General features: G+C 40.3%; 3 protein-coding genes across 3 annotated transcripts; all 3 read left to right on the top strand.

The window, feature by feature from the left end:
* Positions 1-15,579: 15,579 nt before the first annotated feature.
* atp5mc1 (ATP synthase membrane subunit c locus 1) lies at positions 15,580-20,722 on the top strand. Its single transcript, XM_070848360.1, has 5 exons — positions 15,580-15,691; positions 17,109-17,156; positions 18,575-18,655; positions 19,193-19,371; positions 20,324-20,722. Exons 2-5 carry the CDS (start codon positions 17,118-17,120, stop codon positions 20,436-20,438), a joined length of 414 nt encoding a protein of 137 aa, XP_070704461.1. The 5' UTR covers positions 15,580-15,691; positions 17,109-17,117; the 3' UTR covers positions 20,439-20,722.
* A 2,062-nt stretch (positions 20,723-22,784) lies between these two features.
* On the top strand, positions 22,785-33,389 carry ube2z (ubiquitin-conjugating enzyme E2Z). Its single transcript, XM_070848239.1, has 7 exons — positions 22,785-23,644; positions 24,109-24,181; positions 26,188-26,375; positions 26,557-26,668; positions 29,496-29,608; positions 29,774-29,864; positions 31,806-33,389. The coding sequence occupies exons 1-7, from the start codon at positions 23,178-23,180 to the stop codon at positions 31,986-31,988; spliced, it is 1,227 nt and encodes a 408-aa protein (XP_070704340.1). The 5' UTR covers positions 22,785-23,177; the 3' UTR covers positions 31,989-33,389.
* Positions 33,390-49,592: 16,203 nt separating this feature from the next.
* Positions 49,593-65,516, top strand: LOC139216342 (oxysterol-binding protein-related protein 7-like). Its single transcript, XM_070847436.1, has 22 exons — positions 49,593-49,795; positions 50,325-50,468; positions 50,681-50,734; positions 51,164-51,277; positions 51,493-51,660; positions 52,225-52,366; positions 52,585-52,703; positions 53,057-53,146; positions 53,257-53,413; positions 53,603-53,736; positions 55,289-55,381; positions 55,759-55,939; positions 56,056-56,130; positions 58,327-58,541; positions 58,624-58,761; positions 58,858-58,921; positions 59,018-59,096; positions 59,973-60,117; positions 60,212-60,362; positions 60,580-60,706; positions 62,181-62,303; positions 64,133-65,516. The coding sequence occupies exons 1-22, from the start codon at positions 49,631-49,633 to the stop codon at positions 64,239-64,241; spliced, it is 2,787 nt and encodes a 928-aa protein (XP_070703537.1). The 5' UTR covers positions 49,593-49,630; the 3' UTR covers positions 64,242-65,516.
* The last annotated feature ends 6,573 nt before the right edge of the window (positions 65,517-72,089 follow it).

Genomic DNA, 72,089 nt, shown 5'->3' with positions numbered 1-72,089 from the left:
GAGCTCACTGATTGGCTGGTTGTGAAGCACATGGTTTAACCCTTTCAGTGACACAATGGTTTTAGCAAGCGATTTTTCCTTCCCTTCTCTGCACATAACTTGTGCATTTTAACCGAATTTTTAACAGATGTATATATTTTTATGACTTATTTATTATTTATTTATTATTTCTTGTAAATCAACTTGAATGAATTATCTATTTATTTTTAAATAAAATGAATTGTAGGAGGTATTAATTTAGAGCTGGGCTACACATATGTGTGTGTAGGTTGCTGCTGTAATATTATGTAAATGTAAACTCAGACCATAAAGTTGTACTTTCAGTGGACTGCTGGTGAGTCTAAAGTCATGCCTATGCTAAACAACATGCCAATCAACATATAGTACACTTATCCTTACTGTAATGCTAATATTATGGGCAGTTCAAATGGATCTCCACGGTTGTGGATAATATTCCTGCACAATCATGTGCAGCAGTTAAGTTTTTGGTTTAGAGGCGGTTATTGTGGCGGTTATTGTGGCTATGTAGATAGATAGATAGATAGATAGATAGATAGATAGATAGATAGATAGATAGATAGATAGATAGATGGATAGATAGAAATACTTTATTGATCCCCACGGTGAAATTCTGGAATTGTGGCTGCATGGTTTCAAAAACACAGACTGGGCTTTTCGGGAGGGGAGCCTTAAAGAGACATGAGCTAATAGGCCCCTAAATACGAGTATATGGGGCCTAATATGGGACCTTTTCAAGTCATATTCAAGAACCATGTAGAAAATGGTAAATGGTCTGTATTTGTATAGCGCCTTTCTAGTTATTTAAACTATTCACAGACATCCTCATTCACCCATTCACACATCATTCATACAGGGGGGCTATTCTTTCATACTCATTCACACACTGAAGCCATGCTTCAGAAGCAAGTCAGGGTTCAGTGTCTTGCCCAAGGACACTTTGACATGTTGACCCATAGGAGCTGGGGATCAAACCCCCGACCTTCTGATTGAGGGACGACCCACTCTACCACTGATCCACAGCTAAGTAATACCACAGATTTGTCAATAATGACACCATGGGTAGTAAATGAAAGGCAGAGAAAAGGACATTCCTCAAGAATGCAAAATTCATTGTAGGTTAGATTATATTCAAAGAGGTAAACTATTTCAAGTGACAACATTTTAATCAGTTCTGTTTGTAATATCCTTTGCATTTATTGATATCAATAAACTACACAACAAGAATGGCATTAGCCATTTGGTCTAAGTCTAAGTTAGTCTAAGAGGAATCTATCATCACGTATAGTTAATGTGCTATTTTGTGGCCAGATTTAGTGTCTACTATGTGAATTTCTAGATATTAAACTTTCATGCAATTTTTCATGTAATCTTTTCACTGTCATTTTTTTCAGGCTGCTCTCCCCCCAGATGGGGTTTCAGTACTTAGCAGCACTCATTTACTTCACATGGACACTGGTCATAACTGATACATACATAACACAACTCAGAACAACTTTAGGTCCTTTTAGTTCTTTCTCTTTGCTTTTGATTAGTTCCCTCTGTTGAAAATGTTGGAACTTTACAATGAATGGTCTGTTGATAGGTGTTGTGTCCACAGACAGTGTGGATACGTCCTTTAGGTGAAAAAACGACAGAAGCTAAGCTAACAACAAGTGCTGCTTTATTAGCATGCGGCAGGAACAGAACACGACTGCACGGGCCAGCTCCTGGCTGACACACCCTCACTCTGGGGCTCTCTTACACTGTGTGTATGGGTTCTAAGCGCCCCCTATAGACCTAAACAAGCTACAACATAAGATACTGAGAACAGGGGTGGCATCACTGTCCATCAATGCCTTTTTCACAGTATTCTTTACTGTGTGTTTCTTTTAAACACCACAGCTCCTCCCCTGTAGCTTAGACATAACATTTTTTTTCTCTTTTTACAATTTTCACCCTGCTGAAAAAAAAACAAAGAACATCTTATGGATAACCACATTCTTACACATTTTGGTGCATGTCCATAATGTGAGACATTAGGCCTCCTCTAACAGTCTGTTACAGGTCCAACCGTTTAGGTGGGCGCACATTTCTTTTAGGCCGCTCCATGCCTCCTGAAAGTGAAGGTTCATTCGTAGCTCGATCAGGCTCCACTGAGCTCGGGTGATCCTCAGATGTCTGCTCACAGACAGTGTCCGGTGCATCAACACTAGGATCAATGTGGTAATCCCAGTCTCCTTCAGTGTTAGTCACACTCTGTTCAGGCAACACCTTCCTTCTCTTTGCATCCAGCATCTGATTTACATGTCTTTTCACACATGTTCCATTTACAGACACTAAATACGTTACAGGACCCAAAACCTCAGCTATCCAACCACTTCTCTCCTCCTCTGTAGTTTTTTACCAGTACTGCCTGACCTACAGAGAAAGATCTGAGCTTCTTCTTACAGCCTGACAAGGTAGAAAAACTTATTAAAAGTTAAAATACTTCCGGTTTAACCAGCAACAGCCTGGTACGGACCTGTCTGTTTAAAAACAGTGCTGCCGGTGTTTGCTTGGTAGCTGTATGTGGCATATTCCTGTAGTTAAACAAGAAATTAGCAATACAGTGCTGCAATGACATGCCACCAACTGCTCTGTTCTTGGCCAAAGACCTTTTGAAGTTTTGGACCAATCTTTCAGCCAATCCGTTTGAAGCAGGATGATAACTTGGAGTTTTAATATGTTTAACAGCATTCATCTTAAGAAATGTCCCAAATTCACCGGAAGTAAATTGAGGTCCATTGTCTGTCACCACCTCTTTAGGCAACCCATATGCTGCAAACAAATTTCTCAGAACTTCAATACTTTTGCTGGCTGTAGTGGTGTGCATATTTATTATTTCAGGCTAGCGAGTATATGCATCCATAACTACAAGAAACATTTGTTGCTTGTTTTCTGCTAAATCAATGTGTATTCTCTCCCATGGACCTGAAGCGGATTTCCACGCATGCACAGGTGCTGTGGCAGGCAGGCTACGCTGCTGTTTACAAATGTCACACAGATTTACCTCGCTTTCAATGTCCTCATCAAGTGTAGGCCACCAAAATAAGCTTCTGGTGAGAGATTTCATCTTTACCATCCCCCAATGACTGTCATGTAGCTCTGATAATAACCTGTTTTGTAGCTTTTCTGGAATGACCACCCGGAAACCCCAGTGCACACAACCATCCTCGACTGTGAGGTCAAACTTTCGTGTCACATATGGTTGCAACGCCTCATCTGGAACATATTTTGGCCATCCCGACAAAACATAGTGCTTCACTTTAGCTAGTACAGGGTCTAACTCAGTTTCTTGCGCAACATCTTTTGCCATTAAGGGCAGACTGTCTAAGTAAGACACTCTGAACACTGGGTTTGGTTTTGGAAACCTGTCATCTGATATTGGTAATCTCGATAATGCATCGGCATTCCCATGCTGCTCAGATGGTTTGTACTGGATCTCATAGGTGTAAGCAGCTAAAATCAGAGACCACCTCTGCATCCTAGCTGCAGCTAAAGGAGGTACCCCTGTTTTTGGACCTAAGATCTTCAGGAGTGGTTTGTGGTCCGTTATCAGTGTAAACGTACGACCAAACAAATACTCATGAAATTTAACCACACCAAAAACTAGGCCTAACGCTTCTTTTTCAATCTGAGCGTAGTTTTTCTCAGCTTTAGTAAGCATCCGTGAAGCAAAAGCTACCAGTTTTTCACTTCCATCTGCCATCTTGTGTGAGATCACTGCACCTACTCCTACTGGTGAGGCATCACAAGCTAGTATGAGGGGCAGGTCCGGATTGTAATGTACCAGGACTTGATTAGAAAGTAGCTGTCTCTTAGCCTCTTCAAATGCCTTCTGGCATGAGACTGACCACTCCCATTTAGCATCTTTCTGCAGTAACCCGGTCATAGGTGCTATCAGGGTAGAAAGATGTGGTATGAACTTTCCATAATAGCTCAACAGCGAGAGGAAAGACTTAAGTTCAGTTGTATTAGTGGGAATTGCTGCCTTTGCAATAGCATCACACTTATCCTGCATTGGGTGAATTCCATCTGAATCAATGACATGTCCCAAATATGTCACACTATGTTGGAAAAAGGCACATTTTTCTCGGTTAACCCTGAGATTGTAGCGTTTCAATCTTTCCAACACTTTTTCCAAGTGTCTCATGTGTGTTTCCCTGTCTTGTCCTGTGATTAGTATGTCATCTAAATAGCAGATGACACCATCCATGCCCTGCAGAACTTGATCCATCAACTTCTGAAATATGGCAGGTGCACAGGCCATACCATAAGGAAGTCTGTTTACTTGGTATAGCCCTTTATGGGTGTTTATGGTCAAGTACTGTTTAGAACTCTCATCTAACTCGACTTGTTGATAAGCTTGTGAGAAATCCAGTTTAGTGAATTTCTCACCTCCTGCTAGTTTTGTGAACAAATCCTGTGGTTTTGGTATGGGGTACTGATCTACCTCAAACCATGGATTTATAGAGACTTTATAGTCCCCACAGATCCTTACTGTCTGATCCATCTTAGGGATGTTTACAGTTGGCGCAGCCCATTCACTGTAATTAACAGGTGTGATAACGCCATCAGATTCCAATTTCTTTAACTGTGCTTCAACTGCCTCCCTGAGTGCATAAGGCACAGAGCGTGGTTTACAGAACTTTGGAATAGCTCCTTCCACTACATGGAATTTAGCTTTGATTCCTGTCATCTTCCCTAGACTGGGTTGAAACACCTCTGGGTATCTGTCACATAAAGTCTCCCAACTCTCAGGTGCTACTCTGTGTACAAAAGACCAATCCAGGTTTAGCTTTCGGATCCAGTCTCTTCCCAATAAAGCTGGACCATTACCTTTGACCACTAGTAGGTTAAGCCTGTGAATGTTTCCATTACACTTTACTTTCACAGTGATGTTCCCTTTCAGCTGAAGTAACTGCACACTGTAAGTTCTTAATACACAATTGGTAGGCATGAGTTTAACCTTCCTAAACCTGCGTTTGTAAAGTCTTTCTGATATGACAGGCACGGCTGCTCCTGTGTCTACTTCCATTTTCAACCGTTTTTCATTTACCCTTACATACACATAATAGGGTTTTTCAATGTCTGCATCATTTCTAGAAACAGAGTCCTCACCTTCTGTCTCTACAGAAAACAGTTCAACATCTCTAACATTACCCGCCCGGTACTCTGTGGCAAAGCCCGGTGCTGGTTCAGCTTTTGATGTCCCGACTTCTGGTTGTTCCCGCTCGCCCGACGAAGCAATAGGCTCCATCTGCTGTGAAGCGACGTCCTCAGACAGCCCGTCCGGAGGGCTGGTCTCTCCCGCTGTTGGTTTGCGGACTTTCCCCCGGTTGCTTTTTTCCGCCTGATTTGTGGCATCCAGACGCCTGGTCCATTTGATTTGAGTCTCCTTTCCTCCCTCTGGTCGTGATCTGCAAGCCTTGGCGATGTGTCCCTTCTTCTTACACGCTCGGCACTCGACCTCCTTAAAACGACACTGATCTGGCACGTGTCCTCTGCCGTTGCATCTGTAACAGGGCTTCCCTTTATCACATTTTTTTGGCGCTGGCGTCTTGGCAATGGCGTTAGCTTTGAACGACTTCTGTGACCACTGCTGTGCATTTTGTTTGGTCACTTCGTGGCCCAGACCCATCTCATAAGCCTGCGGTCGCGAAGCTCTGAGCTCCTGACACCACACACAAATCTGTCTCTGAGAGCATCATCCAGAAATGCCTCAAATTTGCAAGTAGCTGCTAACTTTCTTAAACTTGCCATATATTCACTAATGGATTCCTCTTCTCGCTGAGTTGGTTTTTGGCACAAAGTGTGTGCGCAGCAAGTCAATTAACTCTGTCAACTTTTTCACCAACGGAGCACACAACGGGGCCCCCCAGGGAACGGTACTTTCACCTTTCCTCTGCACGCTGTACACATCAGACTTCAGATACGCTACGGACAGTTGTCACCTCCAGAAGTTCTCAGACGACACTGCCATCGTGGGATGTGTGTCAGAGGGGAACAACTGTGAATACAGGACGGTCATCACGCACTTTGTCGACTGGTGTGAACAGAATCACCTCCTAGTCAATGCCAGCAAGACAAAGGAGATGGTGGTCGACTTCCACAGGAAACCTTCCATCACTGCACCGGTGAACATCCAGAGACTTGACATCGAGAGAGTGAGGACATACAAGTACCTGGGTGTTCACCTAAATAACAAACTGGACTGGACAGACAACACAGACTCTCTTTATAAGAAGGGTCAGAGTCGTCTATACCTGCTGAGGAGGCTAGGATCCTTTGGTGTGAGCAGACCACTGCTGAGGACCTTCTACGAGACTGTGGTGGCATCTGTGGTCCTTTATGCAGTGGTGTGTTGGGGAGGGGGGTGTTCTGAGCGGGACAAGAACAGACTCAACAGACTGATAAAGAGAGCCAGCTCAGTCTGTGGCTGCCCCCTGAACTCCATAGAGGTGGTGGTGGGGGAGAGGATCTTGGCCAAACTGTCCTCCATCGTGGACAACACCTCCCACCCTCTGCATCAGACTGTGGGGGCCTTAAGCAGCTCCTTCAGTGAAAGACTGATACACCCTAAGTGTAAGAAGGAGCGCTTCCGCAGGTCCTTCATTCCGACTGCAGTCAGACTGTACAATGCTGCATTGTAACCTGCTGCACCAATCACAAGCACAACCACTACCAAATGCACTTTATTACCCAATCATGGACAACTGTGCAATAATCCATGTAATGTTTCCATCCCATCCCACCTTGTTGTTGTTTCTTTGTAATTATTGGATTCTGTGTATATAATGTTTCTTTGTGTATATTAAGTTTTTTTCTGTATGTATTATGTTTATTTAATTTTCTATTTCTTCAACTGTGTGCTTTGTCTGTCCCTTTGAGCTGCAGTAACGGCAAACTTTCCCCACTGAGGGATCAATAAAAAGTTTTTATCTTATCTTTATCTTTTGTATCTGTCAGATTTGCAGGTCCAAGATGGTTTCTTTCATGATTCAATTTTCTCTAGTGATGTTTTCAATCTTTTCAGTTAGTTTTAATGAATGACTGTAATGGGCTGTTTACTCTCTCAGTGGATGTGATGTGAGCAAGACTGCTTATCACCTTTCTGTTCAAACAGGAAGGAAGGAAGAAAGTAGACTGGTATATACTTCTTTTGTCTGTGTTTGCCACAGTCTGAAGACATGCAGGTTAGGTGAACTTGAAACCCTGATGCACCTGTGATAGACTGTCCAGAAACAACATGCCTCACATTGCATGTTGGGTACAGAACCCTGTCACCATAAACCATGAGATGAGGAAATTTAGAAAATGAATGAATGGATCTATCCAGCCATGTTTCAATCGTGCTATAAATCCCTCAAAAACCCACACATACACACCCACATATACAGACACCTTGCTGTCAGTCTTACATAAACATTATTAATTGCAGCGTGAATGCAGCAATCCATCTTCCTGAGCTTAGATCATATATGTGAAAGTGAGTGTGTGTGTGTGTGTGTGTGTGTGTGTGTGTGTGTGTGTGTGTGTGTGTGTGTGTGTGTGTGTGTGTGTGTGTGTGTGTGTGTGTGAACCAAGCTCATCTGTCTCCAGTCTATTGATCCCACTGAGGTTGGTCATTATTACTAGGCTACTGTGGAGTGGAATGCTGAGGAGGTGTGTGTGTGTGTGTGTGTGTGTGTGTGTGTGTGTGTGTGTGCGTGCGTGCGTGCGTGCGTGTGTGTGTGTGTGTGTGTGTATACATGTCTGCATGTCTGCTTTCTCTCTGCCTGCCAATAAATCCAGAGGCCACATTGGCACTCAGCACTAATGAAGATGGCAGTTTCTTCCTCTTGCTTTCTTGTTTCTTGCTTCTTGAGTTCTCTTGGGGTCAGCGGGTGGAATGGGATGGGGGGGCTGTCATTTCCCCATAGTTTCCCATAATTTCTCATCCATTTCCCCATAGACCTCTACTAGCAATTTTAACCTGTAATGATTTCTGAATTTTAAATCTGAATATGTTTATTTGCAAAATGTTGTGTTTGTGACATCACCACAACAAAAGTCTATGCGCTGAGGGGGCAGGAAGAGAAATGTACATGTGCAGTGGGCCACACACTGCTGACACAAAACAGAGCGCTTTTTCTGCTCTGGGCAAATAACTAACCAATGCTTTGTGTTCTTGGGTAAAAGGGTAAAACACATTGTTTCAATAGTTTATACAGTCTAATGTGCACACATCGGTAGTTTCTTTTGAAAAATACACTTATAGTATATTCTATAGTTATTTTTACTTAAATTTAATTAGAAATTGGAAATTTAAATTTAATTCTCCTCACAAAAAGAGAAGAGAATGAAACCTCCGTTCAACTTCAAAATCATTACATGAAAATCCACTCTCTCCACCTAGTTAGTTCGAGTTAATTCATTCATTTCACTTGTGGTGTGCTGAAGAGTTGAATGCTCTAAATAAAGTAATTAATCTCCCAGAGTCCTGCTGGACTCTGCAACAAATTAAAACACCTGAAGAGGTTGTTGTAAAATCGAGAACTGAGACGTGGGATGTTTCTGGTTTTTAATGAAGCGTGAATACAAAATTTTGCAAATATAAATTCAAATTGAAAATGTTTTATTTATGTAAATAGGTGGTGTTTCAGTGTAGGTGTGCTTGAGTTTGAGTTCCTGTTGATTTTGCTAAACCTAAGTAATATTTCGAAGCAAGGTTCCCTGATTATGCATCTACCTTTCAGAATTTAAGCAGGGAATTCTTCAAATGAAATAACTACCATTACCTCTACAACTAAAACTAGAGTTTATTCATTTTGTAGCTCTGTTGGTCAGTTTTATTCGTAAATAAAACATTGTATTTACCATAGTAATTGCTGCAACAGCAAAAAACAGGTCAAACAGGCAGTGAACAAGCCACCAATACTTACCAATATTTAGGACTAAGGTCTAATTGAAAGTGGGAACATTCCTAATGTGCTTAATAATTCATTTTTGCACAGGGAAACTGAGAATGCACACAACTATAGCAAGTAGAGTAGGTCTAAGTTAAATCAGAAAGTGTGTCTGGAAACTGTTTAGAAGAATAAAAAGTTGGTTTAATAACAAAAAAAAGATCATACCAGGGCATGTTATCTAATAATGGTGTCAAATTCAAATAGCACTTAGCAAAAGTATCCATAGTTTGATTTGGGTCAGTCTTTTTATGCTTGGATGAAGAACTTTCCCCTCAATAAAACAATTGTTCAAAAAAATAAAAAATAAAATAAAATCTCTCTGTCCATCTTTTTTCTTTCACAACAAAGACAATGCCTTTATTGTCCTGTGGGTTCTTTCTCATTATAAAATGTTGACGGCCTATCCAGAATACTTTTGTGTCAATAATGAAAAAGGCCTGCATTCTGCTGTTATCTGCCCAGGGTCTATAGATTATGTTGAGGAGGACATCTGGTGGACAGCTAGAGCAAGCTTCGAAAGCAAAGTCAGCAGGTGACGTGACATCTATTACATGTCATTGGGGTATAGTTTACAGTTGGTACGATAGATGTAGTGAACAAGCTTAAATTGTATCAGATTGAGCCTGTAGCCGGATGGGGGTGGTCATACTGATCTAGAGGTCCTGAAGAAGCTGAACTGACTGATGATCTGACCTGGCAATCCTACCTACCTACAATGAATTGGTAATTTTTTGCTAATGTAATGCTAGCTACTGGCTGTCTATGACAGCATGACAAGTGAGGATCGTCGCCCTTAGTTTGTAAACTGTACGGTGTATAAAAGAATGTACTCATCGATATCGAGGAGAATGGGGACAACAGAAATGAACCTTACTGGATGCTGTTTTCGGCCCTTGAGTCAGGTGGCACACAGCCTGTTAAGTTTCATTGTTAATCTCACTTTAAACTGCTAGGAAGCAGACTGGGTCCATGTATGATCTGTTCATTCAGTTATTTCATTCAATCAGGGAAACAATAAAATGGGTCTTGGCTTTAGAAAACCATTGCTTGTGTTCATATTACCTTTGTTTTCTTTTTATTTGTTCAGTATGCCTCTTAGTACTGTATCACTTACAAAGATTAAAAATAATAGAGAAACCAGGCCATGCCAGGCTGACAGGAGTATGATGTAAGCAAGTTAACACAGTTACAAGTAATGAAACTGTGTGTATGATTTACAATTGGTGTACAAATGATCAAGCACTGTCAATAGTATTGTATTATTTACCTAGAATGTATCACTACTATTACACACTATTACTATTAGCATCATATTAGCATTGTAAATAGAAACTACTGTATACATACTACTGTATTAAATAACCTGTCCTATCTTCCTCATGTATATATAGTAACCTTTTACACAATTCCATTTTTATTCCAGCATCTTTGCACACTTGTTTATAAATGTCAGTGTTGTTTAAATGTATATAGTATCTATAGCTTTTAGCTGTGTGTCTGTTCTGTGTAAGGTACATTAAGAGCAATTAAAAACCGTGTCAAATTCCTTGTATGTGTACACATTTTTGACCAACAACGCTGATTCTTATTCTAATTCTGATCCTGATTCTAATGTCGGCACAGAGACGGTGACGGCCTCCAAATCAAATTTTGGCTAAAGCCCCATGGTGCCCTGCTACATCACAACATAACCTGAAATGCCAAGGATCTCATGAGATTAGATCAAACTAGGAACATTGCTATCATGGTGTATGCAGGCGGGCAGAGGCAGAGAGAGTGGCGTAGGAGAAGGTGATGCTATATGCCACCCAGGTGTGGATTGTAACCTGCTTGCGACTGCCACCGAAGAGGAAAGCCTGGATTTCACTGTTGAGTTTACAGCTATAGTTCTCCAAAAAGTCTACTTGAATGCAGACTTCATCCTTGTGTAGTGTTTCTTTCAGCTCTCTAAGTGTTTCGGCTTGGTGGAGCCAATTGAATTGGTGCTTAGCTAGAGAGTCCAGCTTCTTGTTAAGCAAAGCTAACAGCTCATCACACTTTCCGTTTTGTGTGACTTTTGCAAAGTTAAAAAAGGTTTTCCCCGCTTCAGATGGGACTACCTTGGAGTACCAACAGTTGCCTCCAGAGGTCCTTCAAACTCAATCTCCTTGTAACAGCACTTTGCACAGGTACAATACATGCAATGCTTGCTGGTAGTATTGCATACTATAACCACTAGCAATTCCAAAATGCTGTTTGTGAGAAGAATGCCTTTCTGATGCAGTTTTTCCATGAGCAGCTTGATATTTTCATGTTCAATGCAAGCACATGATGTTTTTTGCTGGTGTTACATAAAAAGGTGTCTCTTGGCATTGTTCTGTGCATGGAGGTCCTTCAGAGAGTGAAGCAGTACCCTCCTTTGCTGTGTGATTTTATTTTTCGTTACCGTATCCTTTTTTCTCGATAACATGGGACTATTCTCATCCCTACACAGAAATCTGACCACTTGCTCCCTTCTCACTTGTGAGGTTTGCTTTTTGTTTCTCACTTTGTTCTGTTTGTGGAGCATTTTCTGTTTTTTCCTTTGCCTTTCCAGTCTCCTCTGTAACTTTTGTGTCTTTTCCCATTTCCAATTTAACTTTGCAAATTTCAGCCCTGAACCTTTCCCTCTCTTTCAGTACTGAGTTACAGTATGTGTTTGTTCTTCCCTTTCCTTCCCTTGAAGGGATTGAGGATGCTTGCGGTCTTTCTGCACTTAGCTCCTCATAGTCATGATCGTCAAGGTGATTATTCATGGGCTCAAGATTGTCCAGCTGCTGAATTTGCTCATCTGCTGACATGGATGGTGATGGCGGAGAACATCAGCAAATACCCTTTTATTTCTTCTGTACTTCCTCTGGTACTCTCTCCACTTTTCCTTCATCTTCTCCTGCTGTTTTTTGGAAAGCGCAGCTACTGGAGTATTTTTAATCTTTCCCTCCCTGTTTCTCTTTTGATAACTACAAATAAAACAGAAAAATATAAACACTTAGCCTTTAGCGCTTGTAACACACAATTATCTCCTTCTATTACCACGTCATCCTCTTGTTTCCACTGGTTAACACTGACTCTTCACTCTGACATTCTGTCATAGTCTTTCACAGGAAAAGTGAAACCTTGTAACGGGGTCAGGAGCCACTTTCTCTTTGCTAGAAAGTGTCATCTATTAGGGGAAGAGAGGTTCCATTATTATGAAAAACTTTGAATAACATTTCTCCCATCACTGAATTATTGGATTTTTAGGACTTTGTTCGTGTTCCACAGTAGGTGTCACTATTAACCCACTTCATTTTGCAACATTATGGAAATTGTGCACATATATCAAGTTTTATTTTGCTTTAAATACTTTAAATCAATGCAATACAAATATGCATGAAGGATATTTTCTTTAAAATTACGGAGCTTTGATAATAAAGTTGCAGATAAATCATACGTTTTTCAAAATATATAACACTGAACATTTGAAAATAGTCCCACCTGGTAAGTTAGTTCATATTGCACCTTTACTCAGCATCATAAATCACTTATATTTGACAAAGTTGGCCTCTAACAAAAAGGCTTGTAATAGGAGTAACCGGTTACACCATTCTATTTAAAATCAAATTTGACAGGCATTATCATGGACACCTATGTAAGAACATGGCCTTGGTGTGAACATTCCAAACACAGATCAATGATGTTCCATTACTTTTATTTACTATTAAATAGTACTAATGTAAATTTATGCCAAACTAGGTGATGTTTTATTGAGAAAGTTCAATTATTTGGTAACAAGTTTTTACAGTTACACTACTTGGATATTTTTGTAATCATTCCCAAAATTCCTCTTTTAAGTTAAAGTAAAACTGTATGAACACACAAAAATTAGCGTCATGTCATTGACCCACTTGCCAAAATTCCCCGTCGGGGGTGTGCCATGTCCCTGGACGTCATTCTTGTCCATGTTGGCTCTGAGCCTTCAGAGCCCTCAGATGTGTGTTGGAGAGGGTGGCAGGAGCAGGATTGAAACTGCACCCCCAGAAATGCTGCTTCATGAGATGTGAGGTCACATACCTGGGCCACAGACCAGGAGGTGGTGGTGTCATCACCATGTACAAGAAGGTGCAAGGTGAGAAGGATTGGCGCACCCCCAGCTCAGTGTGCGACCTGAAGAGCTTCCTAAGCCTGGCCTTCCACTGCAGAAAGACTACTTTGACTTAGGGGCTGTGCTGGCCCTGGTGTCACCTGAAGGAGAGGGAGTGGTGGCAGCTGCTCTCTGTGGTCATTGCCATCTCACACTTCAAGCATTACCTTGGGGGCCTTCACTTCACTTCAGGGTTAAATACCCTGAGGCTGGTACAATGTGGGATGTGAAGAATGTGTCACTGGACTCCTCTTGGTCCACATCCTCATGATGTGACTGCTCACCTCCTGGTAAATTGTCTGGTCACACAATGGAATATTCCATTATACGTGTCAACTGTCTGCCCCTGAAGAAATAATAATGCATATTTTTCAGTTAATTAGTCAAGTCATAAAATGACGACGTCTTCCCTAAAGCCGAAGCATCAAGCTTGGCCATTTACGTTCATTAACATTATACATGTATAGTATACACCTCTTAAAAACAGGTATGTAGCATCAGCAAAGTTCTAAAAATAGAACTTTTGACTAGTACTGTATTTAGCAGACTGAGCTTTGGCAAAACAATTTGAATTATTGTGATGTCAGTTCATTTCTAAAAAAAGTGGAAATCATCTATTTAATTGTTATTATATGGTCAATTTTATAAAGTTTGACTACATCAGATTTAACAAAAAGTTAATACAATAATCCTGCTTTTTTGTTTTTCAATTTATTTTATTTTTATTTTATTTTATTTCATATATCATGTGCACAAAAATGGAAGACGGAATTTCATTTTACTTTACTGATTTCATTTTAATATTGGCAGCTGTAGACTTCCATAGGGTAGCTAAGGAAGTGTATTGTTACGGTCTATAAGGCTATCAAAAAGTCAAAGTTAAGGAAGAAGTTCAAATCAAATTTTATCAGTACCAGTAGTTGACACATATGCAATGCAGAAATTCCTTTGTTTAGACAAAAGCCTTAAAAATGACATGTCTGCTGCTCAGATGGTGCTGATGACAGCAGTAGTGACCAACTACCTTGATAACTACATTTAATAAAGTAGCCTACTGTACCTAGGTCTGTTTTTCACTTTACTTGAATATTTCCATTTTCTGCTACTTTATACCTGATAATTCGATGCAGCTGTCGTTTTTAAACCAAAACGCTTCCATTCCCTGCTGGCCTACGCCTGTCTTTCTGACTCTCCTTGACGCTATCTGTTTCTCACAGTGTTTCGTGTCATCACCCACCACACACTGTAATTAGGTAACATTACATCTATATTTTTTATGTACTTTAATCCTTCCTTCCCTAACTTCTGTTTTATCCTACTGTTTTTTGTTTCTTCCTTTCATTGTGTCATTGTCCCATTCTCCAGTTTTACAGTGTAGCTCTAGGGATGACAATTGTGGTCGGTTTGTTCCAGATTGAAATATATGAGCCACTATTGGATGCATTCACATGAACTGTGTTACACTCATGTCCCCCTCAGGATGAATTGTAAATGATCCTCTGGCTTTTTACTTACTGCACCATCATCAGGTCGAAATTATAATTTGTCCACTACCTTGGTTTATTTATGGGAATCATGATTTCAACTGATTCACCTGATTTACACATAAATTGGCACTCCATCTCCATTCACTGCTTAAATTTCAGCTTCTTTAAATACTTGAACTGCTATTTCAACCATTTTCTGTATTTGTATTTCAAATTCACATTTCAAATTCCCATTCAGAATTTCAGTATTATCAATAACTATGTCCTCAAATAATTTACTCAAAATAATTTTTTCCTCAGTAAATGTACATTACTCTTGTCTTAAAATGTATCTCTGTTGTACAGAGCATTATATGAAGAGATAAAATCCTTATCAAAATGGGGTAAAATATTGTCATTATTCTGTCTACCTTAAATTAGCTTGTCATGTCTAAGAAAAGAATAACTGCATGCAAAGTGAAGCCAATTGTGGATGAATATGTTGGTAATTCATTATATACTTTATTATAAACAAATAAAATATTTTGCTAATAGTGTAAATTGTGTTTAATGCAAAAGTTTTTATCTTAATAGTTACCTTCTGTCATCCAGTTACCAACTATGGCATTGTGGGGTGAGAAGCTGTGTGTATCTTCCAAAGTAATAGAATTTGCCAATGGAACTCTATTAATACAGGGCTCAATACTAAATTTGGAAAAAGCCGGGACTTCCGTTAGACTAACCAATAGCTACATAGGACACTGGATGTGCTTTGAAAGGTCGTTCCTTGTAAACTCCTCATTTCCAGCAGCACTGTCCAATAGAATTAATGAAAGTTCCTTCGGTCCCGCCCTCTTTAAACATTCTGGCCAGTGAAAAACCTCGTTGTTCAATAAAGCTATATCCGATAGGCTAGAGTGCTGTACGTTGGCAAATTACGAATGAAGTGGGATTCTCTCTGGCCAATCGGCGTTTAGGATGTAGACGCTGAGCTTATAAATCACAAGGTGATGGTCTAAAACGTCCCACACTCACTTACTGTCGCCGTGTGCAAGAGCAGCGTATTCGGACCTCCCGAAAGCCGAAACAAACCGGTAATATTCGTCTTTCGCCGCTCCAATACCTCATTTGTACTTACGTTAGTCCGTATTTTAAGTTCATGTTTGTCTGACATTTAAAGTTTACTGTGTGAGTCGTCAGGAACATCATGTAAAGCTAGCTGTCATTGCTAACATTCGGAAGCTAGCAAGCTAAGTTGGCTACTCAAATACCGCTAGGAATGAGCCGACTGGTGTGCTTCCCACTGTCTTACCTATGTTGCCGGCAATAGCGCGGTAATAAAACATGCGGACTGCATTGGGGTTGTCGTAGCGTTACTGCCGGTGCAAGTAACTGGTCACACTCCGGCCACCGCGCGGCCAAGTTGAATTGACAGAATGTAAAATGTCTGACAGTCTGGGGCCTACCGTGCTCTCAGTCAGTCTGCCGCTGCAAGGACATCCCTCTCTCAGACCTGCGATGTCGTGTCGCCCTTTGTCATTTCACTGCAATAGGTGTGTTGTATCAATGAGTGCAACGCGTTTGCTTTTCAGGCCCGACGTAACAGTCTGTGGTTCATTTTTGACCTTCAAGTCTGTAGACTGCTTAGCCACTTAGCTTGTCTTCGGCGCTTCCCTTCTTCCAGAGGACAGTCGGCAAAACCTTGGTCTAAATAGCTGAAACAATTATGCAAGCTGACCTTCCTTGCAATGAATAAAATCGTGTTTTTATTTTTCGTAATCACTAATTTTTGTTCGTCTTGGACTAGGTGGATCTTGTAGGCGTCCTCAAGGTTCCAGCGAACATTAATGGCGCCTGATAGTGGGAGTGTTATAGCCATTCATTCAGCAGCATGTGTGGATGTTTAGTGGTTTATCTGGAGGTTATCCTCCGCAGTAGTTTTAGTTGGATTAGCCTCTTGGCTGGGCTGTCCAGGATCAACAGACCTGAATCGCTCCTCTCCAGCTACTTGTTGCCAGACTTTGCATATTGTGTGCTTCCACTTTCCTCTTTGGCCAGGACGTTTACCATGAAAGTGATTATTTCCCATGGAGATCTTTTTTCATGCACTGGTAACTTACTTACATGACTGTGTGTACTTTGACCCTGAGCTGTGAACCCAGTTGTGTCTGTCTACAGTAATGCTACAGCTGTATCTATCACCTTTTTGAACCTGTATGTTCAGCCCATGCAAGTCTGCACAATTCTTTTATTTTTAAGTTCCCTGGAAAGTCACTGGAGGAATGTTACAGTAGTGTACTACTTTGATTCAATGTCTGATGTTCAATTCCATCACAACCTCTAGATGGCTTCCTTTTATTTGTTTGTGTTGGTGGTTGCACTGTCTCTCAAGTTTCAGGTTTGATTCCTGCTACAGCCTGTTGCCTGATCACTGACTCTGCTGCTTGATCAGCCAGGAGGGACTGAATGAGAATACTAATTATAGATCTAAAATGTTTCTTCTCTCTCCAGCTTCCAGCCATGTATGCCTGCGCCAAGTTTGTCACTTCTCCTGCTGTGGTATGTCAGCTGAAATACTTTATGGGAATAATATTATTCAGATATGTACAAGTATAATTTTGGGGGTGAGGGTGGGGGACATCAACAGAGCATTAGTAACTTTGTGTGAAGCTTTTCAGTGTAATGCTATTCTTAAAATCTGAATGGAACTTCACTGAAATGTAACCTGTGGAATGCAAAATGTTACATTTCAATGACATGACACCAAAGGTTGACCATGTTCTGTACTGCATGAGCTTTTTTACGTCCTTATGTATTCCAGGATGCAATTCCAAATGACAAATATTTTGGTCCGTGCTCTTTGATAGTTGCACAGTTGGTTCGATTTGGACGTCAGCTGACTCTACAGCATGTACGGCATGTTAGACATGCAGGTGTTGTGGAGGACAACACTTTGTTCAGTGGGACAGGCACAACATCACTGACGTCCAGTTAGTCATAATGTAATTGTAGGGGTTAGCAGAAATGCTCAGTGAAATTTTGCCATCAATTGCAAAGCATATACAAGGAAAATTCAAATTCAGGCCTGATTTTATTTTTAGTTTAGAGAGGTTTGGAGTATGATTTTCAATTTTTTTTTTTTCATATTTATTCTCATTATCCATCCAAGATCTTCCTCTTGTGTTTTTGTTTAATGAAATATTGAGTAAAGTGGCAAAAGTAAAACGCCAAAGTATGGTTTACATTTTGTATTATGTATGTACCTTGTCAAGTGCCTTCATCATGTTAAATGTTAAATGTTAATTGTTAACACAAGTCATTTTTCATGGTAGAAATGATATAGAAAAATCTTCTACAGATAGAAATCATTTCAGTGTGTGTAGCTACATTGCCCTCATACCTATATCTAACCTACCTGTGAGATGTAGCATATTTATAAAAAATAATAATTTGCATTAACCATAATTTGAATTGTATTGGTAATAAGTATAATCATTTTGGCAGTCTTGAAGTAGAATGTCTCTTTTCTCATTTATTTTTGACAGAATCAAGTGTCTTAAAGCACTTATAATGATAAATTATACCAGTTACTTTCACTGGTTTTAGTTAATGTGGTTAGTGCAATTTCTAGTCTTTGAAAACAATTATCTTGACGCATGTAATGTACTTTCTTCATCTGTTGACTTGAACCTTTTTCAATCCCTGGGGCAGCTTCAAATGAATGAATATGAATATTTGAAATAAATGATCATATAACTGACAACAGGCTGCATTTACACAAATGTTGAAGCATTCTATCAGAATTGCAATGTTTTAGCTGATCCGAAAACCCAACGATTTAATGCAAGGTAACTTCACTTTGCAATAAAAGTAAACCTGTCTTAGTTTTGGCCCCTAGGTTTGGTATTTGTTCTTGAAAATGTGTGAAATAAGTGGCATTGTCAATGTGCTAATGTTGTAAACTTGTTTGTCTGTAGCTGCGTGGGGGGTCCAGAGTCCTCGCACGGCCAGTCTCCGTCTCCCTCTTCAACAGACCTGAAGCCACAGTGGAGCAGCAGGTCAGTCCTTAAGCCTTCAATCATCCTGAACCCAGTTGTTTATAAATGGCTCTGGTCTTCCAGCCAACACAACAAATACCATGACGTGCATGTGATGTCATTTATTGATTAGAATGTATAACAGCAGGGATAGTTGCCCTTCTTATACATGCATAGTAAAACCTGATTGTTCATTATTGGCATTTTGCCCTCATCAAACTGTAAACTAAAACTCTTCCTACCTCTAATGTCCTAAATGGGGGGGGGGGTTGGAGGGCCGTTTTTACACTGCTACCCTAATTCACTCACTGCATGTTTTCTTCTGCTGTCCCTCTTCTTGCAGAACTTTATCTTCCATTCTGACATTAAATTTATATTTGTTTGATATTGGGTTTCACAATTTGTGTCTGCATCCCCTCCTGTGTTTTCATTGCTTATGCGGTACTATATAGCTGACTTAGAAGATGCATCAAGGAATGAAATGGATGCATAAATGGCCTTTAAGTCTCCTCTCAATTGATGCAACAGTGGCATGAACTGTAGTTTCCCCTCTACCAGGCTCTGTTGCCAATCAGCCAGTCTGCAGTTCTGACCCGGTCCTTCCAGACCAGCGCTGTCTCACGGGACATTGACACTGCCGCCAAGTTCATTGGTGCTGGTGCTGCTACAGTGGGTGTAGCCGGCTCAGGAGCTGGAATTGGAACCGTGTTCGGCAGCCTCATCATCGGCTATGCTAGGTAAACGCTTTACTCATCTATTGATTTGATATTTTATCCACAGCATCCTGAAATGTTGATCAGCGCACACAGCAGTGATACTAGTAACTGACGGTTCTCATTTTAAGATCAGTCTTCACCAGCCAGATGACCTTGTTGAAATCAACTACAAACATAACATAGTGACTAGAAACCACATTCTTTGAATTGTATTAGTGTAGGTGTCAACATGAGAGACTTTGTAAACCATTACCTGAGTAATAGAACCACCCTGCCTCCCACACCACTTCACCCACTCACTAACCCTCTACATAGTCCCTTTAGGCCATTCAAACTGCATTCATTAATTTACCTGAATATTGTGGCGATGTAAAATTTTCAGAATTTGGATTTTATTTTGAAACACCAGAATTTTCATCTTGACCTAGGAAACGATAGCTTGAAATAATGATGATTTAATGACAATTTGCTTAAGATTTGATATGAATATGATGTGTACATATAAAATCTATTTTTGGCAAATTTTGGACCGTTTCCAGTGTCATTCCTGAGTGGACATGATCTATCATATTGTGGCAGGTGTTGGGCCACGTTCTACATGAGCAAACTAACATTTTTCATCTGTTCATTGTTTTTTGTTTTTTGTTAACCTGGTCCAAAATAGACCAGTGGAAAACTGACGCATGAAAAACTTACATGTATAAAACAAGTTAGGACCCAAGAACAGTTGGAATGAGTCTGAGGCCCGGGGAATTGAACCAATACAAAATGGAGAACTCTCTCAGCTATGGTTGAAAAGAACAGGAACATGTAATTTCCCATGCACATTACAGTTCATACTCCGTCTTGCGTAAAACTCATGTAAATGGGTTTTGTACTAATCATGAAATTCTGACACTTTTGGGATGGCAAAATTTTGGAAGAAAAGTCAACTTAATGTTTAATTAACTGTATATCTGCCATTCCTTCACAGGAACCCCTCCCTGAAGCAGCAGCTCTTCTCTTACGCCATCCTGGGCTTTGCCCTGTCTGAGGCTATGGGTCTCTTCTGTCTGATGGTGGCATTCCTCATCCTCTTCGCCATGTAAACCTGGAAACGCACCCACAGGTCCTTTCTTCCCCACCTCCATTCGTTCCTTGCTTCCTTCTCCCTCCCTCCTATTCATTCAGAGGAGGGTTTACAGAATGGCAACTCTGAATGAGCTGATAGGCCATTCCAATCAACAGAAAAATATTAAAGGAAATATTCACATCTGAGAGTAACAAACCTATCCTACTTTTTTGTTCATATTTTTGTTTTCCAGAAGTTTTATGTAAGACCTTACTTTGGTTGAAATAATCTGTCCAGAATAAATGGTTGGGATAAATTGAATGGTCAGTGTTGAGCTTTTTCATTGCTTAGAGAGTGAAGTTTTGCGTATGTACAAGACACAAAGGGTAGATATTTTGCCCTCCTTCTAAAGTTGGCACCCAAAAGTGTTAACTGTTGTCTGACTTCCCATGGCACAGATGTGTGAACCTCAGCTGCTCGTGAGCAGTTTTCACATAAGCACTTGAACTTAAAAGTTGTGCAACTTCAAATGTTTCTAACTTTCAATGTATTGTTTGCGTACTTGGATTTTGAAGGATTTAAAGGCTCCAGTGTCTCTGGATGTGTCGGCCAATTTACTACACCACAGCTGGCTTAAGCTTTTAATGCTACACGTAGTCTTTGGCTTTTTTGGTTCCATTATTTCAATAAGCTATAGAACTATAGTCCTAATTTTATTTTTATGGCTTTTTTAAAGAAACCTTAATATTACAATGTAAAACTACATTGTTCAGCTGCAGAATTTATCACAAGCAGGTCTGCAAATGTATTTAAAGGACTGAGTGGTCAAAGGCTAGAAAGGCACTACAAGTACAGTCCACTTACATTCATTTTCTTACCATAGTTGAATGATTGGAAAGAAATGAACTCCACAAACACCACAAGCTTTATGTTGTAGTAGTGGTGCTAATGGTATGATTATGTAGTAACTTGACTGAAATGTGCAACAACAAGTACTTACAGGTATTTTAAAATATTTTAATTACAGTATTGGTGGTTATAGCAGATTCTGGCTCATGTCCAGTAATCATTCTGTAGAACTTGAATACATGATTCTGATTGGTCAGTTACGGCATTCTGCGGTCTTAAGTCTAGCAGGCCATTGCTATGTATGCAGTTCTGATAGCAGAAGCAATAAAATTGTTTTGTCACATTTGATCCTTTTTAGTACAAAGCTGCATAATAAGCAGGATAATGTACAACAGGGAGTGATCGTTGTTGCACCGTGGTCCTACATCAACCAGTCGGGGTTCATTTTGCAATAATTTCCGGCTCATTGTACATTATCATCCCTGACATGATATTTTGCAGGTAATTATGGTGACTTGGTCTGAAGGTCACATCACAAGATATCAGTCTTGGTACAGAAAATCACTGGTTCCCCTCAAAGCCTCCATTAAAAAGGTTCTTAGGACACCTGCTAATAAACTTCCCACAATGCAGCAACTAACTTAAGAAAATGAACTGCACTATTGCTATTAGTCCAGTTCCTTTTAAGTATTTTTCTTCAAAATTCTTTGTTGATAAACTATACAGTTTTTGAATCATTAGAATATAAGAAATTAATCATTGTTTTTCTCAGTCTATGTCCAAAACTCCCCCCCCCCCCCCCCCCCCCCCCCCCCCCCCCCCAAGATGTCTGGTTCCAAGCTATGCATGTGTTTAACTTTGGGGGATTAAACATATGTTTTTAAATCATTAATTAAGCACAACACTGCCAAAGGGAGATTGAACAACTGATGACGTCAAAATGGTTTGATTGATTGATTGAATGACTGGTTGGTTTGGTTCTCAAATCTGAAACCCAAAAATCTTTCCAAACAGGCTTGCCTGGAGTTATCAGAACTGCACGAACCTATCGAAGCCATTATTGGAGCGACCACACTACTGTTTGTGTCATCATAATTGATGTGAACTGTAAATGCAGAGTTTATTTATTTTACACAACCATGATGCTTTGTGAAATAATGAAATAATTACAAATATTCTAAATGGCATTTAAGTCAAATACTGTAATACACAACTGTAGAACTGAAAAACTGCAATAAATTATTGTGCACAAACATGTCAGTACTCAAATGTGCTCAAGTATGCTCTGGAGTGTGTGTATATTCTGTTCTCACCTAAGAACAAATCTCTAACAAATAAGAAAACATTAGTGAATACCAGAATCATCATGAAAACTGCGTACGTGGGCTTTAACAGATTCATTCTCAAGAACAGTTGGCGAATGAGTTCCATTGTACACTACTGCTTCTCCAAAATGAGACTTTTATTTTGAAAGTTCCAACCGGATGTCCCGTGTCTTCTCACCTCGGTGCAGCTTGACTGGTATGAAATCAGACCCTTAAGTTGCGTTATGTGACTGAAGGGGTTGTGATGTGGTCGGTTTAAAACCACATATTTTGCCAACATGTTCCCCTAAACCGACAACAGCCGGACGGTGAGCTCCTTCACAGCCGTTACAAGGCGCGAGGGTAAATTTGCTGACGACTTCATACTCTTTGGAGGCCCGGGAAAAAGCAAGCTAACGTTAAATAGCTACCATGTCGTGGAAAGGAATCCCATGTTTTGTGGCCTCGCCTCTGTCTTCGGCTCTACCCCGCTTTACACCTCTCTGATCCCACTGGACTAAGCGAGCAGAGGTAACTTCGGATTCAGCTGTCAATGCTGCTAACAGTTAGCATTGGCGTTATAAATTAGTCAACACCGACGGGTTTATTGTAGCTCGCGAGCCATGGCCGACAGCTTTGGAGAGCAGTCCAGCGGCGGTGCCCTTGGTTTAGGCGTCACTGGACAGGGCAGTGGATCTTCGCTGCTGCCGACTTTAGCCAACTCTCTGACCGGAGGACACTCTGCAGCCAGCGCTGCCCACTCCAGCTCTAACCCGGCCTCCCCTCCTCCCGCAGCAGTCGCACAGAGTGCTCTAACCGCCGTGGTGGCCCCTATGTCCGCTATCACCGCTACCCCAGACGGGTTTGGGAACACATTCACAACCGGCTCCTCGCCACCCGTCGTGGCTGTGTCTCCGACCGTACACGCCTCCTCGGCTCTCCCCGGTGTTGGGCTCGGGGTCAGCGGTGTGGCCGGGGTGGCAGGAGCGGGCCTCCTGTCCCAAATCCACGCCACTTCCTGGGACCCGACTCTCAGTACTGACTGGGACAACGAGAAGGCGTCCCAGCAATGCATCCTGAGGATAAAGAGGTAATTAAAAGATCTCCACTCGGAGGAACTGTCAGGAGTAATGTTTTGTGCTGTTACAATGTGTCAACTGTGTTTTCCGGTGAATCGAGGCCCTGAAACGTTTCAGGTGTGTGGAAATCGAAAGCGAAATCTTTCCATACAATTTCTGCCAGCATTTACTGTCTTTTAAGTTACAATGCTTGATTTGTTTTTTGGACAAGAATAAAACGTCATGAAAGGGCTATTTCACTCAAATTACAAAGAGTATCTAGCCAGGTAGAGGGCTGTGGATTTGCCTGCTACAGTGATTTTGAGATGTCTGCGACTAACATTGAAAAATTCCAATTGAAAACTCTGCTTCTTAAAACTGTCACATGTTTTCAGAAGCAAAGTCCTTGCAGCTATCTTTGAGATATTCTCTCCATCCCTACCATAACTTTGTACTTGAACCTCAATTGTCTCCCTGCCTTTCTTTGTGCCTGCAGGGATATCATGTCCATCTACAAAGAACCACCTCCGGGGATGTTTGTCGTCCCTGATCCTCAAGACATGACCAAGGTAAAAGGCCAGCTCCAGGCACAACGCTGTCTTTCACGTAAAAAGGCTTGGTCCGTTGTGACACCCTGACGTTAGCACAGGGCACAGATCCTGTAGTGGCTACTTAAACTAAGCACTGACTGACATAGCCACACTTAGGAGGTAATGTTGTAAAGATGTATGCATCTTAGAGAGACTGATTCATGAACGTCTTTTCAACATCTGGCTAGATTGTGATCACAGTCAATCTGATATTAATCCTGTCCAGCTCAGGCGTATAACCTGACAACGTGTAGATGACCACCTTCATTCTACTCTGATCGATTGTGCAAAGTCACAGCCACAGTCATTATAACACATATTGAAGTTATCCCAACTTTTATTAAATAGCTTCTACAAGATCTTTCAACTCTGTAAAGCACAGGTAAATAATCAGTTTCACCACAGACCGAGAGAAATGCTCACACAAATACATCTGCTGTACCTGTTTGTGTTTAAACAAGAAACCAGTCTATCTTTGACCCAGCAACATGGCAGGGACGGACACAATAAAGTACTACAGACTTCCATGGCCTCACCTCCAACCAGAGATAATACCTTGTCCACAAGCAGAGAGTGCAGATCAGTTTGCAGGCTTTTATCAGTCTCAGCATACTAAAACTTACTGTAGTTTCAAATACATAGTTTGCTGTCAAATTAGGTTTAAGTGGTTCACATTGTCTCAATTGTCTGTTTACAATCTGTCTGGTTGTGTGACTGCTATTATTTTGTTTTCCTATTTTAGTTTGTTGTAGTGATGTCTCTTTGTCCACAAATCTCAGTAATGAACTTGGTGAGTATGATGTCCTATATATTGTGACTAGAAATAGGGGCCAAAGTTACACAAATTAAGTTGTAAAAATTCTGACCTAAACCCAAATATTTCCACAGAAATAATACAATCAAGTTAAGACATGCTGCTTATATGATGGCATTTCAGACCTGTAAACAACTTGATCCAACTACAGTTGCACTCAAAAATATGAAAACCCCCATTGCACATTAGGTGTACTGGCAAAACTTACACACTTTAAGCTGTGTTCAATGAACAACTCAAACAAGAACAATTGAAATAGGTCAACACAGCTAATATTACAGGTGGTTTTCTCGGAATTCAACACAATATGCCACTTTTTATTCACCTGAGGGATCTTAGCTCCTGTTGGAAGTTCCAGTGACGCCCCAGCTTCTGCTTCCTTGCAGACAACATGACTTTTTCTCCAAGTATCATTTCCTGATACTTGATTGAATCCATCTTGCCCTCCAAACGCTGCAGGTTTCCAGTGCCAGAAGAAGCAAAGCAGCCCCAGAGCATCACTGAGCCACCGCCATGCTTCACTGTAGGCAGGGTGTTCTTAACAGCGTCTGCCTCATTCTTCCTCCTCCAGACATACCGCTGATCCATAGACCTGAAAAGTTCCACTTTTGTTTCATCACTCCTCAGAACAGAATCCCCAAATTTCTATAGCTTATTTATATGGTTTCGAGTATAGTGGAGCCAACTTGTCTTGTGCTTTTGGGTCAGTTGTGGTGTACATCTTAAGGTTCGAGTTATCCCTTTACTTGACAACGCAACATACAGGGTCTTTAGAATATGAACACTTGCATTTTGCTGTGATTAAGTAAGCAGCAAAATATAAACTGATGGAAAAAGAAAAAAGTATGTCTTGTTGTTTTGCACACTTTAAATATACTGTGTTTATGTCAAGCAGTAGCTAGGTTTTTCAGCATGTGCCTCAATGGGGGTTTCTAGTTCAACTAGAGTTGATACTAGTCCATTGATAAGGGAAGGAGTAAAGTTTTTAGGTCAGTACATAGTAAAAGTGGATGTTCTTCGCATTTTTGCATTTCTTCCTCTCAGCAGGGTTTGATCCATCATCCACAGCATCCCTCTCTTCTTATGTCACCTTCTCATGATCTCCCCTCTCCACTCCGACATCCTTCCTTCCACTTTTCCATTAATCCGACTTCTCTATCTCCTTACACAGATCCATGCCCTGATCACAGGGCCGTTTGATACACCATACGAGGGCGGCTTCTTTCTCTTCCTGTTCCGCTGCCCCCCCGATTACCCCATCCACCCACCACGGGTCAAACTCATCACCACCGGACACAACACTGTCCGCTTCAACCCCAACTTTTACCGCAACGGCAAGGTTTGCCTCAGTATCCTGGGGTGAGTCAGCGTTCATTTCTTTCGTACTTTGTATTTGTCTTCATAGGAATCCAACTAAGGACAGTTGGTCATGGTGAGAAACAAGTAGTGTGCTTGTTGTGTCTCTGTCTAATGTGTGGTGTCAATACATTATAAACTACTTTTAACGTGTGTGTGTGTCTGTGTCTGTGCGTGTGTGTAGGACATGGACAGGCCCAGCATGGAGTCCAGCCCAGAGTATCTCATCGGTACTCATCTCCATCCAGTCTCTAATGACGGAGAACCCCTATCACAATGAACCTGGCTTTGAACAGGTACTGTATATGTGTGTGTTGGTAAACCCCAACACACACACAGTGTAATATATTTTTGTATTAAGAACAAATGAGGGAAAAAAATCAGCAAAGTTTTTGTGCAAGGCTTTTTACCCCATGAACCTAAACACACTTTATCAGCATTATGTGGAAACAGAAGTCAGGGTTAGTTAAAACACCATATTGTACAAAGTAAATAAAACACTAACCTAAGCAATAAACAATGTCAGCCATACTAATCTTGTCTATACATCAGAATTGTTAATACTTTCCCATATTTACATAAATTCAAAAGTAAGATCGACATACTTCACCATCCATTTACCAACCAGGAAATGGGGGAAGTTGCTGTCCCTGAGCAGGCTTGTAATGGATGGTGTGCTGCTGGTGGCAGGAGCAGCCCAGAGGGCCGCTCTTGTTATGCAGCTGGAGTGGACCTGCCAAGCAGGGTAGAGGAAGTGGCTGCCAGGCTGGTGTCTTTGGCTCACTACTGCCTGTCTCTTCTAGCCAGAGCTTGGGCCTCGTGACTTGCAGCACGGTCTTCCACCCGCTCAAAGATGTCAGACATCTCCTGAGCAATCTGGCTTTGGCGGTGTTCCTCCTTACCTTGCTGGTGTTGCAGGCGCAGTTGTCTCCGGCTTGGAGGTGGGACAGTTCTGCTGTTAGGGATTGGGAGGTAAAGGGGCTGAGGGACGTTGGAAGGGGTGGGTAACATCAGGCATGGCCCAGGAAGATGCAAAGGGGTTGGCAGAGGTGATGTGGAGGGCCCAGACAGCATGATCTGCAACCAGTCAGTGGCCGCTGGGTCCAGAGGGTAGAGGCTACACCTCCTGAACACAGCCACCATGACAGATCTCCTTTAACACCAGAGAAATCTGACTTCAAGTGTCTGAAGAAAAATCCAGAGGCTGAAGGATGTGAGATGTGTGCAATGACACAGTGACCCTCTCCCTCTGTGCCACCCGAACCTGCTCAAGATTGAGGTGAGCCTGATGACCGTCCATGACAATCAGCAGCGGGCACTCTTGCACGGCAAACGGGAAATGCCCAACAAGCCTCTTCCTTAACAGCTCACCGTCTATGTATCCACCCCCGTGGTCAGTCAGTGATGTCTAGGGTCCAGGCAGTAAGGCGATGGTAGTGCTGCTCCCTGAAATTGATCTACCTTATCTGGTCAGGCACAGTCTGAGGTGCCTCCGGGTGTTGGAGGTTTGTCAGCTGAAACCCATGACTGGTAGAATACAAATAGTACTTCACCAGGGCATTCTCCTCTTCAGTTGTCTCTGACCATGGACACAGTCAGAGGCCACGTTTCCACTGACTTGATCACTCAAGCTGGCTTTTGGGACCCCAAAATGCTCAGTTGTTTGCTGAAGACTTATCCTGCGTCATCTCCTGTACAGCCTGTCCCCATGGCCTCCAGGGTCCACTTTCATTTTCCTCTTCTGAGAAAATGTAAACACATTTTTTTCAGTAAGAAATGAATTCAAAATTTGGTTTAAAAGTACATTTCATGTTACATTATATTATACATATATTTACATAGACAAATATATTTACCTTAAACCAAAGCAGCATTACAATTTCTATATCGAACTTCTCTATAACCATCTTGATGTGCTGGTAAAGGAAATAAAAAAAAAAATAAAAAAATCTTCCGCTCTTGCTCTCTCTCTCTCCTCTCTTTCTCTCACACACATGCACACAACCATCTTACCTATCATTCATACTTTAAGTCCCTGCCTGGTCTTCTTCCTGTCTCTTTTCTCCATCTTCCCTCTCTAGTCTCTCTCCCTCTCTCCTTTTCTCTCTAGTATTTATCTTTATCTGTTCTCTCAAGGAACATAAAGCACACAAGGGCAAACTTGAATGTCAAAAACATTCAATTCTGAGCAACCTTATATATAATCTAGCATATTATATAGCAGGTTAACCTATAAAACCAATATTTCCTATCTATCATAAGGGCCTTCAGCACATGTACAGAGTCTCTCTCTCTCTCTCTCTCTCTCTCTCTCTCTCTCACACACATCAAATTCTTTTCATTATTAATTAGACCATGGTGTATGGATATACTTGATGCTGCCTAGTTTATGAACAGTAAGAAACCACATTTGAATAGATTATTTGAATGTTTTTGTGTGCAGTAGACACAAACCTGAAAATGGAGAGGAGAGTTGCCCAAGTACAGTCTATGCATTCTTGTCGCTCTGTCATCAAAGTTACTTTCTTGTAGTAATCCATCCATCCATTGTCTATACCATTTATCCTTAAGGGTTACGGAGGGGGTGCGGAGCTTTCTTATAGTAATTAGAATTGAAAGTGTTAATGTATACATGTGAAATTTGACATGTTAGACTTTTAAACATTTATAAATTACTTCCACGTACACTTTGGTGGCAATCCTCAGACGGAAACCCCCCAAAATGACCAGAATGCGCCTTAACTTGAATGTGTCTGACTTAGGAAGACAGCAGCAAGCGGTAATCAACTCAGGAGTTGATGTGTGTGATGTTAAAATTTACATTGAGAGCTGCGGAACAAGGCAGCATCTGAACTAGAATATTGCATGTATATTGAAACTAATTTCATTGCAGTTTTTAGCTAAACACAACTTTTATTTAGTAACACCTCCTGAGTGTTACTTCAGGAACTAGCCCACTAGGTCAAGTCAGTTTTGTTCTTTCAGCTCAATATCACAAATCACAAACCTGCCTCAAGGGGCCTCGTAAATCAGTTACAGGTTTCAGCTCATGTTTTCTTATGTTTGCTTATTTTGATGCAGTGACTTTTTGCAGTGTGAAATGTCTCTGTATGTGCTCCTCAGGAGCGCCACCCAGGGGACAGTAAGAACTACAACGAGTGTATACGCCATGAAACCATGAGGGTGGCTGTGTGTGACATGCTTGAAGGCAAAGTCCCCTGTCCTGAGGCTCTGTGGTGAGACCAACATTATTGTCCAGCTAATCTTTACTTTCAGTCCTCCAGTCTTTAACATCTTTCCTTCTCTGTGCTCCCTTTCTGTCCTTCCCACTTGCCCACTCCACCTCATTCACTTTTCTTGCTTATTAGCTGATTGGTGTGTGTATGTTGTGTGTTTTTTAGGAGTGTGATGGAAAAGTCCTTCCTGGAATACTATGATTTCTACGAGGGCGTCTGCAAAGAAAGACTGCATCTGCAGGGACAGAACATGCAGGTGATTATATTTATCATGAATTATTCAAATAAATTTTCATGTCTTTTACATTTTTAATTGTGAGATAGTGTTTAGTGACAGTGTAGGGAAATCCTGTGAGATGAATATTTTTAATGGACAAAATTACCAATATATACACGCACCGTAGGAATGGAACAATATCACATATCTCAAAACATGTCAATGGATATGTTACAGTTGTGGGTATTAACATTAGAATGTTAGTATATATACAGTGGGTACGGAAAGTATTCAGACCCCTTCACTTTTTCCACATTTTGTTATGTCACAGCCTTATTCCAAAATGGATTAAATTCTTTTTTTTCCTCATCAATCTGCACACAATACCCCATAATGACCAAGTGAAAAAAGTTTTTTAGACATTTTTGCAAATGTATTAAAAATAAAAAACTGAAATATCACATGTACATAAGTATTCACACCCTTTATTCAGTACTTTGTTGAGGCACCTTTGGCAGCGATTACAGCCTCAAGTCTTCTTGGGTATGATGCTACAAGCTTGGCACACCTGCATTTGGGGTGTTTTTCCCATTCTCTGCAGTCAGGTTAGATGGGGAGTGTTGCTGCACAGCTATTTTCAGGTCTTTCCAGAGATGTTCAATGGGGTTCAAGTCTGGGCTCTGGCTGGGCCACTCAAGGACATTCACAGACTTGTCCCGAAGCCACTCCTTCGTTATCTTGGCTGTGTGCTTCGGGTCATTGTCCTGTTGGAAGGTGAACCGTCGCCCCAGTCTGAGATCCTGAGCGCTCTAGAGCAGGTTTTCATCCAGGATGTCTCTGTACTTTGCTGCATTCATCTTTCCCTCTATCCTGACTAGTCTCCTAGTTCCTGCTGCTGAAAAACATCCCCACAGCATGATGCTGCCACCACCATGCTTCACCGTAGGAATGGTATTTGCCAGGTGACGAGCGGTGCCTGGTTTCCTCCAGACGTGACGCTTGGCATTCAGGCCAAGTAGTTCTGTCTTGGTTTCATCAGACCAGAGAATCTTGTTTCTCATGGTCTGAGAGTCGTTTAGGTGCCTTTTGGCAAACTCCAAGTGGGCTGTCATGTGCCTTTTACTGAGGAGAGGCTTCCGTCTGGCCACTCTACCATAAAGGCCTGGTTGGTGGAGTGCTGTGCTGCAGAGATGGTTGTCCTTCTGGAAGGTTCTCCCATTTCCTCAGAGAAACGCTGGAGCTCTGTCAGAGTGACCATCGGGTTCTTGGTCACCTCCCTCACCAAGGCCCTTCTCCCCCGATTGCTCAGTTTGGACGGGCAGCCAGCTCTAGGAAGAGTCCTGGTGGTTCTGAACTTCTTCCATTTATGAATGATGGAGGCCACTGTGCTCTTCGGGACCTTCAATCCTGCAGAAATTTTTCTGTACCCTTGCCCAGATCTGTGCCTCGATACAATTCTGTCTCGGAGGTCTACAGACAATTCCTTTGACTTCATGGCTTGGTTTCTGCTCTGACATGCACTGTCAGCTGTGGGACCTTATATAGACAGGTGTGTGCCTTTCCAAATCAAGTCCAATCAATTGAATTTACCACAGGTGGACTCCAGTCAAGTTGTAGAAACATCTCAAGGACGATCAGTGGGGATGCACCTGAGCTCAGTTTTGAGTGTCATAGTAAAGGGTGTGAATACTTATGTACATGTGATATTTCAGTTTTTTATTTTTAATACATTTGCAAAAATTTCTAAAAAACTTTTTTCTCTTTGTCATTATGGGGTATTGTGTGTAGATTGATGAGGAAAAAAAAGAATTTAATCCATTTTGGAATAAGGCTGTAACATAACAAAATGTGGAAAAAGTGAAGGGGTCTGAATACTTTCCGTACCCACTGTATACTAACACAAGGAGTTATTAACACAGACGCCATAGTGAGGGAAAAAGAAACTGTTCATCTTGTTCATTTTTCTGTCCCTCTACTCAGGACCCATTTGGCGAGAAGCGTGGTCGTTTCGACTACCAGGGCCTGCTGGCTCGCCTCAGCGCTACCCACCGGCGAATACGTGAGAAAAGCGTGGCGGAGGATGACCACAATGATGATGATTCAGACTCAGACACCAGCTCCTCGGGGACGGACCCCGACAGCCAGGGCAGCTCCCAGCCCTGACTCCTTGGATGGTGCTGGACTGGAGCCAAGCCCAGAACTAAAGATGAACGAACTTTTTTTTTTTTTTTTTTTTTTTTTTTTTCGTTTTATTTGCAGTGGAGGAACAGAATCACAGAGGAGAATACACCTGCATATAAAGCTGCAGTGAGTCCAGGGCTCAGGATTCCATCAAGCTTCTGTTGTATGGATGTTGTAGTGAGAGAAGAAATAGTGGTGCTCTCTTGACGATGAAAAATGAACACCATCCGCTTGTCAAATACTGTCAAATTTGGCCTGGAGTGGTGTGTTTGTGCTATTTTTGTAGCTATTATAAAAAAGCTGTTATTTTGATGCTGCCAGTTTGATTCTAAAACTCAAGTTGGCTGCCCAAATGCCTGACAGATTTGGAGATTGGCCAGCCATTGTCGCTTGGATATAAAAGGCCCAAACTTTTGAATGCACTGTAGGAATGGACATGACGAAAAGAAATATTTCAACATTTTGTTCCACTTTGACTCATAAGCCCAAACAGAGATATAGTCAGGCTTTGAAGTCAAGGCAGGTTTGGGCCAGACGAAGGGACCTTAGGCTGGGAGAGGTGAGGTGATTGGCCTGAGTTGGCTGGGATGCAATGAATGTGATGGTTTTCATCAAAGCAGGCTCTCTTTCAAAGTAGCCCCATCTGCTTTGAATGCAAGCTGGGAGCAAAGGCAGGCCTTTAACAATAGAAGATGTTTTGAGAAGGTGACTATTTGACGAGGCTTTGCAACTGATGTGCCTTGTCTCCTCACGGCAGGGTGAAGCCACTCCACAACTCTTTCAAACTGGACCATAGCCGCCTCTACAGCCAGGCCAAGTAAAACATCAGCAGTTGACTTTGTGAATACAACAATTCCTGTGTATTATACAAAAAGTTCTGCTTAGCTTTCAGTTCTAATAGTGCTGTTGAAATCTGTTTACCAGATAAGAAGCCATTAGAGAAATGTCAGTTTCATTGACATCCACCTTTATACCCTTTTGTTATAATGTTCTCTCGTGCTGAAACTAATGCTAATTTGCATTGTGTGTCGGGTGCATTGTTTATTTGGAAACCTTGCTGTCTTTTGGGTTGCTGGCTCTTCTGATTTCAAGATACAAACCAAAACCACTTTTAGTCAGATCCGCCTAGTCTTTGGAAGTACTGGAGGCAAGCAAAAGTTATTTAACATGTGTTCATACTGTAGCTCAGTCGCTCTGTTCTGTCTGAATGAGGGCCCAGCCGAGGTTTTGATTTCATTTATACAGAGGTATAAACAGACAGGTAATCAGGCTTGTTGACTTCATTTGCATTGGTCTCTTCATGATTTGATTTAATATTCTAGGGATGGCATTTGCTGACTAAGTAGCTTTTATGGAAAATAAACAGATGAACCCTGTACCCAACCAATATTCATTTGTTATTTCCGATGCATGCTTTTCACCACTAGATGTCAGATTTGGCGCAAAGTTGGGTTTGATGTTACAATGTCACACCAATAGGAGAAATATGACAATGAAGACATCTGATTAGGTAATGTTGCCCGGTCAGTTATACTGATCTACAACACAGGAAATGAATAGAGTGGTTGACAGCACTGGTTGCAGTGTGAACACCAATGTGTGTTCTCAAGAATAGAAGAGAAGGGAACGATCCAAAAAGATAGGTTTGGATTTTTTTCAACTCCATCTTAAATCAGTATTCACATGCCTAATGTATGTTGAATGTGTTATTAGGCTTTGTCATCATTCCACTGGTTCATACTAGCTGTGAAGAGTCAGCTGTAAGAAATGGGAAATGAGATCTACAGTGCTTGTTCCACTTCAGCAGATAGTAATAAGACTAGTTTGCAATTCATTGTTACAGTGAACATAAGGAAGCAATGTCTTCACAGCCAGTATAGAGAGGAGGAGTAACCACTAGCAGTAACTGTTACATGATATGAGTATTTTATTGTGATGGAGGTGATAAAATCTGAATCCATCCTTTAAAGGAGTAGTTTTATATGCTGGGAAATGTGCTTATTAGCATTCTTGGATAAGAATGTTGGATAAGAACATTGATGACATTCTTGTGTCAGTACAGTAAATATACTGTAAAGGCAGAGCCAGCAGCCAGTTAGCCCAGCTTAGCATAAAAACAACTCGCCTGTCTCTGTCTGGATAGTTAAATTCACCTACCTTCACCTGTGAAGCTTACTAATTATCACCTAATTAATAATATAGCATGGCTGTGCTTGCGTCAGTTTTCTCCAAGTACTCCGGACATGCAGGTTAGGTTAATTGATGACCCCAAATTGCCCGTAGGTATGAGTGTGTGCATGAATGGTTGTCTGTCTCTACCCTGCCTCTGGTCGAAAGTCAGGTGGGATTGGCTCCAGCTGCAACTCTTAAAGGATACGCGGTATATACAATGGATGGATCTCCTTTGTTGCTGGTAGTTGGATTCTGATGGATCCCCCCCAACTGGCTGATGTAACTGAATTTGACAGATACAACAGTGGTGTCAATCTTCACATTATACTCTGCCACAAAGGGAATAAATATATTTCCCAAAGCTTTTAACTGCTCATCTAAGTCCAGATACAGCCATTTTGACCCTAGCATATTGCCCCTTTTATACTTTTAAATAAGCATTCCAATATAAGGAATAAGACAAATGAATGACTGTTATGCTTGTTATATTTCCTTTTCACTGTCTGCCTTTAGCTACAGACATGTCAACAGAGAAAAGAGCAGTTGCTTATGCTGCCAGTGGTTCACTGACAAGAATTAGGTTACTTAAGATTCAAATGGGATCACTAATATAGGGCATTCCGTTTAATTTGTTTTATTATGTTATAGAATGGTTATATGAGAAGTACCTCCCAGCAGAATATATGTGATTGCCAAAATGTTGATTGCAACACACTTCCTCAAGTGATCAGATCCCTGTTTGGATATGTTGTGTTGTAATTAAAGCAGGGCTCTTCTGTGGCTCCTAAGCCTCGATTAGTGGCAGAATGGATTCTTTACAGGTCTTGAAAATGTTGGTATTGTACAGAAGCTCTAGAAAAGTACAGAATAAAATGTTGTTCAGTCATGATGCATGTGAGTAGTTCTTTTTTCTTGTAGATGGGCACCAACTGCCAATGCAAAAGGGGTGATATGTGTTTTGGACACTAACTTTAAGGTTTCACTGTATTTTTCCATAGTGAGTTTATTTAATTCCTCTTTGGAGGAAGCTGGAGCACGGTAGGTGAAATCTAACATCTTTTTAACTTAAACCAGATGAAACAGTTTTTGGATATGTTTAAATTTTCACAATTTACTGTCTAATACAGCATTATATCTCTTAAAGAAACACTTGGGGGCAGTAGAACAAGCTATAAAAACAACTTTGACACGTTAACACCTTAACAAGTAGAACGTGCAGCAACTGCTGATTCATACAACCAGCAGCATTCATATATCCATTAATGTGGAGTCATGTTTTTTTCCAACTAATGAATGGAAGTCCAACATTCACTCTCTTTTAGCTCTTTTATGCTCTTTACCAACTCCAGAGGAAATGTCTGGCTCTTTAGCTGCTAAATATGTTCATCGGATAGTCTCTTTGTCTGCTGTTTGCTGCTGATCAGTTAGTGTACTGTGGATTCATCTGAGCTTCTTCACTTAAAACATACCTGCACCTGTAGATCAATGGACCAGCGTGAGAGTTTGAGTTGATTGTTTTCATGCCATTTCGTGACAAAAAAACTGCTCTTTTAGTTGTTATTTGTAATGTACGTACATACTGAAACACAGAACAGCAGTGGGCAATGAATACTGAATTTTGTATAGTTTTACTTCGCTTACTTCTAAATGCTCAGCCAAAATAATTTAACCCCCACTATGAGTTAATGTCACAGCAGTGTTCATTTTTAGGCCATTAAAGAAAGACCTACATTTCCAAGATAAAATAATGTTAATTCTATACTTTTCTATTTGTCAAGTAATCCCATGTGCAGACTAACACATTTATGGTACTAGCTGTAACAAGTATTGTGTGTAATAAAGCCTGATATATATACACCTTTGTGCTATAGAGCATTTGTTGTCCAAAAACTATTAGAAGCCCATTAGTCAGCCACACTGTTGCAATGGAACAGACATGTTCCTTCATTTTTGGCAAATGGTCTGTACTTGTATAACACCTTTCTAGTCATTTTGACTACTTTAAGTGCTTTTACATCATCTAACTTAGAGGAGACTATTCTTTCTCAAAGCGCAAAGAAAATAAAAGATGGAGCATGATGTTGGTTGGACTTTAAATGAGATTTGGTGACAATTAGAATCCTTTAACCTTCAAAATAAATTTGTATTTTATAATTTCAATTCTGTACAGATACACAACAACCTGTGTGATTTTCTTATTTTCAAATTGTCCATATTCTTCTCATATATATGCAGTTCTGATATAACCTTTACCCATGTGGAGTACATTAAGACACTGTGAATCACATGAAAATACAAAGACGAACAGCAACTTGATCAGCAGCCATTATCTTCTGTAGACTTGTTTCACCAGTACTGTTTCTCTACACAGGGTGACTCTCCCCTCTCCATCCAACAAAGAGACACTGGGGTCAAACCTAATCATATAGTTACTCAAGCCCAAACACAGGTGGAACATTGTGTCAGAGGAGACTCTGTAGGACAGAGTGCCAGCATGCCAGGCCAGATAAACCGCTCTTCTATTAGAAACTCGTATACAAAGCTGTCATTCTGTTACTGTTAAAGGCAGAGTAATGGTCATGAAAGCAGCACACAAGGTAGCAGTCAGCACCTTTCCTTCTCCTCCTCTCCTTCTGATTCCTATGTAAGTCACTACTTCGGATACCCACCCTTTCCTCTCCACCTCCCAGTAACAGCAGCCCATCAGGCAATTTGTACACAGCAACTACTTCCATTGGTCTCTCTGGGTGATGAGGACACCAGTGTCACTGTTCTGTTTCCTGAGACAGAGAGAGGTTTCTGTTTGCTGTTTGGGTCCAGGGTGAGTTCACAGTTCTAATGAAGAGAACAAGAGACAGTTACGAAAGTCAGCATTCAACCCCATCAAGCAGCCGACTGCTGCTTACTTGTAATATCAAAGTTCAAAGAAATCGTGAAAAATGCAAGCATCCAAATGCTTCAAAATAACTAGTTCGTGAATTCAGCTCTGCAGGTGGCAGAGTGCAGTCACTCAAGGACCACAGCTCCCAGTGAGACCAGTGAAGATGTTGGGTCACAGAACTGAGGTTCCAGGCCAAACGGACCAGGTTCAGAGGTGTTTAGCAATGTCCAATTATGCAGGAAAAATAGGCTTGTAGTAGGATTCAAAATTGAAGTGCAGGAGGCAAAAAAGATAACTTCTCAGGAGAAGTCAAAAAGTCTTCAGGAACTTTTTTGCCCTCATGGTGGGACTTTCTGGGACTTTCTAATCTTTTAGACTATACTTTTAGGTACACTTTCTTTTTTATATCATGTCTTTCTCATTTGACACCTTTATCTTCTGTCCTTGGTCCTGATCATTTTTTTTACGTGTCTTTGATTACACATCAAGAATACACGTGGCGCATGCAGAGTACACGTGAAGTAGTGAGGGTTCATAAAAGGTTACATTTTGGTGCAGTGAAGAGTATATAAGACATGTTTTAAGTGATTATTTATCCTAGTCTATTAACAGTTTTAAGATTAATCAACACATCATACTTCAATAAATCCTTATCTTGATTTGTCATACTCAGTATAATCAATAAATCATTTGATTTGTCACAGTCAATATAATCAATACATCCTCTGATTCATCATACTCCAAATCAATGTTTAGCATCTTGCAGGTCGGTTTTCTTTAGCACAACACTTATCTCATGAACATTTACACTACAAAGACACCAGTCAATTTTGCAGATAAGAGGAGTGCAGAAGACAACAGGGATAAGATAGTTTGGGTTTAGTTAACATGATAACAGTATTTAACCCTGCTCTGATTCTAGTTCTAATTAACCAATTAGGTTTTTTGTCCATAGCTCAGATCTTAGAGAGTGAAGGATCCACTAAAATGACTGATGTTGGTGCTGTACTACTTGTAGTTTGTATTAAGTGAAACACAAACTGTTGGAGCCAACAAAGCATGAACAAAGAAATTAATTTGTATTTATATTTTGAACTGTATTTGGATCATGCATTGTTAATTATATATATTTTTGATTGATAATAATTTGAAATTTTAGATTTACAGAAATGTTGGCTAGAATTGTTCTGAAAGTATCTAGCGCTGGTCATCTCCTCCCTCCTCCCCCTCCTGCATTATAATCAGGTGACAGGAGACAGCTGAGGGATTCTTTTGTGTTGGAAGGAGAGACGACAAACAGATTTATGACCACAGGTCTAAGAATTTAAGTTGTTCTTTTTGATTATTTAATGAGAATTTAATTTAGACGGAAAAGTCAACCTCAGAGAGTTTTTTTTGTTACCCGTAATTTTCAATAAATGTACAATGAGGAACGGATTCCAAGGACCTCTGAGGGTGCTTTTGTTTGTACCGTGAGTCTAATCTCAACCTAACCTCCAGCACCCCACATGGAAAAGTTGCCCCCACACAAACACCTGTACAATGTAATGTAATAAAATTTTTTGGTACTTCCGCATGGCCTATATTCCTCACCCGCTTGGTAGTATCATATTGGACTGGATTAATATAAATGGCATAAAAATAGATGATATTACATTTCTGATTTCAGATATGTGTCACAGCATATTTGTCTGTGTGGAAAAGTACAGAATCACATTTACCATAAGATACTTGACCCATCCTATATTAGATTATTAGATTAATATAAATAAAGGGACTTTGCACCTTAATGTTAATTGCAGGATTGTCCAGGTTTCATCTCTATGTGCTCCTATGTCTAGTTGTTAGGGTGCTATCTGCAGCACACAGATGTGTTGTTCGGAGATCAAGTAAAAAATGGTTTGATCTCACATCTGGCCATTGTAATAGAATTTGATCATATACACTGTGTGTTATCATATATTCTCATGATCATCAGTTCTTATATGCTCGTTTAGCTTTTATGGTCTTAACGGTATCTTCCTGGGAACTCCATTTGAACTGACCTTGAAGATCAGACAATGTTTCAACTTTTCCACTTTACTCCCTTTGCCTCAGTCTTCTGCACAAGCAAAACTCCCTTTTCTCTAAACTTAAATAACAGGATACCTTCCCTCTTTGTATGACAAACTAGGGATAGCACCTGCCCAGGAGACTGATGCAAACGCCAAGGAGCAAACTTACTATAAAACTCCTACCCCGAAATTAACTCGGGGAAGTACCTTGTATCACCCCTGTGATGACTTGTCTCTTCCTCTTGCAAGACAATTAAACCAAACGTATACTCCAGACATCAGACTCTTCTTTATTCATACAATACAAAAAATTCCACAACACCATCATAGATGAGAGAGGCTGACTGCTGGAGGAGGACTGGCTTACCCAGACTTATCAGAGCTCCATGAGTGCATTGGGATCATGATTGGAGAGACAGCACTCTTGTTTGTGCTATCATAATTTATATGAATTGAAGTGTAAATGTTGAGGTCATTTATTTTAAAAGACCATAATGCTTTGCAAAATAATAAAATAATTTCTAAAAATATTGTAGATGAAAACAAAAATATTACTGAGTGTGCATAGATTCTGGTCTTACAAATGGAACAAATCCCAAATATGTGTGTGTGTGTGTGTGTGTGTGTGTGTGTGTGTGTGTGTGTGGAGGGGTGTGTACATGTGAATAGGCAAAGGAATGTAACATGGAGGACTACAAAAGGTGGCAGAACCAAATAGTGACTCCCTACAAAATGGGCACCAGACCCCCTGGTGTGCTGCTGTTGCTCTGAAGATCAGCTGGCAGACTTCAGGTCATACCTGCTGGCGCTGATAAACTTGATTCAGGCAGGGCTTCCTGTCGCTGCCATGAAAATGGTGGTCTGCTCTGGTACAGGCCACACTGAGGCTGGAGCTGAGGCTGGGGCTGGGGCTGGGGCTGGGGGAGTGAGCTGCTCCAAAGTACTCTTGATTCAGGTGTATTAGCCAACTATAGGCCTATATCTAACCTTCTCTTTTACGCCAAGATCCTTGAGAAAGCAGTACCCAAACAGATTTATAATTTTCTATATAACAACAGTCTATTTGAAGAATTTCAGGCGAGGTTTAGAATGCATCATAGCACAGAGACAGCACTTCTGAAGGTTACAAATGACCTCTTAATGACATCCGACAGAGGACTTCTCTCTGTACTTGTCTTGTTAGATCTGTGTGCTGCATTTGATACCGTTGACCATCACACCCTAACTGGTTTAAGTCCTATTTATCAGATCAATTTCAGTCTGTACATGTTAACGATGAGTATTCTATCCACACAAAATTTAGACTTGGAGTTCCACAGTGCTTGGACGAATATAATTCGCCTTACATATGCGTCCTCTGGGTTGATAAAGCCAAATGAAACCAGTCAGTCGACTAAACTCCAAGCCTGCCTTGAGTACATAAAGTCCTGGATGACCAGCAAATCATGTTAAATTCAGATAAAGCTTAAGTTATTCTGCTCAGCCCCAAACACCTTAGAGACACATTTTCTAACAATATAGCTACTCTGCATGGCATTACTCTGGCCTCCAGCACCACTGTTAGGAATAGGGGAGTTATTTTTGAGCAGGATATATCCTTTAACTCCACATAAAACAAATTTCAAGGGCTGCTTTTTATCATCTATGTAACATTGCAAAAGTCCTGCTACTACAGCTTGCATTTCATTATGCAACCCTGTGTTGTAGAATAACAAAATAAAATTTGCACCTTGAACCTCGTAAAATCTCTGATATGTTCCTTAAAAGTGAAAAATTGTGCAGTCAATATGGTGATTTGCATGACAGAATTACACATAACCAATTCATAACTGTTCAGTTTTATCTTACATAAGGAAAAGTAGAAAACTAAGGTCAGTTTTACAGAGTTTTAACTTATGCCAATAGATTTCACACTGCCACATTAAGTTTACTCCAGTCCATACATGTTTAGGGCCCAATATTCATGTGCCATTTTTGTTTTAAAAAAAAACATCATTTAATTTAACGCCTGTGGTAAGTATTTTACCGTGCTGTTAAGGAACAGCAGGATGAGGTCAGCTGACACCAACAGAATCAACAAGCTCATCAGGAAGGCTGGCTCTGTCCGGAGGGCAGAGTTTGACTCTTTGGAGGTGGAATGAGAGAAGAGGATGCTGCACAAAATACAGGGCATCTTAGGTAATATTTCCCATCCTTATCTTATCTTATCTTAATGTATATTTGACATGAAATAAAAATGACATGAAAAATTTAAGGTATTAGTTCATAATAAACTAAATCACTAAAGCACTTAACCACTTAAGCATACTTGGGTTGAATTACGTTTTAAGGTTTTTCATGTATTTATAAAAGATGACAAAATGTACCATGACGTTAGTACAAAACGACTGATCTACTGTGTCTTCATATTTTCATTTATTTAGTATATATTATTCTTCCACTGTGGATTGTATTATTATGGGCTAGCATGCATAAAGCATTGCATTATTCCTTCAGGAGTGTTCAGTTGCTTACTTTACTAATACACCTCAATGTTTGCACAGAGAAATCAAGAACAGAATCAAAAATATTCTGTACAGTAGTTATTTTATTCTCATTCACAGCTCAGGCACGTGAAGGCCCTCTGTCTCCCCCCTCAGGATGGATGGATGAATGGAAGTCAATCCAGTCACACCTGTAATCTATTTGAAATGCTTTTTAACATGGAAAATCTTAATATCACTGCACCCTCACTGATGAGTAGCTTGTGTCATTATTCTTATGAACTGATATAACTGTCACTTAGAATATTTAAATGGCGAAACAGTGAAGAAGTTGAATAAAATCTATGCTTAGATTAAAACATGATTAGTCTGGTTGGATGTCTTGTTCCCATGATGCACTTGTCTTGGGGCGGGTGCGCACATTTGAAGAGGAGTTTGATCAGTGTCAGCTGGTAGTTTCCAGTCGGACACGAGCAGCCACGGAATAAGAACAGGTGAGTTCTTGCTCTGGAAATGGCGAATTGTTTCGTTTCGTTTCGTTTACGGAGAAATGGAGTTACATACTTTGTTCTGATTCAGTTTAAGAAGCTGATAAAACCTGTGGATGTGGTGGGGAGGTACTTTGTGCTCATGTTGTGAGGTTGGCACGCTTTAATCTGAAATGTGACTGGATGTCACAGAAAAACGACCTGTGACGGCTTTTTGGCGTGCAGTTTTCTTCCAGTGGAAAAACACACTGTAAAATATTTTAATGTATGACCCATGCCAGAGATAAATCTGAAATCTTCTCCCTTTTTTTTCGGGGGGGGGGGGCTAATGAAGCAAACCTGTTCATTAGGCTTCCTTAAGTACTCCCACACACCCTCCTGTGTGACTGATCCAGCAGGTGTGTTGTATATTTTTTATGTTTTGGCTGTATTTACACTTAATAATAAAAAATAAAAATAATTTCCTTCTGGATGAATAAAGTTGATCTTATCTTATCTTAGAAGCTAAGCATCTAATTCTATGAACGATAAATTCCCAGTGAACTTTTAAATTTTCAGATGGTGGTTTCCCAACACTTTCTCCACCAGAATCCTACTAAACTAAAAACTTGCGACTTGCGACAACCCATTTTGCGACTGACCTAATCCAGGTAGACAGAAGTCACCCACTTTTTTTAAAGATTTAAAATTTTGCAAAAGGATGTCATGTATAGTTGCCATCTTGTTGTAATAGACAAGAGTCATAATTTGACCATTAGGTTGATATTTTCATGCAAAAGTTCTATTTACATCCAGATTGTTAGAATCTTGCTTTTTTTTTAGCCAGGTATATGTCTATAGGAAAAACCTTTGGAAAGGGAGGATCTATAAGTGCCTGATCCAGCACCTTAACTCAGTACCAAACAATACTTACTCAATAAATATAGACATGTTTTCATGATCTGATCTAGTGCTGTAACAATTAGTACAACTGGCAAAGTTAATTGACAATTCTGATCATCAATTAAATGCTAAAGGTCAAGCAAAAGCATCAAATATCTGGCACTTGCTCTTTTTCTCTGTTTGTCCATCATTGTAGTTGAATATTATTTTTTACTGTTGGTCAGACAAAACAAATTTGAACTGTGTGTGTGTGTGTGTGTGTGTGTGTGTGTGTGTGTGTGTGTGTGTGTGTGTGTGTGTGTGTGTGTGTGTGTGTGTGTGTGTGTGTGTGTGTGTGTGTGTGTGTGTGTGTGTGTGTGTGTGTGTGTGTGTGTGTGTGTGTGTGTGTGTGTGTGTGTGTGTGTGTGTGTGGGGGGGGGGGGGGGTGTTAATGGAAACTGCCTTTTTTTTTTAAAAACTTTTATCATGAATGATTATTTGAAAGAAAAAAAAAAAGCCAGATTATGGAAATAATTGTACTCGACAGGTTTCATTACTTTGGGCTACAAAGACATTTTAGTCTGTACCTAAATGGAACTGAGGTTAGGAAGCAATTGATGTAAAGTAACATTTAGAAATCAAACTTGGCATGATGGATGTCAGAATGTAGCACAACTTGACTGAGTTCTATTAAAACCGTAGCGTGGTTTAGGTGAAAACCTAAATGAGACAAATGCCATTGAAGAGTGTTCCTGATTCTCATTTCCACTTTGTTGGCTCATCATCAGCTCCCATAAGAATTCTCATTGTCAGTTGTTTTCCTTGTATTTGCTGTCAGAAGACGACAGGTTTAGACTGCGTTAAGCAAAATAGGACACCAGCCAAAGCGGTAATGCTGGGTTCCAAACACAATGATCTAAACCATGTGAACAAACATCCTGTGAATGTTGTTCTGGCACATTCCTGAAAGGAGGTAGGGAATGAAAGATGGAGGATAGAGAGAAGAGAGACCTGTTTAGGTCTCAGTCCTGTCTGTGGTTGCATAACTTACTAAACATGAATATGACAGAACATGTTGTTCTGGACAACACTTCTCTTACATCACACACCATAATACAATCTGCACGTGTTTACTGTTTTACTTGGGTTGTGTCATTGTTTCCATGGCTACTATATGTGCTATTAGTTATTTTCATGTGTGAGCCAGAAATTGATCTGGTGAGGTGGGGGCTCCTGAAGGAGGTGTGGGACATGAGACCTTCCTTTATAAGGAGGTCTTTCCCTGGACCGACACATCCCTTTATTGGAAGTCTGGTAGTGATTGAAGGTGTTCAGACTGCTATGACAACATGTCACCATAACACTGCAGGTGTTGTATAACTAAACAAGAGTCAGTCAGGTTGTAGCTGTTCTAACAGTGGCCCTGGGTATGATTAGAGGTTTTAACTAAGCCTACAACCTTACAAACTACTGTAAGTCTATGTTGTGGCCAATATATTGTGCACTTTCATGCGACGCTACTGACGAACGCTGAGGTTTCAGTGATTGATAGAAGTCAGATGGGGAGAAACTGTGTCAACATGACTTTGGGTGCTTTTCATTTGTCTGGTCTTTTTCACTTTCTGTCCTCAAACCTTTTTTTTTGTGTCACCCAAGGCATGTGGGAGACCAAGGAAAGAGGACTCAAGAAAACCCATTTTTAGTGAAATGAGACATTCTTTCCTCTCAGACAATGGAAGTAGGGCTTCAGAGAGCTCAACAATTTATCACCATAAAATGTTTCATTTTCAGTCTCCTTGAATTTATCTTTGTTATAGGATAAAATGAGAATGGCCAGCTCATGGAAAAAAAGATGAATGATGAAAGTGGTTTTATATTTTCAGTCTTAATCAGACCTAAAGTTCATACGAGCCACTCATTTTACTAGATGGTGAATTGTCAGATTTTGAGGTTGACAGCAAAAGTGAAATGAATAGTGAACAATATATGTACTGAGTTGTACATATACACTACTCACAAAAGTTAGGGATATTCAGGTGAAATTTCAGGATGAACCTAAAATGCATTCTAAACTTTCCAGGTGAACTTAATGTGACCTTCTCTAAACTTTTGAATGTGCATGTCCAACTGTTCATTGTTTCAGTACTTTTTGCACAAGTTGCTGTTCTCTAACAAGAAGCTTAACAGCAAAATTCACAACAGGTTTGATCCATGAATCCACCAATACATTTCCTGCTTCAGTTAGAATTGGTATTTAAACAGTCCTCCTCATCGTGCTGTTCACATTCTGACATCATGAGACCAAGACGACACCTAATAATTGATCAACAGCACCTCGCCATTGCGAGGCTTCAAACAGGAAGTCCTCAGACGGAGGTGTTCACTAAGCTTAGAGGGTCACAGAGTGTCATCAGGAGGTTGTAAGTGATACAGAGTGACTGGAAGAGTCACAGAAAGGAGAGGAGTGGACGTCCTTTGGCCACATCCCAATTTATTGAGACACTGAAAATTTTTTGTTGTGGTATACCTACCACTGTTGTTAGATTTTCTTTCAATAAATTGTTTAAGATGAATAAAATTACCATTGCATGCTTCTACTTAAATGCCCTACCGTCATGATATAATATCACTGTAGCATTAACTTTTTTTTAACTATTTTCCATATATTTCACCTGAAAGTCGAATATCCCTAACTTTTTGTGAGTAGTGTATATGTTAAGACTGTCGCGTGTTATAGCTCCTCCACCATTTTTTATGTCCATTCCCTGTCTTGCTCTGCTTTCCTTGGCATCATTTCCTCCTCAGTATACTCCGGCTCCAGTTATTATTTGCCATCTGACATTTTCTTGTCAAAGCATCACTGCTTTAGAGATCCTTATTTGCTAACTACTTTTTTTTTTTTTTTTACTACCTGGTATGTAGGTCATCACGTCCTTAACACCCCAAAGATGGAGGATCAGATTTGAGTCTGACGTAAAGGAATGGTCGGTGTTTGTGTCGTTGTATAGCTAAATACAGTGTTTTTCCCTCTTCAATGTACTGTCAAATTAATGACTAGTTGTAATGAAATCCATGTCTGATAATTATTTATTTTTCACGATGAGTTTCCAAACATGATAGTTTATGAATTCACTGCTGTGTGGCAGCTAAATGAAGCTACTTCAGCACATTCATGCACCACTAGGAAAGATTCAGTGATCATTCTGCTATTTTAACAGTTAAAACTCTAACAAAAACGGTATGAACATATGCTTCATTATGATGTATTAGCTATATTAAGCAACTGACAATGAAATTATTTTTACAGTGTACTAAAATTGGTTGGTTTCTGGAAGGTAGCACTTCAGTCAGTTTGGAAATTATCAGCACATCTGTTAAAACATACTTAGCCTTTAGTGGGCTGAAACCAGTGCAAAACTAATGGTATGGACATTGTACAAAACACAGTTGTAGACTGTTGTAAACTGATAGACTTGAGGCTGAGGATCTTGTTGGTGACAAGATCTTGACATAAAAATGATGTAAAATAAACATCTTGTTGAATGAGTTCACAGAATTCAAACACCAATTTGTACAACTGAGACATCTTGTTTTCTGCTCCAAGCAGGTGAACAGTGTTGAAGTTGTGCTCTCAGGGCTGTATCTCAGCCCCTGCTATCTCCTCTGGCTTTCTGGTCAGACCACATACTTCTTATAGTTGTTCTGAACTTCTCTACTGTCCTAGCTAACAACTCGCATGTAACATGAGAGCAATACCTGTTGATGTGACATCAGCTGTGAAGTACTGTGGTGAAGATTAGATGGATGGATGTTGATTAGACTTGCATGGGGGATAGTCACAGTACGGGGTTTTGTTCACGAGTGAAAGCCTGTCTGTTTAATTAAATCCCTCGTAATTGCAGGTGCAATTTACCTTTTGTAGTTGTCTTCAGTTTTCACTGCTTATAGTTAAATGATCATAGGGAGTGTGTGGCACTACTGACCAAGACATGCCCGTGAGTGGAGGAAGCATTACAAATGTGGGTGGGGGAGTCCAATGTCCATGGAGGATCTGTTTATGCTTGCATGCAGTTGCAATTACTTTAAATTAATTTCTTTAATGTTATCGGGGACAACAGAGGACAACTGTAATAAGTGTCCCCATGCGTTCTCCAATAAACTACATTCATCTTCCATCATATCGACTATGAAGAATCACCAGGACCTGAGGCATGTGTCTCAAAACTAGATTATATTGTAAGGCAATTGTCTAGGTGGCTTTTTTTTTTTTTACTTGCGCATTCATACACACAGAACACTATTACACAAAAGCACTGCACATTAACACTCCGGGGAAGATACCAAGTTAATAACAGACATTAAAGAGACATAAGAATGGAGAGGCAGAGGAGGAGAGGAGCCCAGTGCCCTAAACTATATGCTTTATCCAAAAAGCGCTCCATGTTACCGGACAGAGTAAATGTTTTTAATGGTTGATTTCGTCCACAGAAGTATTGGCTGACATTCACACCTATAGCATACAGCTATGGCTAAATAGTTAATATTTTCACAAACAGAGTGAAGCAGGGGAAGCAAGAAGGATTGATGGTTATGGCTTACTGGTTCATTGTCCCTACAATAATGCTGTCAGTTGACTGCTATTCACACTCTCCCTCCCTCAACTAACCTGTTGATCAGCTCCTCTTTCCTTTCTGGGAAGGTCTGCTTTATCACTTTTATAAAATTGAAATACACTGTGCCCATCAATTGTATTTACTTGTGGTAAGTGGTAGAATGTTTTTCCTTGCATTGCTCGTTATGGTTTGGCATACATTATGCTGTTTTTGTTTTCCGCATTTATGGTAGAGGCATGATGTCACCGATAATGTTGCAGCTGTGGCGTGCTACACCAAGTTATGTGTGTTTTCCCACTCATGGTGAAGAACCTCTACACCGCTGACACACTTCAGGGTGGAAGTGACAACGGTCAGTTTCTATGTACACATGAAGAACCTTCATGTGACCGGATGCATGTGTGTACATTTGCACAGAATTGGCTTGATTCATATGTCATGGCTGATCAAGTTGAAAATAGGCCAGTGACGAGTATCTGCCAATCAATTGGTGCATTCCAAACTTGAGGACTCTTATGTTTCTAATGTACATCTGCTGACAAAAATCTGTTAAATATCTCGACATTGTCATGATGACGGAGCCTGGCAGGCCTGTTCGGTCAGATAGAGAAGTGTGTTGCTCTACTTTCAGCCCCGCCCAGATACCCGCTCTCATATGGACCCGTCTGACAAGCACATCAGTCAGGTGTGGCTTTATCAGTGTAAGACGGAGGAGAGTTTAAGTAAGTTTGTCTTTTGGAGGATATCTTAATGCTGAAGAAATATCACTTGGAGAATCTGTTTTTTGTGGTGTGATTTTTCTTAAATAGGAACTTTTGAGGGAATTTTTTGCAGCTCTACCAATAGTGGTGTGGGAAAGTTGAAGGAATTGCTCATGGACTACTGGGGGGGCAGCTTGTTCAACATTAGGCCAACACAGGTGTTTTTCCTTTATTATTATTTGAGCATAGAAGACGGAGGTTCATGGTTCATATGATGATACTGTCAGTTGACTGGATTTCCTGGTTATGGTTTTATGTACTCATGCTTCCTGGGTTGTCATCAGTAGTGCCTCCTATTGCAGTTGTACATTTGTCCATTCACGGTTGGGGTATAACTGGGTTGAATGGATAAAATCTATTGCTTGTCTACTGAATTTACAACATCTCACTCATCTAATTATTCATCGTGTGCTGAAGTGGAAAAGATCCTGATTTTTCACACACAATCACACTGGTTTGTTAAATGGGTGTCACCAACTCACTGCCTCCAGAATCTGCTCCGGCTTCTCGAAACTCTTGACTGGAATTTCAACATTTCACACTTCCTCTTACAGGCTGCTTTCACCTGCTGAATAAGAAAAGGGAATGCCAGCAGTTGGGGAGAGGTGGGGTTTTTTTTTGTTTTTTTTTTTTTTTTTTTTTTCCCCCCCAGTGGAGCAGGAACAGCCACTGGATATTCAATTGCACATCCATTAATTGTGGTTTCTTTCTAATTATGCGTTTCAATTGATGATTTAATGACTTTCAGACTTCCTACATCAACAATAGAATAAGGTGGAAGTATTTTTACTGCAATGTGTTATATTTCACGTGTCCAGTCTGATATGAAATTTATCTGCAAATGTATGTCTTTTTTGACTTTTATAAGCTAATATAAGACAAACAAGGTTTAGAACTAGAGACAGGTAATTCCTTAATGAACATCTTTTGTATTTGTTGAGTGCAACCATTAAGACATATCTTATTTGAATAGCTGTGTAAGAAAATATAGAATATATTTGCAAGATTTCAACAGGAAAGATTTTAATTCATTCATGTGCCCTAGTAAACTTGATTCCATCTATAAATTTAAAAAGAAATTACTTCATAACTTGAGATGGCTAATAAATTCTGCAAGGTGTCACAATAATTGCATCTAATTTTGGATTTTAGAGTTGTTTTAAGGTCTTTTTTTGAACTTTGTTTAATTCCTGTACATTTATTAAAATGTTTTGTCTTCATGATTGGTTTATCGCTGAACTGTGGTTCACTTCTGCAGTGCTGTGTAGTTTGCCATGAGAGACAACTTGCCCTGAAGGTCCCTTTGGTTCCATGCAACGCTTTCCTCAGCACATTGTACCAATGGACCCCCAAGTGTGTCCTCCCCCTCTGAGTAGCAGCCAGTCAGTCAGTGGCCTTGATAAATCCCCGGCCAGCACATTCAAACCTGGCCACTCACGGAGCAGCAGCACTGGTTCCTCCAAGCATTCAAAACAGGTAATATGACTAGGATGAGGTTTCATCTGCGCAACTAATGAAAACTGTCCTTACTTGAAAAATCGGTCTAAAATTAATGTCAGCTTTCACTTAAGGCAGGTGTAATCAAGACTTGAATAAGCTTCCCTTGTGCTCACGCACAGAGAGCTTAAGCAGCCTAGAAAATGGTTGATTGCTGAAAAGATGAAACTTAAGGGGAAAATGAGTGCTGTGTTCTTCTCAGCAACAGAACAAACCCTGCTCATGTAACTATATGAATGATGTAAAGGTGTCATCGCCAAAAAGTCCTGAGATTTTTAACTTGACAAATCTAACCAACTTCTAGCCAGTCAGAGGCAGAGTAGGGTGGGAAATGAAAAAAACATGAACTAAAGCTCTTCTCTTTTTTTAGCACAAAATGCTGTTAAATAGAAAACGGCCATTATACATTGATCATACAGTACATGTGATTTCTTATTTTTTGTTAGGAATAGAATCCAGAGCTACACCAAAAGCCAAATTTCTGTCATTTTTGTGTTTACTCTGACAGTCTCGTCACTGGGAGGTAATGGAAGACCTGCAGCATCTGGATATGAGTTCAGTTCCCGGCTCATCTCTGGACCTCAGTATCCCTGGTATCTGTGAGGGTTACTTAATGAAGAGAAGGAAGTACCCGCTCAAAGGCTGGCACAAAGTGAGTAGAGATTAGACGGCATCTGAACTCCTCTGCTCTATTTACAGAGGCTTTCAATGTTTGTCTGTTAATGTCTGTTCATCGTGTAAATATTCTCTGGTTAATTATTATAGTTTGAAGCAGAGCTGTTCTACCTTCTAAACATTCAGCATAGTGCAAGTCCCCTGGATCATCTTTGTTTTCTGACACTCACTGTGATTGATCCTTCTCAGAGATACTTCCTGTTGGAGAAAGGAATTCTCAAGTACTCAAAGACGCAGCAAGATGTAAGTCATGAAAAAAAAAAAAAAAAAAAAACAGCCATACATCGGGGCGGCTGTGGTTCAGTGGTAGAGTGGGTCGTCCCTCAATCAGAAGGTCGGGGGTTCGATCCCCAGCTCCTATGGGTCAACATGTCGAAGTGTCCTTGGGCAAGACACTGAACCCCAACTTGCTCCTGAAGAGTGTGAATGAGTATGAAAGAATAGTCTCCTCCACATTACATTCCTCCTGTATGATTGATGGGTGAATGAGGATGTCATGTAAAGCGCTTTGAGTAATTGAAATAACTAGAAAGGCGCTATACAAATACAGACCATTTACCATACAGACCATTTACATTCTGTGTTTATTCTGTTTATTCCAGTGATGTTGATAACAGCTGTTTTGAAATGGGTAATAAACGGTCTTAAATGTGCTTTATGGTTGTGTTTTAGATTCAGAGAGGGAAGCTCCATGGCTCCCTGGATGTCAGCCTGGCAGTCATGTCCATCAACAAAAAGTCCAAACGCATAGATCTGGATGCTGGAGACAACCTGTACCACCTCAAGGTAATGGACTCAACACAGTTCAGTTTTGTCTGCAAAAGTAAATTTAAAAATAATTGCTCAGAATTCATTAATCTAGAGGCTCCAGTTTTACAAGGTTTACAACATCTTGACGTTCTTTACCCTGCAACATTTCCTCTCTTTCTCAAATCGAGTGTCACCTCTTTTTTTTTTTTTTTTTTTTTTTTTTTTTTGTGGTGTTTTTCCTCCATGGTTAGGCAAAGAGCCACGACATCTTCTACATCTGGCTGACCAAGCTGTGTGCCCATCGTGTGTTTAGGAAAAATGAGGCAATGAGTGTCCATCATGGTGTCCTTCATGCTCTCTCCTGGGGCCCGAACACCCTCCCAGCCATGACCACTCTCACCCAGAAAAACAGAGCCGCGGTTAGTAGAAAGTCCTGCTCGAGTAAATGTCACATTTGTGTCACGCAAATTGTGGGAAAAAAATCATTTAAAAATAGATATTCAATTGAAATTTTTGCTGTCAACAAATGCTAATCTAGTTAGGTTTGTCTCTTTCTTAAGAAAATGTCCTCAGAATGGGTTGTTTCTATAGTAACAGCACAAAGAATTGTGGGAATGTCATGGCATCAGCTCTATAGGAATTTAAAAAAAAATCTTAATTTTTAACACCAGTATGTTGTGTGCTTACTCATACCGCTCTAACCTTTCAGTATACCATATGAAGAACTTTTAAATAACTGTTTTCTATATTGATCTGTCAGTTAGGTTTTCAATTACTTGATCAACAATAACAAAAAAAATTAACTTCTATTTCTTAAATGCTTCTCAAGTTCAACCAGTATAAACTCTTATCAAATTTATGATTGGTTTAATTTTCTGGCAATCAATGAGCTGCGTAAGTGACAAACCATCCCAGTGTTCTAGTATTGCTCACAACTGGTACACAACTGTCACTGGTTTAAACTCTGGCCTTTGGTTGCCCAGCTACCTCACTATGCCAGCTCTGCGTCAGTGTACCAACAAGAGATGGGGAGCCCAACCCCAGCCGTCGCCTCTCACCCAGGGGTGACCAGCAAGGTGTCCGCCTGGCTGCAGCAGACCCATGACATTGATGCAACCTCAAATGGTGAGAATTATCTGTAATTACAGTGTTTGTAAAGCCAGTTATATGTGATCCTATTCAACAGAGACAAAATCTATACATATCATATTCCCTCAACTGCAGAGGGCATGTTTTAGAGACGGGCCTTTATTTGACAGCTTTTGTATGGAAAATGATACACTGATAGTACAAGGAACAGATCTTAATCACTAAACGGTGTCTGTTGACTCCCTGCTTGTCAGACCTGGCTCGCTGTCAGGCAGAGCTGACAGAACTGGCCCAGCTCATCCAACGACTACACTGGCTGGAAGGAGGCCTGCCAATCACCAACACAGACCTGGAGATGCGTATTAGTATGCAGGTGAGTGCTCTGGCAACAACTGTGAATGTGTGTGTGATTCTTCAAAAAGTATCTCATTGGAAAAACAAGAGACCAGGTGTCTAATGTTTAATCCAATAGCGATTTCTTTAAAGGCTGTAATGAATCAACTGCCATATTGTTATTTGAATAAGATAATTTAACTCTCAATCGATCCTCTGGGAATTAAGTATTGTGATGAAACATTGATTGCTGATATGATATATTTCATTTTCACTGCCTCTTGTGGAAAATATTTGAAGCACAGATCACAGAAAGCACACCATAAATATCAGTCTATAAATGGACATTCAGCAATACAAAAGAAGCTATAACCTTATTGGTCTCCAACTCAGAATATCTCCCTGGAGAAACCAAAGAGGAAAACGGGGAAAGGGTTCGGCCACTCCAGAACGTTGTCCCGTGTTGAAGCCATGGGGGGATTGGTAGGACTGACTTTAATCTGTTATGCAGAGTCATGTTCATTTTGGTCGTCTTCTGTTTAACAAGTCTCTCAGTTTGCTAACATCATTTCTCTTCCCTCTGTCCTTTCCAGTTTACTTCCAGCCACCTAAGCACCAACAGCAGCTCTGGTTTGGGGGCATCTGTTCAGTCAATCCCAGACTATGTCTACTCTCAGCTGTCCAACCCTCAGGTCACCTCACCTGAGGCCAAGAAGCTTCACCAGGATATCTGCACTGCCTCTCAGAGGGGTACAGCTCTCTCACCTAATAGCTGTAGTTTGTGCCTTTCGACATTTTGTATAACAAATGTTAATAACCTAACCTGATGCCTATTACACTCTGCTTTGTTTGTGTTTCTACTTTTTATTTCAGTTCATGAACATATGTTCATGAAATGAGCCTTTTTAATGCATAAAGTTTCTGCATGTTGTGTTGCAGTTCATGCTTCTCTCAAGTCTGTTCACGAGGTTTTGACCTTGGAGCGAGAGAGACTGAGGCAGGCCTGGACTGGCCCAGATCTAAGGCAGAACACCTCACAGCAACTTGCTACACTGTGCAGCACCATGTCTGAGGTAACGCACACCACACACACATATACGAACACACACTGCAAGGTTATTATAGTTAACTAAAACAAAACTTATAAAATATAAATTAACTAGATTATAGATTAAAGAGTACTAATTGAAACAACATTGTGTACTGACTAAAATGAAATAAAGATATACAGGAAATGTCTTAGTCTTTCCCAATGTACTGTTTGCTGTGTTTGGCAACACAAGAAGCATGATGAGGCACTGTAGAGGTGGTTGACTGACATACACAGACATGTAGACGCCCCAAAGTGTTGTTTGTACTGCAATACTACCTCTGAACTTCTTAAACTTCCCATCACCCGTTGTTGCCTTAACGTTCTCTCCCAGAGTTAAAACACAGCCTGCTGCCACAAAATAGTGCAAGCAAAAATGGCGCAGTGGAGGCCAAGCCTTCTGTCTGTCAGTGAGGTGCTGTGTTAAGCTGTTAGGCAGGTTTGGGTTCTTTCTAGGCAGGATAGGAACAAGTTATCACAGGCCCTCGAAGGAACAACACACCTCAAGCTTTTCTCTCCCCGTTTCTCCACGCAAAGACGACAACATGATCATTGTCACTCACTGAAACTGAGCAGTCATGTTGGTCAAGTGGCTTGTAAATGCCTGCTGTCAAACTGGTGGTGCACAGCAACTATTCTTGTTTGGTGATGCATGAGGTTTCTTCTTAGCTGTTTTAACTTTGGGTTGTATTCTAGTTGCTTGGTAGCTGGCTGTCACCCTGCATTCTACCTGTGAGCAACACAGTCAACAAGTCATGCTCTCTTCTCTGAAATTAGAAGAGAGCATGAATAAAAAACTCAAATCAATAGTGGAATTGTTGCACTTATTGATTTGATGATTTTCAAAGGGGCACTCCACCCATTTTACATATTAAGGTCAGTTTAAAAGTTCTACTCTGCCTACGAAAACATTTGTATAATGTCTTTGGAGGTCTGGGCAAGTTTCAGCAAATCTGTGGAAATTACCCTGATGACGTTATCATGGGTACAACAAATTCATAACAAGCCTGCATTACAATTTGTGGGAATTTGAAAGACACGAGTGAAGCCGTGCAGTGAGATTTAAATGGAAAAACACGACTGAATTTCATTATGGGAATAGTGTATTGTGTGTACTAACTATAAGTCAGCACATCTTGGCCTTAGCTGCATTGATTTCTAGTTGAAATCTTGCACCGACTTAACTTTATGGAAGTGTTATAAATCACTGGAGTGCCCCTAAAACTTACATCTGTCATTTGTTGAACCTAATTAGCACTTGGTGGCGAACCAAATCAACCTGTTTAAACCACCAACTGAAAGACCTAATTGACCCATTCATTACTAGCTGTAAACCACAGCAAAGATGCAGTATTGTCCTCTGGCCCTGCTAACAGTTGGACAATAGAGCAGACACATTGATCAATGTGCTGTGTGAATGCTCTGTGCAACATTTTGACTATTTACTTTTGATCCTCTCTTTCCTCTTTGTGTGTCTTGCATGGCTTGTCTGTGTATGTGCATGCTTGTGTACATACCCATGCATGTGTGTTTAGTTTGACATACAGTCACGTCTGACCAAAGTCCACTCGCTTTCCCTGTCCTCTGACTCTACTGAGGAATCCTTCTGCACCGTCCGTCCTGACCAGGTGTGTACTGCATTGTGTGCGAAAGGTGGTTTGTCTTTTTCGTCAGTGTCTATTTCATCATTTTGCTATTTTTCATTTTCATCTTGCTTATGAAATTAGGAAAAAATGATGGAGAAAATCTGCTCTAATTCTCCCAGAAGCCTTGACAGCAGAGCACATCTCATACAAAGAGAATCTTACAAGAAAGTGTAATGAATGAGTGTTATCGTGTGTCACTTCATGCTATTCGGACAGTTGCAGCCAAGAGCCAGACAGGAAGATGCATATAGACATTTTGTGTCTTATTTTGTACAAACTGTTCATTTGAAAAATGAAGTTATAGTTTTTACCCACAAATCTTTGTCTCCTCTCCTCCCCTATTCTGTGTTCCCTCACAGAGGACACCATCTATGGGTCGTCACAGTCATCGTGCGCCCTCTGTGGCAGACTCCATAGCGGAGTATTTTGATGCCAGCGAGGTGATCATGTGCGAGAGCTCATCAGAGGCCGAGGCTTCGGATGAGTCGGGCCTGAGTGACATTACCACTACCAGCACCTCGGAGCCTGAAGAAGGACACGGTGAGTGCTTACCTACAATCCAGTAGTCGGTAGCAATAAGACCATTCTGTCCCACCACCACTTGTACATTTCTGACCAACTGACAAAAAACTGACAACTGACTTTCTCCTCCTCAGCCACTGCCACTCTAAACTACCGGGCCAGTCTGAACAGTGCTCCTGACAAACCCAGCCCAGTGCCCACTAATACTGGTAACGCCACCATTGCTTTGTCTCATTTATGTTGTGAGTGCAGTGTACTGTGTACTGCTGGGTCACTAGTCTAGGCTCTTCAGTATTAATTTTAGACCAGTGAGAGAACGGACTCAGCAGTGAAAACATACAGCTATCCTCTTAAAGTCAGGAATTAACTAGTTTGATGACAAAGACCTGACAAAACTCCTTTTCTTGCCATAACTCCAGAATTCATGTTTTAATTAGGACTGAATTTCACATGAATGTCTAATATGATAAAATGATGATGTGATGACATTTTATATCTTCAAAGTCCACTGTGACATCGTGTTCTGAAAAAGCACTTTTCTGGCCATTATTTAACACCATGAGTCAGGAGTAGAAGGGGATATTGTTGCTATATTTCACATGTTTTTGGATACTGAATTGGCAACAACTGAAACGTGACGTTAGAATAGTATTGTAATTCTAGTTTAATAGTTTATTGCACATTGGTACATAAGTTAAATAGATAAGACATAAAAACACAAAATCGAAAAAATAATAAAGCAAACATTAAAACCACTAAAACTAATTGAAATAAGTTAAGATTGCAGCTCGGATTGGTGATATGTTGGCTTATACTTGCCACTGATCTAGACCTGCTCTTTATGGAAAGCGTCTTGAGATAACACTTGTTACGAATTTCCATTATATAAATAAGGATTGATTTGAGTGACATAGCATGGATCAGAAATGGTAAGTTTCAGAGCAAGCCATGGAAATTGCCAGTTGTCAGTCAATTTGTCATTATGAAGAGGAAAAGAAATGCTGTTTACTGTAAAATTTGGTTTCAATCTGATGCCAAGTAATATCAAGGTAGGTATTGCTGACAACCAATAATTTTCATTTACAAGAGCTTCACAGAATCTGAAGAAGTCAAAAAAAGAAACTGAAGAAGTCAAGTCAAACATCTCGTCAGTCAGTCTTTCTGACTGTATGTTCAGCAGCATCTTTGCTATACTGCATAAAACTAAAACATACATGTAAAATAGAATGAATTAAGAATCTGAACTTTTTTAAGTATACTTGAAGTGCTACATTTAGTCTGCATTGCCTTCTGAGTGCAACGTGGCCGTCTGGTAGACATATGGATTGACTAAAATGAGCGTGATCAGCTCTGAGGGTTTTCTTTTAAACACCATGTACGACGAGGTTCATCTTGGGTGTGGAAAAAACACTTTCACTTTGTCTGTAGGCTACACCACAAATGCATACAAGAAACTCATTTGAAACAGACAAAATATTGTAATATTGTTTGTTCATATGAGAAACATAAAAATCATGGGAAAATGACTAAATCAACAAAATTATGAGCAAGTCAATTTATTCAGCCAGGCAAAACGGTCTGCGTCTGAAATGCTTCTGAAACCCCACACCTCATGGGTTTTAAAACTGCGCAAAGGATGGCACAAAACCGGATTGCAGCCGAAACGCAACACAGACCTACACGGTGCATACTTATAGAATATCCATCCAGGAATTTCTCGCCTACACAAAATTCACACACTATGCAGTTGAAACACATTCCATATTCATTGTGGTGTCATACTCGCTATGAATAGTACATTAATAACCCATTCCGAACACAGCCATTGTCCACTTTCGCGCCTCGGATTTGTTTTAAAGTGCCAACTTCTTTCCACCTTCTAGAGGCTAAAATATCGATTCAGGCTTTTAAAAACAATTAAAGAATCAAAGAAATAGCCATACTTCATTGACTCTAAATATTATCAATATCATTGTGGTTGTTAATAACAATTATAGTAATGATAGTGATGATACTATGTATGGTTAGATCCTAGGCACTTCATGTGCAAAATTCAATACAAAAGACAAAAATTGATTATAATACTGAAATAGTCATGGTGGGTGCCATAAAACAAAGATCTCAATGAAAAGGTGCCCTTGTTTAAAGTTGCACAACAACTAACCCAGAGGTTGGGCCTCCTACATTATGGAACCACCTTCCACTGGAATTTAGATCTGTGGACACTATTGTCCAACTCAAAGTGACACAAGCTTAGACATGACTTTGTTTTCCATGCTGATATTGTGTATTTGAGGTCATGTGATTAAACTATTTTAGCCAATTTTTGTCTTTATCGTTGTCTTACCTTTTTTGAGTTGTTTCCATTTCATTTAATTGTACATATTTGTGTTCCTGTGATTCAGGTCGTCGCACTGCCCTTCCTGCCTCAGGAACAGACAACAGCCATATTGGCATCATGACCATTCTGTACAACAACATCGGCAAAGACCTGTCCAGAGTCTCCATGCCGGTTGCGCTCAACGAGCCGGTGTCTTTGCTGCAGAGGCTCAGTGAAGAGCTGGAGTACTCCGAGCTGCTGGACATCGCCAATCACATTGATGATCCATATGAGAGAATGGTGAGTTTAGTTTGTTTGGATTTCTAACCAGCTGGAGAGAGAGAGTTCGAGAGGAAGTTTGTGAATAAACATCTGTTGTCAGGTTTACATGGCAGTGTTCTCCATCTCTGGATACGCCTGGGCATCATGGAGGTATCGCTACAAACCCTTTAACCCTGTTCTGGGAGAAACATATGAGAGTCGCAGAGAAGACCGAGGCTTCCGCTTCATCAGTGAGCAGGTAACCAGCAGAGAAGTAAAGAAACATGCTGACTAAGCCTTGCAACATCTGATTATAGAACATATTGTAATGCTGTGTTATACGTTGTACTTTCAGGTCAGCCATCACCCGCCCATCTCTGCCTGCCATGCAGAGTCCGAGAACTTCACATTCTGGCAAGGTTGGTGGCACATTTGTAGACATGAGTTCTAGATTCACCTTTTTCTGTATGAGCGGAGTCCAACCTCTTTTTTTGTTTCTGTCTGTTTGCTCTCAGATCAGAGGTGGAAGAACAAGTTTTGGGGGAAATCAGTGGAGATCATCTCTTCTGGACTTGTAAATGTTACCCTGCCCAAGTGAGCCACAGCTTCACTCAATAACAATGTCATAAAATACAGCAGATAACAGCTAGATGTACTACAGTAGTATAAACTGCTAACTTCTAGTTTAATTAACCATGCAGTATTACAACTGACAGCACCTGCTCATACAATTCTGAAAACTGTGCTATACAGACAATGAATTATGGTTGAATACTGGTCATATTCAAGTTAAGTGATATGGAGGCTGGATTTCAGTACAATAATGTATAAATTCATATCTTATAGTATAGTACCATAGTAAGACTTCTTCATGACAGCATTGAGCAATATTGGACAACATAAAAACAACTGTTGTACTTTATTGCAGTAAATGTAAGCAATTAACTTGCTAGCTTGCTGCTACCTTGTCTCCCCATAGTTGCAAGGAATTTGTGGGTAATCAGTAAACAACTGGGGGCTCTTTTTGATGAAATTCAGCCACTTCGTGTCCAATCCAAAGCAGTCAATCACGGGGAGAAGTTCTAGAATTTGTAGTTTCCTCTCTGTGTTGTAAACCAGACATCCAAAACAGGAAAAAAAAAAAGATTTCACAATTATAAATGTCCCAAATATTAATGGTCAGACCTCTGACCTCCTAATGAAATTAGAACTAAAATCACATCTGTGAGTGTTTTATTGATAACTAAATGCATCCAGAGATAAGGTCACAGCAGGTGAACACTCTGATTGTATCCAATGAAACGGCCTCCTCAGTATTGTAAACCTAACTTTTGGCCTAAATTAAATTTTAGGGAGAGGGAAACTCTAGAATTCCACAGCCCTCTGGAATAACCTTTTTAAAATGAGTCTGAAATCATAAAGGTTATTAAGTGTGGTTGAATATAATTGCATCAATCTGTGTGTGTGTAGGTATGGTGATCACTATGAATGGAACAAAGCAGTGACATGCATCCACAATGTGCTGAGTCAGCAGCGCTGGTTGGAGCACTATGGTGAGGTGGTCATCAGAAACACAGAGAGTGACATCTGCACCTGCAAAATCACTTTTGTCAAGGTCAGGACTCAAGATGTCACACCCACACAAAATAAACAAAAGATAAGGACAAGACAAGTCAGTTTGCATTAACCCTTTCCTCCTCATATTCCAGTCTCGCTACTGGAGCTCAGACAATAGTAAGAATGAGGTGCAGGGTGTGGTTCTGGACCGGGCTGGAGAGGTGGTTCATCGTTTTGGAGGCCTCTGGCATGAGGGCATCTTCTGTGACACCCTGCCTACACCAAAGTGCATCTGGAAGCCCAGTGAGTAGCATCACTTCCAGTTTGAGCAGTGGAAGGCCGTGACAGATTCAAGAGTCATTTTGTGATCAAATATATGCTAACTTTCAACCTGAGCCACCACAAACACTAAAATATTGTAGTGTAGGTGACACAACAAATCCCACCCATAAGGATTAACATTTTTCCACATTGTCTAATGTTCAAAGGCCTCATGTGTGATCCCATTTTCCCATTTAAGACGTGCATCCCGATGACCACGACCAGTTCTATGGTTTCTCATGTTACGCCAGAGAACTCAACGAATTGACGCCTGACCTGAAGGGAGTTCTCCCGCCTACAGACACGCGTTTCAGACCAGACCAGAGGTACAAACAGGATTTTTATTTATTTAAACTGAAACATTTGCCGCCATCAAGACAAAACATGCTTGAAGTACTTGAAGTTGGCACTCACAAATTGAAGTTCTGGAAAACGGTTACAGTGGCGGAAATGTTTTGTCAGCAATTGTGGTGAAGAGCAGTCTCGACAATTTGAGGCACTGCAAGTGTTTTAGCTGCCGGGGAAAGGGGGATGCAAATGAGTGAAGCATCTTTAAGTAGCTGTTGGCGCCTCATTGTGTTCAAGCTCTATTCAGTAAAAATTTGTATTGGCTAAGGTAAATTATCATGGGCGCTTAGTTATAGTTAAATGTGTGGGTGCATGATTAGTGATAAGCAAGGGAAGGTATATTAATTAAAATGAAATTTGACTAACACCTGCAATGTAGAGCCTTCAATCATGGCCAACAAAGCTACTCTTTCAGTATAAAGCTCAGATTATATTGCACTATAAAATTATTTTTTCATTGTGTTCTATATTAGTTTCAGCAGTGAGTGACCAAAAAAATGCTGTCTCGGGGTATACATAATGCATATTTTATAGTTTGTCAAGACAAATTGAAAAGCAACTTACTCATTTGTGCAGATTTCAACTTAAAACCAAGCTTTTGTTGTGTTTGTGACCTGATTCAACATCATGTGCATTTCAGTTTCTAATCCACCATAAATTTAGAAAGTAACCCAAAGCCCTAAAAAGTAACTCTAAGAACAATAGCCTAATCCAAACTCCTCCCATATAGTGTGTGTGTGTGTGTGTGTGTGTGTGTGTGTGTGTGTGTGTGTGTGTGTGTGCGCGCGCGCGTGTGCGTGCGCGTGTGCGTGCGCGTGCGCGCGCGCGTGTGCGCGTGCGTGCAAAATTAAACTATAAACGTTTTATTGACATGAGACGTGACCCCCAGTCTCTCAGTTTAAAGTCCTGATAGTCCAATTATTAGAGGAGGTTGGAGTGGGTGATGGGTCAAAAATAAAACTTTTATCCAAGTCATCTGATTTCTTGATGTCTTTCTATGAGAGAACCAACTTCTTCCACGCTCAATGATTGAAACCAGACACACAGATGTGCAGGGCACAGTAAGGTAGTTGGTGTGTCCAGTGTAGTTCTGCTGCGATTTGTTTGGACTATAGTAGTGCAGTTTTAACTGGGCCTGAATGCTCCATATATTTTCATATCGAATGGAAATGGACATTGACATAGACATTTATTAAGCATGTATAAAACATTTTGCTCTTAAACCCAAAATAAAAGGTTGTTTTCCACTCAGAGACTGATCATGGTCCTAGATCCCTAGTTCCATTTATGAATTTGCACAATTCTCTTGCAACTGAAAATATTTTGTGCTTGAAAAAGTACTAGAAAATCATGGAATTTGTCTGTATGAACCCTGTATAATAACGTCTTGCTAGTGGTTGATGATGGTTTCATGTTTCCCAGGTTATCAATTCCTCTAATTTTCTCCATCAGGCTCCTGGAGGAGGGGAAGGTAGCAGAGTCAGATAAAAAGAAGGATGAGGTAGAGGAGAAGCAGAGGGAGAGGAGGAAGCAGATGGCCAAGACAGGGGAGGAGCACATCCCCAGGTTCTTCAGGTGAGTAGAGGGTCACACAGGAATGGATTTTTACTCCTGTCCCATCCCATTTCTACATAACTTCTCTTGTCCTGTACCAATCCCATGAGTTAAAAAAACAAACAAAAAACGACTTGCATTATTTTCAACATAAAGAACAATGGGCCTCATTCACCAATATCTTTTTTGTTCATGTGCTCTTAAACTGCAGAATAGTTCACAGCTGTTATGATGATGAATCCCATTGTCCTTTTGAGATGAATGCTGCTGCCAGTTATTCCTAATTACCATAGCTAAACACCCTACCAATCACCATGAAAGGGCAGGAGACCACACGGCCATGAGCACACACAAGATGGCCAAAATGGTAGAGAGATTGCTGCAGAATGTAAACCGCAAACCAGCCATTATATTTAGTAGTGTCAGTAGTGGATATAAGATAATAAGATGAATTGGACGCTGTTACCAGGGGTTAAAGTGGGCCATAATGATGAGCCTAGTTGTGCACATGCTTGCAGAACTGATCATAATAGTAAATTCAACTAGTATCCTGGCCTCCAACCCCACCATAATGAATCAAGATGTGTGCTTTCACTCCCACATAAAACAAATTTCAAGGACTGCCTTTTTTCCACCTATGTGACATTGTAAAAATTAGGCAATCCTCAATCAACATGATGCATAAAAACAAGTCCATGCATTTGTTATTTCCCGGCTTGATTATTGCAATTCCTTAGCAGGTAGCAGCTCTAGCACATGTACTGACAAGAATTGGGAGAAGAGATCCTATTTCTCTTCTGTAAAATCCAGAACAGAATTTAAAATCCTTCTCTTCACCTACAAATCATATCTTAAAGACCTCATAATACCATATTACCCCATTGTGAAACCTTCTTCTAGTTTGGGTTCGGTAGGTGGACACCCTCTCTGTTTTGGAGTAGGCTTAAAACTTTCCTTTTTGATAAAGCTTATAGTTGGGGCTGGCTCAGACCTGCCTTGGACTAACCCCTAGTTATGCTGCTACAGGCTTAGACTACTGGGGAATTATGGGAAATGGAGAGAGACAAACTTGCAGCAGCTGCTGACGAGACTATATATGCGCTGGTTGTAGCAGGTCTGCAGCTAAAACTATTACCCATAATGCAGTCCCCTATTACTAGTGTGTGTTTTTTAACACTGTTTGTTGTGGTGGGAGAGGCTTGCCAGCCAACTGGACTACCAATGGGGATCAATGGTGAATGTAGTTTCAAATCAGTCTTCTTATTTCATCCAGCCCCCAGGAAGTGCTCCAGACTTTGAAGACAATTTGACTTGGTGGCAAAACTCTAATTGCAACAATGGCATCTGTGGCTCAAAAAGACCCCATTTGGAAAGTCTAAAAGAGCTGCGGTAGTAAATTTTATTCTTTTTCAAAGTAGCAACTGGAAGTAACAGGAAGGTAGCTGTCTTGGCTTCCCCAAAATACAAGTACTCATGCTCTATGTTGCCACACAATACGGAATATCCAGGTAATTTTAAACCTGGCAAGTGTACCTTTTGATGTGATTGGTCACATGTGCGAAAAAATGGACGGCACTCGAGAGAGAGAGAACGGAAAAAAGGTAGAACACAGAACACAAGCGAGGGGTGCGGTTTGTTTAAAAAAAAAAAAAAAAAAAAAAAAACTGCATATAAACAGGGCCACACTCAGTTCATTCTCTGTAGGAAAGATACTTCCACCTGACATAAACGGAAGTCTGCTGTGAATGGAATGAATGTGGAGAGGTCTGGACTCGATTAGATTCCCGGAACTGTCAACCCCTGCCCAAGATGATTGCTCGACAGCAACAGTTTTGTTTTGTTTATTCCAGGAAATCTCTGGATGAGGCTGGCAGAGAGGTGTGGCTGTCCAATGAAACCTATTGGAAGCTCCGTGAAGACCCAGGCTTTGCCAAGACTGAAAACCTGGACCTGTGGTAGGACACTAGCACCTGTCTAGTTTCAGTGTTACGTATTATTCCTCTTCATCATATTACCTTCTATTTGTAAAAATGATGAGTTATAGCCACATCCAATAACCTATTCATGAATACACTAGTAACTTTTCAGAATAATGCAGATGGCTGCTGCTACTGTAAGTGTGGGACGTAGAGGGGGCGTTCGGAAGCATAAATGAGCCTCCCATTGGGTATTTTGTGCCGTGTAGAGGTGAGGTGCTACTGTGGAACGAATGAAGAATGACTTAGATGAAGCCTGATGTATTTCCAGCCTTTCAGCTACGCTTTACCATAATGGAGACCTTTGGGAATAATCATTCATCATTCAAAGACAAATCTTAACTTGAAATTAAGTTAGTAGACCCTTTATCACTGCCCTTGAGAAAATTGTTAAAATCAAGTTTTTCTGTCAGGATTGAGGCCTCTCTCTGTATGTTATGTCCTATGCCATATTAGTGAGACATGTCAGATTATATGTTTTAACATGTTTTATATAAACAATTTTAGTCTGGCTCATTTTAATGACATCGTGACTAGTTCAGAAGTAAATAGTTTAAGAAGCTTGCTTCATGCAGCGGGATTCAGAACACATTGGGAACTAATTCGGCTGCTTGTGTGGTATATTACAGGTGAACTGGTGCTGTCCTGCTATTGTGGGTCTTACTGTATAAACTTGTGTTGATTTTATAAAGTCAGTGTGTATTTTGTGATGTTTAATCGTGACACATTGGTGATCTATTGTTTTGTGCCCTTGTGTTGGTTAAATCTTACAGTCCTGTTAGCCTAGCCTTCTTCCTCTCTCGCCTATATGAATTGTTGATCTTCAAAGTGGACTGTCTGTTGGACCTGTATGCTCTCAGTTGATGCAATGAAGTGTTTTTATTGATGTTTCAACAATGGATTTTGGGGAAAAGAGACAACTGTTAAAACCCTTTGATATGTTTTTCTTAATGGTTTTGTTTCAAATAAAAAGTTCCATAATTAACACCATTTTGCCTGACTATCTTATCTCAGGGCCCACTCTAGCTTTTTCGAGTGTTTTCAATTGCGTCTCCATGCCTGCATGACGGAACGTAAAGTAAAATCTTGTCGATCTGATAGTCAGTTAAATTTTGCCTTAATATCAGCCTATCTTTCGCTTGGGCAGAGGATGTCCGATAAGGTGTCTTGTCATCCCTCTAGTATGGAGATCCAAAGTGTTAAATATTGTACAAGAAGTAATGGAAATATTGTGAAATGACGTAATACAAGCATGAAAGTGAATAAAATTTCACAATATTGAGCTGAGTTTCCTTTCTGTCTTTACAAAAGTGTCAGTTTACTGACTTTTTCATCACCAAAAAGTTCATCAGTCCCAGCAGGACCTTGCCATTCACTCACTGTAATTTCCTGCGTTGTGTTGGTTATGATGTAAATATTACACATTGTAGCTGTTGATCCTTGCCCCCTATGAAGTCAGAAAGATCAGGTCTGTTGTTATGGCTCATAGTTGCTGACACCTAATCAGATGGATTACTGCTCTGTAATGATCCTCAGAATTCTACTAAATTGTTTTTTGTAACGTTTTCAACATCGTAATTCTATCTGTACATCATGAATCTCAAATGTAATTATTCACATCAAGTATTTCTTCAAATAGTCCCAGTTATCCTGGATACATACAATACATCCTTATTACAGTAGCTAATAAGAGACTTTGACTCAGATTAATGCAGATGGACTGTACAGGGTTTTAAGTTGTTGATAAAGTGTTATCAATGGCTGACAATTGATCTATAAACAATTGTGAATATTTAGTAACCATTAATAATGCAAGTATTTACATCTTATTAGCCCTTTATAAAGGATGCCTTATTAGATACTGGCCTCAATTTTTCTCAAGCTTTAAATCAAGCAGCCATGACCAGATTTATGGGATACAAACGTGTGAACATTATGAGGGTGTGAACATTATGAGGGCATGAACGCAAAACAATCGCACAGCAGCTCCTGCCTTCACTTGAGTTTGATTACAGAAAGCAGAACAGCAGTAGAAAGTGTGCGTTATAAAACTATAGTCAACTCTTGGTTGACTGTCGCTTTATAAAGTAATGGATTTGGTTACTGTAATCTGAATTTTTTTCAACAATAGCCTTTAACTGTACTTACATTGTGTTGTCTCTCTATAGATGTCATTGTTAGAGGCCAAGTCTACTATTACTGTGCTGAATTCAAATTGCCATCACAAGCATGAGGGATTGACAGGAAATTATAAAACATCCATTGTTATGGCTTGTAATTTAATCTCATTTAAAGAAAAGCGTTGGAACCAGGCCTGTCGAGATGCAGAAGATCGAGTGCCTGACTCATTCCCGTGTTGGCATTCACCGACCCCCTAACTTTTGCATGTGGACGCCAGCATGAATGGCCTAGGAGCTGTTCTGAATCAGGAGGATCCAGAGGGTCTCAACAGTTGAAAACTTAGTGTGTCTGAGCAGCGTTACCCTGTGCACCAGTTGGAATTTCTACCACTAAAGTGGGCAGTCGTGGACAAGTTTCATGATTATCTCTATGGTGCTAAGTTTACTGGGAGAACTGATAACCAACCTATGTGCTCACTTCAGCCAAGCTTAACGCCACAGGACATTGCTGGCTTGCCGCCCTAGCCACATACAATTTTAGCTTCCAGTATAGTCCTGGGCACCACAATATTGATGTTGACTGCTGTCCAGGCACTATGCTAGAGGAGAGGCTGATGACTGGACAAACATCCAACCTTCAGGCATCAAAGCCATCTGCCAGCGAGCCTGTCAGTGAAGCACCAGATGCTCCTGTTAGACTAGAAAAAAGCAATTGAAACCAATGAGGTACTGACTCATGTTAAAACCTACCCACTGCATTGCTCATCTGTGAAGGTAGTAAGCTTGAGTCAAAGGATGGAATACTCTTCAGAGTAACAAAGAAACTCTGGAAGGGAGGTTAGACAGATTGTATTGCCTGAGAGATAACAGACTGTAGTATTAAGATCTCTGCATGATGAGTGTGGACACATGGGAGAGGAACAAACCACTGAACTGATTAAAGACGAAGAAGTAGTGGTCCCTTGGACCTAGTCTATGTTGACTTCCTGCAGATAGGGCCAGATTTCAAAGGTGTTGCTAAGTATTGTGGGAGAAGTACTCCGGCTATGTTGTGTTCGTTTTTTTTGAAAGAAGACAGGCAACTTCTCTCATTTAAGGTGTTTTAATGTTTGTAAGAATAAAACATAAGCATGGCCATGACCATAGACCAGTCTGTTCTCGGAAAACCACAGTCAGCAAGCTGTTACTCCGTAGAGAGCAGAGAGAGCCCCGGGCTCTGTATAATGCATCATTTTGTACATTCAGATATTGTGGATAGAATTGTGATTGGTTTAGATTAGGTGGGGGGAGACCATGGCTTAGACTTGACTCTCCCTTGTTGGTGCACAGGCTGGTCCCAGCCTCTTGGCATCACCACCTCCAATCCAGTAAAGCCGAACCTGGGAAAAAGTACCCTCCCTATTCTAGTCTCATGCATGATCATCCTTCAGTGCAACCTATCCCTATTGTGTCTATCTTGTCTAACTTCTACGATAGTGGCATTCAGAGAGAGCATCTCTTGTCCTTGGAGCTCCCTTATATGGAGTTGTTAGTGTGATGCATGTAAGCTGTGTGCCCTCTTGCCAGACTTCTCTTTGCTCATGTGTCTAACCCTTCAGAACCTGGGAGCAGTGCTTGTATCCTGTCTTTAACATTATGAAGTTGGCCAACTCTATAGCAATACATTTAAGCAATATGTGTCTGTCCCTGTTAATACAAAGCAGTGAATAAGGTACAAAATAAGGGACTATGAATAATAACAATATGATCTCCACACATCATAAGGCACTTGGAATAGTAACACTATATTCTTCACTGATACTATATTCTTCACTCTTGGAATAGTAACACTATATTCGTCACATATTATATTCCCCACAGCTACTCCGCGTGGATAAGTTAAGTAGTTTTGAGCTTTTTTGCTTGGGATCTGTGAGTCACGCACATCTCTAGTTAATAATTTTTCCAAGAGGATGAATACATCAGCCTGGTAATGTTGTCATCCTGAGTACGCTTTTATCACTCAGGCTCAGGCTACACTGACCAAGTACCTGATAAGTTAACTTATCACAGATTGTTAGTTAGGTAATTTCCCAGAGCTAGCGCTAGCTAGCATACTATTTGTAGAGCAGGAATGAAAACTGAAATATTTCACTGGTAATTTGGTTACCTGGAGACTCAATAAGGTAAAAAAAAACAGGCACCAATGAGCAGTGGCGTTATTGCACCAACTCGATGGCGGAAGATTAGAGGGCCATGACTCAAGATTCATCAAATCGTTCTTTTCAATGTATTTTGCACAATCTATGGCAGGCAGAGTGGACATATATTTACTTGACATGGTGTATTTGGGTCATTTATCACCTAATTTAATTCTAGTGGTTTTCTGTTGGACCTGATATAAATGTAGTCTATTTGCTGTGCTGGAGGCGATTTTTATTAAATTGAAACGCGGCTCTGCACCATGGAAAACAAATCAGTAGCCATTGTAGTTAGCCAGCCCCCAGTAGTAGGTGTGGGCCGACCTAGTGTAGCTCTTACTCCCCTGGCAGTTCCCAAGCAGCAGGGAACCTAGGGTGGCTGGGTGACTGTTCGGAGGAAGCATAGCCCTAAGCAGACCCCCATGGTACACCACTTCATGTTTCTAGCCGATTCTCCCCACTCAGCAACACACCCTCAGGCAGGGAGGAAACACAACGGAAGCAGTCACATCCAAAGTACATTATGACCTGGGTCATAACACTCCAGTAAAACATCTTAACCAATACTTTGTTTTATGATCAAAAACCTGCAAATCCAATGGCATTCCCAGCCTCAGCTTTGTCATTAGCAAATGCTAACCTACTATACATCAGTATGTTAGCAGTTTTGTTATGAGCATGTGGGCATGCACATGTTAACGAGGTACCACTGTGTGTGTTCAGCCTAATAGTTCTGCTAGTATTTTAATCTGGTTTCACCTTTGGATGCTGTCTCACAGCCATTTTATTGAAGTAGAGGCAAACATCTCAAACAGACAACTAGAAATAAATTAAAGAATCACTTGTTCTGGAGCCTTTATCCATGTCACATGGTTTGATCAGCAGAATGACTTTACAAAATCAATCCATCCTACTCTTGTCTTGAATGTGTTGTGACATGGTTGAAAGTAAACACTTAGTTAAATTTTTTGTCAAATTAATTAAATTGGCTCAATACCACTTGAGAAGTGAGAGAACTCAAAATGTGGGTGTGGCAATCATTATCTTATGTAAAGCTTCTTGCAAGATCTGTCCCTGATTTGAAAATGTTTGGACTTTGTCTCTATAGATAGCAGTTCGGCCAGTGTGTGTCTCAGTGAGAATGGGTAATGCTACGTTAGTTGGTATCTAACCAGTTTGCAAAAGTGTATGTGCAAACAGTATGGACACCCACACAGGTCAAGCTGTGACCGGTGTTCCCATCTTCTGCTCTCCCACAGCTTTCTATTGGCTTCATGAATAAAGAACTCAATGAATCAGTGAGAATTCAAAGTGCCTCCGGTTTTATTTTCAAACAGCCAGTGTGTGTCCAGCGATAGCCAAGTGCTGTGATAGTGTTCTTGAGCAAGGCAGTGAACCCCTGATTACTGCTGCTCATCATACTGTAAATTCATCTGAACAAATCAAATTTGTAAAATCTGTTATCCCAGGAATTACTTACTGTCTACTTGTACTAAAGATTATTGCTGCTTTATTAATATTAGATTCTCTCTCATTTTTTGCTTAACAAGTTTGGCTTTCATCCATGAAACAATAACAGCTAAGTTCGAATCATTTGCAGTCTCTTTAACTATCTGCCTTCAAAATGAATCCCAGTCTTTGGAGCCCAGATGCGATGGATTGGGAAATATGAGGACAGGTATGATGTTTTTCTGCCTTTGTGGTGTCATGAGAAGCCTGTGGAGCTGTATTTCTCCAAAAATAAAATATGTAAACTCAATGACTGTGGAATATTTTTGAGTATATGAAATGTGTAATGGGATGCCAAACTTGATTGCAAAACATGCTATGCATTATGTTATTTCTTGCAAATGTCTAAATAAATCAATATAATTTAGATAATAGGCTTGCTTAAAATTCTGGACTAAGTCACAAATATGAGTTATTTTATCACATCTCATAATTATCAAACTACTGGCTTGGTACCTCTAATTATGTGATACCATGTCATGATTATGAGACATGGCATACACTATGAGTTAAGTGATAAATGTTCTATCTCATAATTGTGTATGAAAATTGCTATGAGAATCCTTACCATATTTATGAGCTATTAAGTCATAATTATAATACCAATTAATAAAATAGTGGAAAGATAATAAAACAAAATTTGTCTTGTTGGGTCGTAATTATGCAAAGTTGTCCCATAAATATGAAATGCTAAGTGATAATTTTAAGATACTAAAGATACATATTTATCAGATATTACCCCATGATTATAGACACAAAGTTACTAGATATATCATAAATTACACATGAAGACAGTAAGTCTTCCATAAATTATGAATTTCAAAATTTGTCAGAATTTAAAAAATTTAATTTAAGAAACTTTCCAATGTTTAAAAGATACTAAATCATAATCATGAGTGAAACTGCCAACGTTTTTATTATGCAATAGTATCGCATAACTTTTAACAAGTGGTCCAGATTCTTTTCCCATTCTTTTCAGTTTTTTCCTCATTATTTTAGCTTATGGGTATTATGAAAAGGAAACAAATGATCTCATACAAAAATACATCATTATGTCATGATTGTTGGCAATAAAAAAAGAAATCTGGACTATTCATAATTATGAAGTACTATAATATGTCAGAGAAATCTCATGAGTTTAAAAAAATCACAACTAAGAGACACTATGCATTATGAGATATGTCTTCACTTTTCTTGTAATTACTGATAATTCTCATAATTATGAGATAATTCCTCATAGTCATGAGGGGAAAGAAAGTATGAAAAAATGAAAAAAATGAAATATCTCATTACTTGCAATGTTCCCATAGTTCTGAAATAGTATGTAAGTCATAATTATAAAATAACAGGTAACAATTATGAGGAAAAAGCATTTCATGATGAAGGAAAATCCATAGATCTCTGCTTTGTTGTTATTTTTTTCATTGCATCACATTTTTACCTTAGGAGTATTTCACACTGAGTTTACATATAGTTTGGTTTGGAGCTAACTGTAATCATTGTCTTTTCACCATGAATTGTTCTATCACTCGTGTCATTTATTTGGAATATAGCTATTAAACTGTGGTATTCATTTTGTCATTATGTCCAAACCAGTATGTTACTGACTAAATAACCTTTCCAGGCCATTTTTCACATCTGAATCATTTTAGCTCACAATGCAGGTCCAGAAAGCGTTTGAAAATAGTCATTTTGATCATCCACACACCAACATGAGAGCTGTGACATCCAGGTGGTTTGATGCACATTGGAACATGAAAACACTGCATGTGTCAGATGTTTCCAGCATAGATTCTGTCTCCAGGGCTGCTCTCAGACCAGCGTACGTGATGTTACCAATGGAGCTTCAGCAGCTCCTGTTTCTGTGTTGGTAAATCTGAAAAGTACACTATTGTCTTTTCTATATCTGCTATTTCTTCAGCACTTAGGTTTATGTACAAATGAAGAGATTTACAACCTAGAAATGAAGTGATGCTGACACTTGAGCCTGGAGGGTAGAACACAACTGGAAGGTCGCTGGTT

Source organism: Pempheris klunzingeri, chromosome 17 (genome assembly GCF_042242105.1).
Source record: "Pempheris klunzingeri isolate RE-2024b chromosome 17, fPemKlu1.hap1, whole genome shotgun sequence".
Taxonomy (NCBI): domain Eukaryota; kingdom Metazoa; phylum Chordata; class Actinopteri; order Acropomatiformes; family Pempheridae; genus Pempheris; species Pempheris klunzingeri.
The sequence above is the reverse complement of the archived record's forward strand: the minus strand, read 5'-3'. Positions and strand labels throughout refer to the sequence as shown.

What these genes read in the sequence shown, in the direction of transcription:
- atp5mc1 (XM_070848360.1), top strand. Translation starts at nt 17,118, where the DNA reads ATGTATGCCTGCGCCAAGTTTGTCACTTCTCCTGCTGTG. An exon ending in TTGTCACTTCTCCTGCTGTG is followed by an intron (nt 17,157 to 18,574) that starts GTATGTCAGCTG and finishes GTTTGTCTGTAG; the next exon opens with CTGCGTGGGGGGTCCAGAGT. An exon ending in AAGCCACAGTGGAGCAGCAG is followed by an intron (nt 18,656 to 19,192) that starts GTCAGTCCTTAA and finishes CCCCTCTACCAG; the next exon opens with GCTCTGTTGCCAATCAGCCA.
- ube2z (XM_070848239.1), top strand. Translation starts at nt 23,178, where the DNA reads ATGGCCGACAGCTTTGGAGAGCAGTCCAGCGGCGGTGCCCTTGGTTTA. An exon ending in ATCCTCAAGACATGACCAAG is followed by an intron (nt 24,182 to 26,187) that starts GTAAAAGGCCAG and finishes CTCCTTACACAG; the next exon opens with ATCCATGCCCTGATCACAGG. An exon ending in TGCAGGGACAGAACATGCAG is followed by an intron (nt 29,865 to 31,805) that starts GTGATTATATTT and finishes CCCTCTACTCAG; the next exon opens with GACCCATTTGGCGAGAAGCG.
- LOC139216342 (XM_070847436.1), top strand. Translation starts at nt 49,631, where the DNA reads ATGCAACGCTTTCCTCAGCACATTGTACCAATGGACCCCCAAGTGTGT. An exon ending in GAACTTCACATTCTGGCAAG is followed by an intron (nt 58,922 to 59,017) that starts GTTGGTGGCACA and finishes GTTTGCTCTCAG; the next exon opens with ATCAGAGGTGGAAGAACAAG. An exon ending in AAAGTGCATCTGGAAGCCCA is followed by an intron (nt 60,363 to 60,579) that starts GTGAGTAGCATC and finishes TTCCCATTTAAG; the next exon opens with ACGTGCATCCCGATGACCAC.